This window comes from Vicia villosa, unplaced genomic scaffold (genome assembly GCF_029867415.1).
Source record: "Vicia villosa cultivar HV-30 ecotype Madison, WI unplaced genomic scaffold, Vvil1.0 ctg.000291F_1_1, whole genome shotgun sequence".
NCBI classification, from domain to species: Eukaryota; Viridiplantae; Streptophyta; class Magnoliopsida; order Fabales; family Fabaceae; genus Vicia; species Vicia villosa.
This window is the reverse complement of record NW_026705125.1, coordinates 595,603-667,691: the sequence shown is the minus strand read 5'-3', so window position 1 is coordinate 667,691 and position 72,089 is coordinate 595,603. Positions and strand designations below refer to the sequence as shown.

The 72,089-nt window shown below is 33.9% G+C and overlaps 1 protein-coding gene and 4 long non-coding RNA genes across 9 annotated transcripts; 3 read left to right on the top strand and 2 right to left on the bottom strand.

Moving 5' to 3' along the window:
- Positions 1-711: 711 nt before the first annotated feature.
- Positions 712-2,355, top strand: LOC131626483 (uncharacterized). Its single transcript, XR_009291154.1, has 4 exons — positions 712-805; positions 1,663-1,728; positions 1,828-1,902; positions 2,279-2,355. It is a non-coding gene; the product is annotated as an uncharacterized LOC131626483 (long non-coding RNA).
- Positions 2,356-36,147: 33,792 nt separating this feature from the next.
- LOC131626486 (uncharacterized) lies at positions 36,148-37,614 on the bottom strand. The gene is made up of 3 exons (XR_009291158.1): positions 37,452-37,614; positions 36,583-36,703; positions 36,148-36,430 (listed from the first exon to the last, which is right to left on the bottom strand). It is a non-coding gene; the product is annotated as an uncharacterized LOC131626486 (long non-coding RNA).
- Positions 37,615-37,981: 367 nt separating this feature from the next.
- On the bottom strand, positions 37,982-39,319 carry LOC131626485 (uncharacterized). The gene is made up of 3 exons (XR_009291157.1): positions 39,147-39,319; positions 38,360-38,480; positions 37,982-38,207 (listed from the first exon to the last, which is right to left on the bottom strand). It is a non-coding gene; the product is annotated as an uncharacterized LOC131626485 (long non-coding RNA).
- A 20,160-nt stretch (positions 39,320-59,479) lies between these two features.
- LOC131626484 (uncharacterized) lies at positions 59,480-61,720 on the top strand. 2 transcript variants are annotated; one of them, XR_009291156.1, is made up of 3 exons: positions 59,480-59,959; positions 60,858-61,314; positions 61,416-61,720. It is a non-coding gene; the product is annotated as an uncharacterized LOC131626484 (long non-coding RNA). The 2 variants fall into 2 exon arrangements; XR_009291155.1 differs by having other exon boundaries at positions 60,858-61,037; positions 61,416-61,719.
- Positions 61,721-65,154: 3,434 nt separating this feature from the next.
- On the top strand, positions 65,155-69,796 carry LOC131626482 (WD-40 repeat-containing protein MSI4-like). 4 transcript variants are annotated; one of them, XM_058897296.1, is made up of 11 exons: positions 65,155-65,216; positions 65,328-65,393; positions 65,493-65,567; positions 66,041-66,116; positions 66,229-66,433; positions 66,761-66,847; positions 67,410-67,521; positions 67,638-67,712; positions 67,807-67,883; positions 68,420-68,519; positions 69,479-69,796. In XM_058897296.1, the coding sequence occupies exons 4-11, from the start codon at positions 66,083-66,085 to the stop codon at positions 69,584-69,586; spliced, it is 798 nt and encodes a 265-aa protein (XP_058753279.1). In that variant the 5' UTR covers positions 65,155-65,216; positions 65,328-65,393; positions 65,493-65,567; positions 66,041-66,082; the 3' UTR covers positions 69,587-69,796. The 4 variants fall into 4 exon arrangements, with proteins under 4 accessions (XP_058753279.1, XP_058753280.1, XP_058753278.1 ...); XM_058897297.1 differs by lacking the exon at positions 65,155-65,216 and having other exon boundaries at positions 65,240-65,393; positions 66,773-66,847; XM_058897295.1 differs by lacking the exon at positions 65,155-65,216 and having other exon boundaries at positions 65,240-65,393; positions 65,493-65,942.
- Positions 69,797-72,089: the final 2,293 nt, after the last annotated feature.

The window sequence follows — 72,089 nt, the reverse complement described above, 5'->3', positions numbered from 1 at the left end:
CCTTGTAGGTGATTCAGGAGTTTACTAATAGCTGATCACTTCTTTCTGATTAGACACACACACACACAGTTATGCAGCATCTTGCATGACACACACACCTTGAACATGTCTGCAGTTTCTTTTTCTTCCAAAATGTTCCATTAAGTGTAGATATCACATAAGTGGATCTGAACTGGAGAGGAGAACTTCCCTTCATCATCATACCCATTTGAACACCAATACATTATCCCTCCTAGAATATAAGAGGAGACTTATCTCATAGACATACTCACTTGAACCATCCATTTACAGACATAAAGAACCAGACATCTATATTGGATGACTCAGAACATAAGACAATCAGTGTTCATGACTCTAAATAGGACTCAATTACTTGGACTATTCATAGAGATAACATACCTCTATACTGGATGACTTATAATAGAAAACCTATTCAACATCTTTGCAAAAACAACGGCAAGGAAGGACCTCAGACTTAACATTGTTTAAACACTACCCTTATTCCCTACAAGGAAGGACCTCTTGCCTTTTAGTAGTTTCAGTTTATTTTTTAAAATCTATGAAGCAGTGAGGCAAACACGGACAGGAAAATGACATTGACACATCTACACCAGAAATAGTTTGAGAAAATTGAATGATGGAATGTTACCACATCTGTCGGTGTTGTTCACCCAACACCCCTTCAATTTGGTGCCTAAATAATTTTAAGTTCAGTTAATGAACTAATTTATTGATTTTTCAGTTTATTGAAGAGGCTCGCTCTCCATTTGTGAAGAAGTACAAGACCATCATACATCCGGGCGAGGTATAAATATCACTTTGACATTCTTTGACATTCTTAAATTTTGATGCATTTGAACCATATTTAGAGATGAATGAATAATATCTTTCTTTATTAATCTGCCCTGGATTTGTTATGGATATTTAAGCAAGGTTTTTGTTCATTTGTAGATGCCTTTAACTGGTTTATATCAGTGTTGTTAAAAATTGGGTATAGTTGTGCTATACCGTTAATATTATTGGAATTTTGGGTAGCCGATATGATATGTCAACTCCGTTATTTGCAGTATAGTGGCGTGCGTTTTGAATTTTGATAGATTGGTTATTGCGGTACGTAATGAATATCGGAGTTGTGGGTTATATATTGGTAGGCAAACTTTTTAAAACATTATAATAAAATTACAAAATCAGAAGTGGCAAACACCTGAAGCAGTGAGTCGGTTAGTGGGCATTATTTATAATACATAAAAGAAATAAAACCTCACTATCTTTACCTAGGTAAAGACACAACTCACTGCCTAAAGAAAAGAAGGTAACCGTCCTGCCTCCATCATCAAGTAACCACTTTGTTCTTCACTTCGTTCCTTCACCTCCTTCATGCAGCAATGTATGTAACAATGCATCATGTTTAATTGGTTGTTTGAAATCTTGAAATTTTGAGTTTTATGTTAGTTACTTTTTTAATCTATGTATATGCAACTTTTATTTGTGTGCAACATGCTTTAATATTATATACACTTATTTATATTTCAACTGCTTTGTAGCTTCCGCTATGTGATCCGCTATTAATAACAATGCTGTTTTTGCTTGATTTGAACATCTTTATGCTGGTGATATGGGTACTGTTGTTTGCTGATCTGATCTTTATGTTTTGAGTTGTAGGTGAACAGAATTAGGGAATTGCCGCAAAATTCTAAGATAGTGGCTACTCACACAGACAGTCCTGATGTAAGAATTTTACAGTTTTCCTTGCTTTTGTATTTATTCTTCGGAACTGGCATGTTTCCTGGCTATTTTGTTCCTTATTTGTGTCTCTTCAAATACCAGGTTCTCATTTGGGATGTTGAAAGTCAACCTAACCGTCACGCTGTCCTTGGAGCTACAAACTCTCGTCCAGATTTGGTATGCCTATTTGATTAGGCTGTGTGCACTAAACATTCGTCCATCTAGAAAAGTACAGACCAATTTGTAACACAGAATCAAAATCACATAATGAAGCTGATGCATGTTCCTTTTGTTTATGAGAAATTTGTTTGTTTCCCTAAAAAATAGGATTTATGAAGTGTGAATAGGTCAGATCATGCTGCAGTTTCGGTACATTGATTTATTGAATTAGCTTTTCAGTTATTGAGGGTGATTTTACTGAACTGAAGAGCTGGGTATTGCATCTTTAGTTCCCCCGAAGTATCCTACTTAGCAAAAATTTTATTCTAATGTTAATTTTTATTATTTGTGAGGTTGATACTTCTTGGTATATTCACTGAGCTTTTTTCGGCAGATATTGACAGGGCACCAAGACAATGCTGAGTTTGCTCTTGCAATGTGCCAAACTGAGCCTTATGTCCTTTCAGGAGGTTGGAAAACTTTTTTTCGTTCCCTTTAACCATTTAGGATTTTAAACCCCTGTAATCATTGTTATGGTTACTTGTTGCTCTGCATCTGAAATATATGAGTTGCATTGCAGGAAAAGATAAAACAGTGGTGTTGTGGAGTATTGAAGACCATGTAACATCGGCCGCCACAGACAAGTCTGGTTGATCTATTATCAAGCCGAACTCTAAATCTGGGGAAGGCAATGACAAAACTGTTGATAGCCCTTCTGTCGGGCCAAGAGGTATCTACTCTGGGCACAATGATACTGTTGAAGATGTAGCCTTTTGCCCTTCTAGGTAACTTGTTTACTATGTAGTTTCATATTTATGTGATTTTCCTTATTATTGAAGTAGATATTCTCATTTTACTATTTACTGTACTATTATGAACTAAGGGTGAAATTTAGACGACATGCTATTCTTTCCTTTTCTTCAACTCCCTAGTATCCTTTATCAATGAGCTAGCTACTCCTTTTTCAAGTATATCTTGTAAGGGGAGAGCAGAACAAAATTATCCATGTTTTTGTATTCTATTTGAGAAACCTAGACTATTGCACTATAATAGCAACATGGGAAATATCTTTACTTTATGAGATTCATATCCTTCTGACATCAATATGTTAATGGTGAAGTGCGCAAGAGTTCTGTAGTGTTGGAGATGATTCTTGTCTCATTTTATGGGATGCACGTGTTGGCTCTAGTCCTGTTGTTAAGGTATATGATTTATAGTTCAATCATGTACTTAAATTTGTTTTCCAATATTGTTATTTCATAGAACTAAACAGCCTGTCCAAAGCCCAGAAAAAAAGAGAGGGTTATTTTAGAATGTTGGCAGTCATCTAACATAACATTTAGTTGTATTTTTTTGGCAGTGGTACTAGCAATGCAATAATGGTACTGTTAGGTCGTTTCCAGTTGGCAACATGCTGCATGGCTTGAGTATAATGTCAAGTAAGAGTAGTTGCATTGAAACCCATGTGTAGCGAAAGGAGAATGGGTTTTCACAATGTTGTGATTATGAATGAGTATAGATAAAGGTAAACCATGTGTAGCGAGAAAAGAGAACGGGTTCTCATGTTGTGAATGAGTGTGGATAAAGAATGTAATTTCTGAGTGTAAAATCAACACCAGTTCTTGGAAATACCTTTTAGTAAGAATATTTTGTTCATGGATAAAGTGCTAAAGTGGGTCCCTGCTTTGTTTCACTTACGTGGTGCTGATTTTGACACTTACTAAAACAATTGGTTTGTGATTGAGAGAGACCTGAAAAACTGAAGGCTAAAGGGCTTAACCACTAAAACAGATTCAACTTTAGTTATGCTGTCATTGGACTTTATTTTTTTAGGACACCTTCTAATGCAAAAGGACTTCGATTGTAATTGTTGTTGTTTTGATATAAGTATGGATTTTAAGGCATGCTTTTTGGTAAGGTACAAGCTTTGTACTTCAAGAATCTATTTAAATTTGTTTTTATTTTGATGCCAGTACACATTTTGAAGCATTAGGTGAACTCAATTTTCAAGATTATTAAAAAAATCATTGGTATATGTGTGTGCAACATTGGGGTTTTATCAACTGGGAATATATGCACATTTATCTTTAGCTATTTAGCTATTTACATACACAACTCCCTTTCTTTCTGTGTACCATAATAACATAATATGTCATTGTATTAGTTTATTATTTATTTGTCATTATTTCCCTTCTCTGATGTGAACTTGGTGGCAGGTTGAAAAAGCTCACAATGCTGATCTTCACTGCGTTGACTGGAATCCCCATGATGATAATCTAATTCTTACTGGGTATGTTTTCCTGTTCTATGTCTAATTATCATTATCCACTTTTTGTTTTGTTCAGTTCAACTAATGTTATATTATTTTGAGCAAGATGGGGAACGATCTTGTTAGACCCACATATCTTAGGAGGATAGGCACCATTGAAAATACCCGCTCTAAAGTGGTTAGACCCACATACATATATATATATATATATATATATATATATATATATATATATATATATATATATATATATATATATATATATATAAGGAGGGATATATTTACTCCAAGAGTAAGTGTTGAACACTTACTCCAAATCTTAACCATTGATTTTCATTAATCTAACGGTTTTAATTGATCATTTAATCTAGTTATTTTTGGAAATATTTTTTTATATAAAACTTTAATTAAAACCGTTGGATTAATGATAATAAAGGGTTATGATTTGGAGTAAGTGTTTAACACTTACTCTTGGAGTCAATATAACCCTCCTATATATATATATATATATATATATATATATATATATATATATATATATATATATATATATATATATATATATATATATATATATATATATATATGCTATAAAATAATATCCCATCAATCTAATTATAATTGTTATAAAATTTTATAACAGTTTGTTTTTATATTTGTCATGAATATTTATATATTAAATTTTGTTGTAACAAGTTATTTAATTTTATGTGTTACATTGGATAATTTGTGATGTATTTTGAATAGTAAAAATTAAGTTAATGTATTATTTTATATTTTAATTGTAACTTATATGAATTATTTAGAAATCGTAATGATGGTCTTAAATAAACACAAGCTAATACTCCCATAACTATGGCCAAGAGTCAGACTCTCGCCACTACCGCCACAACAATCACCCATGTTGGCTTAGACTTATGAGTGCTCTGGTTGGGGTTGTTTGTCATTGGAAAAGCATCTTTGCAGCGATGCAAAAGCAAAATGATCTAATGAAATAAAGTAAAATGGATCGTTAGTACCAAGGTTTTAGGTTTGACATAATTTTGCTAAAGCATGATTTACAACAAAGATGTCATGGAAGATGCTCTAACATGTTGTAGGTTTAGGGTTTAGGGTTTAGGGTTTAGGGTTTGAAGAAAGATGTTCTGACATATGTTGTGACATTCTGTACCAGAACAAATAAGGCTGTTTTAAATCTTAACAGATTTAATTTGATTCAGTGATATTTCTTTTGGATATATCCCAATAATTTTCGCAGGTCAAGAAGATTTAATCTGGAACAAATTTATATCTCCAGTTGTATACAAGTTGCCAAAATTAGATGATGAGATAATTTAGGAAACTTGATATTTTGTTCCAAGATTTAAGGAGATTGATCTGCACAATTGGTGCATCACTCAGCCTGTGGATCAAGAAATATCTGGATGCAGATTTCGAAGCCCATGGATGCAGAGGTGTATTTAAAGAGAAGACCTAACCTAATGTAATGAGAACTTTCATAATTGTAAAATTAGAGGAAGTCTTGAGTTAGGTTTGAGAGTATCTTGTGTAGTTTGTAAGTCACCCATGTATCTTTTGATACTATGCGATAGACTGATTACTACTTAACAGTTTGTCAAGTTATTGTTCTCACTCTTGAAGCTTTTAAGCAAAAGAGTTTGAGTTTTGTATTTGATGTGTAATAATCTAAATTGAGTTATTTTTGATACAATAACTTGAATCGGAACTATTAGATATCACTGAGGTGATTTAGGAAGTGAGAAGGTGATTTCTCATATCTAGATGTTGATTTCTAGGTTGAAGTTGCACAGAATAGTGATTAAGCGAGAACTTGTAAACTAAGACTGTTTAGGCTTTGAATTAATACCGTCACAGTGGATTTCTTTCTAGGCTTGGTAGCCCTCAGAGTAGGTGATGTTGCACCGAACTGAGTTAACAATTATCTGTATTATTTATCATCATGCAATTCTTAATTCAGTATCAATTTCATTATGATATGTTTGGTCTGTTTCCAGATGTTGTAACATCTGTCTTGATATTACGTGTTATTGATATGTTTGTGTTAGCATGTTTTGTAAGTGCCAGAATTTCAATTGGCATCAGAGCAGACACCCTGGTATATTGGGTGAGCTTCAGGGAGATATTTTTCCGGTACTAGTGTTTTGGAAAGCTAAAGTGATAACATTATGAAAATAATGGCCAGCAGAATTTTGAAGTTTGACAGGTTAGAAGAATCTTGGTGTTAAGAATACAGAAAGGAAGAATCTGAGAATTTTGAAGTTTGACAGGTTAGAAGAATCCTGGTGTTAAGAATACAGAAGGGAAGAATCTGAGACTTTTTATCACTTGTATTGTGCCCAAAGATACTTGGGAATTTCTCAAGTCCACTCATAAAGGTACATCTAAGTGTGTTTAGAAGAAAAAAGTTCAGATATGAGACTAATCAAGAATAAGTACTATGGTCTCTAATCAAGACGCTTGACATGAATGTGACGAGCTATTGAAGAAGAATAAGAGTATTCTTTTTGTTTCCAAATCTATAGGAGCTTGTGATGTGGTATATAATGAAAGGCTTCTTACTGCTATTACGTTCCTTGGAAGGCAATCCAACCAGTGTTTGAGGAAAATGAACTGAATGTCTAGACAAATGTCCAAAACATCTGTTCTGACATTGATAAGTCTATGATTCTCAAGATAAAACTGGAGGTAAATCCAATTAATGTCAAATATTCAATAATATGACTGTGAAGAACTTGGATTCTTTGTGGAGCAGAATGCCCTACCTATCTCAAGAGCTACTATACGATTTTTCTGTTTCTTGGCTTAAATGAAGGACATGTTCCTGATTTTATATCTGCCAAGGATATTAGTGGTTTGACTAAAAGATGGATTTCTAATGTAGTCTTATGTATTGAAGAATTATCTCATGATGAGCTGTTTGTTTATTCAAGATATATGTGCTTCAAGAACAAAAGGGGTTGTCAACCATGAAGGGAATAGGAGGCGACTATTTCTCATCTTATGTCTTAAGATAAGGAAGGTTGTTTACCATCTATTACTTGCAGATTAAGGTGATTCTATATGATGATCAAGTCTTTGAGGATAGCTGAGATAAGTTAGAGGAAATTCCTAAAAAAGGGAGGTGTTTAGAAGCCTAGAAAGGATTGAGTTTTCAAGCTATTATTAGCAAAGAGAAAACTCAAGTGATAAAAGGCTGTTTTCATGAAAAAGGCAAGATGAGTCAAGGATGTCAGTCTAAATGTGTCAATATTGTGCTAGACATTAAGTTACTTAAGATATAAGCATATACTTGCACTGAAGATATTTCTTCTGTGATAAGTTAATCTTAACTGGTTATTTTAATTGTTTTTCCTTGACTTCTATAAGGTCAAAATTAGTATTGGTTAACCAAGCACAGGTTAAAACTCAGGGAAGTAATAATTGCCTAATTTCTCATACCTATCTTATATCTTCGACTAAGACAATTGGTATTTTGACTCCGACTGCTCCAGACACTTGACTGCAGTAAAAGTGTTACTGGTGGTTTGTTTAGTTTCATTCTATCGACTGTTACTCTTGTTGGTGATACTAAAAAAGAAATTAAGGGCATTGGATAGCTGAAGATTACAGAGGGAGTATCTAAGTTTTAGTAATGATCTTCTTACTAAAGGACTGATAACTATTTTGGTAAACACAAGTCAGTTGTGTGATCAAGGTCTAAAAGTATATGTCATCAAGAAAGAATGTTTTTGTCTCTAATGAGATGTATGGAGTTCTTATGAGGATTTGAAAACAATTTCTATTTATGGACTCCATAAGTACTTAATTGCTTATTCTATTACTTGGTGTTCAAGGAAGATGAAGTCAAGATGTCACACCAGAAGGTGCAACATCAGACAATTACAAAAGCTGTAGAATATGTTATGTGGATTTGACTAGTCTAATGCAAGGTGAGTATCTTGGTGGATAGAAACATGTATATTCCTTTTTCTTTTGTGGTCTACAACATAAGAAAATTTATTATTTGAAAAGTCTTCAAAAGTTCTTATCTTCTCCTTGAAAGAGAACAAGTTATGCTTCTGAGTGATTCTACTAAGAGAAGTACCTTTAGTAATCTTCAACTAGATGTTGAAACATCATCTCAGTAAGTGGTTACTCCAGAAATTATGAAAAGACTAGCAGGCACTGAGTAATAAAGCTCTCAAGTAAACAAAATTTTGTCAAAAAGGGAGTTCATTATTTGGAGTTTACTTTAGTCTGGAATCATCAGTAGTTTCAGAGATGAAATAACTAATGATGGTGAATATTGAAGTAAAAGCCTTTGGTCAAGTATTATGAAGATTATATGAAAGGAGAATGTTCTGGTTGAGAAACAATCTTGTCTCTTGGATAAGAATTTACGTTATCTTGGTCTATCTTTAAAGATAACTACATTGCTAAAGGAAGATGTAGTTTCTATTGGGTTGATTATTAAAAATGTACAATGTCAAACTGAATGTCATGAAATTGTTGTGTGACAAGCTGCTACAATCAAGGTACTCAAGGATTTAGCTTTGTTTACAGAAACAAGTCTTTGGTTCAAGTCACCTTTGTGTCATAAGTCTTGCTACAAGAAAATATTGACACTCCTAAGATTGGTATGTCTGAGAAGCTACAGGAAGTATTTTCATCATAACTTGAGGTGCAAGTTACATTGAGAACATGAGGGGTAATTTTAGAATTGCAATGCTAAATAATTATAGTATTAACTATTTAGTCGGTTTGCCAACTATATGCCTTCATCTTTTGATATGTGCAATCTATTAAAAAGCATTTCCAATGGCATGGAGAATGTCATTTTAAATGTTATAACATTTTCCAACAATCAAAGCTTAGAAATAGAGAAAAACTGATAAGAAACGTGTCTCTCTGCTATGGTGAGTGATGTATTGTTACTAAGAATGATTTTATCTTCTTCCAAAACTTCTCTCATTGACTGGATTGTCGTTACAAGCATGATTTCAATACAATCTAGGTAACTTTCCTTGTATTTAAAGGCGTTACATCCTCACCATCCTCACAAAATGTGTTTCAACAATGAGTAAATTTTCCAAAGATACTGGTGCTAAGAAGGTTCATCTGCTGAAATCCAAGAAGTATAAGGGCAGTGATCCAAAGAAGGCTGGGTTCAACATTGCAACAAATGTTGTACATCTACTGGAGCATCTAGGACAGGGAAAACATCTGATACAATGACGAAATCCATTAAGAAGAATCAGGTTCATCTACATGATTCAAATTCAGATGCTGATGAAGACTGGGTTAAGTTCATTGACTCAGGAGGGTGATTTTGGATAGTTGTTATATGCTATCTGTTTACAAAAAAATAAAAAAGTTTTTGGTTCTTTCTTTTTTTCTTGTCTGTTTTTGTCTCTTTGGGTCAAGTACCTTTTTTTTTTTGTTTCCATTTCTTTTATTTTTGTCAATCCTGGTTGGGTGAGTACTATTCCTTCTGAGTCAGTTTGGTGCTATTAGTCTTGCATCTAGCTATTGAGCCAGTTTTAATTCTTTGTTTTTGTCTTGAATCAATTCTTGCTTCTTTTGATTCTTTTAATCTCTTATGTGTCAGTTTCTTTCTACTCAATTTTTGTCAATTTTTAGCTAAAAAGGGGGAGAAAAATGTCATTGCGGCTAGTATTGTTGCTTGCTGTATGAAACAATTTAAGGGGAACATGACTGTCTGCCATGTGAGTTTTGAGTCTGAGTTTGTTTCTACTTCTGCTTCCACTTCTGTTGTGGTTGTGTTTGCAGGATGTCATGTTGGATGTTCTAACATCCTGAGTTGTGTCTTGTGTCCTGAGTTATGAGCGTAGATGTGTGTTGTGCTATGAGGTATGTTGTGATGCTTCTGCTACTGGAAACTAGATAAGTGTGTGCATGATATCTTACCTAATATTTTGACATCTTACCTGATGTGAGACTTTTATTATCTTCTGCTGCATATGCCTATGATGTGTGAACTTGGGTAGTTCATTTTTTGGTTCTCCCTTTAAGGGGGAGTACTGGTTCTGTATGACAGTGGGAGTAATTGACCTCTTTGATTGTACAAGCTCCAAAAAGCTATTCTGATGTGATATCAGACCTAATGTCTGAACATCTGACTTCTAGAGAGCTTTGAAGAAGACTTTGAGTAACTGCTGTATCTTTGATACAATTTTTGTGCATTTTGGTCAATGGTTTTATTCCCCTGCCTTGTGGTTTTATTCCTCTCTCCAGATTGTTTGATCTTTGGTTGTTTTACGGTTTTACCTAAAATTTATCAAATGGTGAGATTGTTAGTACCATAATTTTAGCTTTGGCAAAATTTTACTAAAATATGGTTTACAATAAAGATGTTATGGAAGATATTCTAACACGCTGTTCAGGTTCATTAAAGAAGAATGTTATGACAAATGTTGTGATATTTTGTACCAGAACATGTATAAGTTGTTTTCAATCTTGACAGATTTGATTTGATTCTGTGATATTTCTTTTGGATATATCTCAGTAATTTTCGCAGGTCAAGATGATTTAATCTGGAACAAGTTTATATCTCTAACTATATACAAGTTGTCAAAATTGGATGATGAGACAATTTAGGAAACTTGATATTTTTGTTCAAATATTTAAGGAGATTTATCTGCATAATTGGTGCATCACTCAGCTTGTGGATCAAGAAATATCTGGACGCAAATTTCAAATACCATGGAATGTAGAGGTTTATTTAAAGAGAAGACCTAACTTAATGTAATGAGAACTTTCACAATTGTAAAACTAGGGGAGGTATTGAGTTATAGGTTTGAGTCTCTTGTGTAGTTTGTAAGTCACTCACGTATCTTTTGATACTATGTGGTTGGCTGAATGTTACTTGATAATTTGTCAAGTTATTGTTCTCACTCTTGGAGCTTTTAAGCAAAAGAGTTTGAGGTTTGTATTTGAAGTGTAATCTTTTAAATTGGGTTGTTCTTGATATATACAATCACTGGGGTTGAGACTGTTAGATATCATTGAGGTGATTTAGGAAGTGAGATGGTGATTTCTCATATCTAGATGTTGATTTCTAGGTGGAAATTGCACAAGATAGTGATTAAGTGAGAACTTGTAAACTTGGGCTGTTTAGGATTTGAATTAATACCGTCATAGTGGATTTACTTCATGGCTTGGTAGCCCCCCAGAGTAGGTGATGTTGCACCGAATTAGGTTAACAATGCTCTTTGTTATTCATCATTATGCAATTTTTAATTCAATATCAATTTCATTATGATATGCATGGTCTGTTTCCAGATGTTGTAACATCTGTCTTGACATTACGTGATGTTGAGATGGTTGTGTTAACATGTGTCATACCCCAAAATTTGTCCATACTTTTTTTCCTATTCAAAATTCAAATCAAGATACGAAGCTCCAAGACACACTCTCCTATACAAGGCTAAAAATGCTTCGTATGGACCAAAACTTTATAGGTCTTTTGTTGAGAACCAACAAAAAGTCATCTTTTGCAAAAAAGCTCATAGCTTGAACATATAAGATTCAATCGAGCTAAGATTGATGGAAGCATTTAGAGGATACATCGAGTTTTCCAAAAAGTCTTATGAATGGCACAAGGTGGACGATTTTTAAGAGATGCACAAAGGATACATTGAGCAATTTTGAGTTTTACACTAATGGGCCTAAGTTTGAATTTCTAAACATGATCATGAGTGCACTAGAAGCCCATAATCCCATGATTATTATTTTTATTTTATTATTATTTTTATTTTTTATATTGGATTTTGTTTATAAAAATTCAATTTAAAAATAAATAATTGGTGAAAATAATTAAAGATTTAATTGGGATTATGTTTCTATTAAAGATGGAGAAATTTATTCAAAGCCAATCAAGTGGGATTCATGGGATTGAGATTGAGTCAATAATGGAAATTTTCCATCAAAGATCTTTCGACAAAATCAAATATCAATTTGATTTATAGAAATTGGATTCAATTTTGTAAAACCTGATAAAAAGCATTATTTATACGTAACTAAGTCATTAGGGGAGAGGGAGGATTTTTCGAGTCGGCAGAGGAAAAAACGTGACGATTCAAGAATTCGCAGGGGAAGAATTCAGTCGATTCCAGTTATTCTAAGGATCCTATAAGCCTTTTCGGTACTCCCTGAAGCGAAATCAACCTTCACAAACGCCTGCAGCATCTCGCACCTTGTTCCCAGCCCTCACGGTTTGCAATTTTTTATTTAATCCGATTTCGCCAAATTACGCATCATACACGACTTTCGTTTACATGTTTAAGTTTACTTGACTGTTTGGAAGGTTTCTGGGTTGGTGATGTTAATTTTAAGTGCAGGATTAAAGAGATGCCATTGTTAGGGTCTTAGAACCTTCAATTGGGATCTCTCTTTTCAGGGAAAATTGACCGAAACCAAAGGCATCATGGGATTCGTGAGCCTGTTTACAGTTATTCTGGGTTGTTAATCGATGTTGTTCGATGATTGTTTGCTAGATTAATCCTTGCAGGGGCATGACCACGTTCCCGAAAGCGTTGCTGTTGTTTCAGCGAACCAGCGAAGAAGAAGGCAACGCGCGTTCTGTTTTTTTTAATTTAAAATATGGAGTTTTGATATAGTGCAATACGGGCATCTCCTTAACAGCAAGGTAAGTTGGCGCAGATGGCAACATAGTAGCGTGAGGAAGGCCAAGGGGTGTGGGTTCGATCCCCACACCACACACATATTAATTTTTCCATGTTTCTATAACAGATTCTGTGCAGCACGCTCACGTGTGTTTACACTGTGCCATCAACGCTAGCCCTCAGATCAATCTCCACGCCAGATCCAACGTGCAATAACGTGATGTCCACCATACTCCTTCAAGGCACCACCACACTGAATCAAAAGCTAAGAAAACTTTTTTTTTTTTTTTTTACATAACTTGCTTTCTTTTTTATTTTCTATATATATATATATATATATATATATATATATATATATATATATATATATATATATATATATATATATATATATATATATATTATTAATAACATGAAATAAAACCTTTTACATATCTTTTTCTTAAATTCCTTCAAATTTCTCTTTCACAAAAAATACATATATTAAAATAAAATATGTTTTTAATCATTTGTCTCTCTAAAATCGATTCAAAATTGTTTAAGGCATTTATTTAATTACTGATTTTTATTAATTGATTAAAATTATAGTAAAATCTCATAATCCAAATTTATCTTTTTCATCGATTTAATTAATTAGGTTGAAAAACTAATATTTAATTAAATCTAATTTTATTTAAGTTGTGCCCGAATCAGGGTTTGCGAGAATCAGTCATACGCTAAAAATAGTATTTTTGTGTGCTCTTTTCAGGGTTATTTTCAGAGACTCTCTGATTGCGCGCTTCGCCTCTTACGAAGCTAAGTCTCGATTTTATTATTTCGTTTAAATATTTGTTTGCCATATAAAACCATTATTAGGATTTGTCCTCTAAACTCAATGGACTCTTTTACACTCACATCTATTTTCTGCCTTTGCCTTGCCATTTTTCAGGGTTAACCCCGAGGTTTCCTCCGACTGCCAACCATATCAGATCAAATTCAAAGCTAAGTTCTAACCTTCCTTATTTAAATATTTTTGCCTGTTATTTTATTTGATTAGGGTTTAATTCCCGCTGTCAATGAACTCCTCCTACACTTACTTCTTCTTTTTATTCTTTTTGCCAATTCTTTAATGGTCAGGGTCAATGCTTAATGCTCAAGGCAAATCTTTGCCCATCAACCTTCATTAATCAAAAGCTAAGTGCTTTTTTTTCTATTTTAAATATTCGTTTATTTGATTTTATTTATTAAATTAGGGTTAACCCTAATTGACATTTGAACTGATAATGCACTCACCCTACAGTTGCTTCTTATTTTTCCCACCTTTCAGGGTTTGCCAAATGCCAAAGCTTCGAATAGTCGGTAACCCTAAACCTTGATCTCATTTAAATTATTACTTGTTCATACCTATTGCTCTATTTTATCCCGCTGGTTTCAATTCCCCTCTCCTCCGCTGGTTGCAATTTCCCTTCCCCATTATTGTTACTTTAATTGCTAATACTAGTTGTTGTGGTTAGTAATTTTAGGGAGTGCAACTCTGAATTGAATTAGAATCACCTCATTACAAGATAATATAATTGACTATAATCACGTGATTGCTGCACCCACGCACCCTTTTTGGTAACCTCTCTTGTTGCTTGTTGCCTGTTGCCTTATGTTTTTTGCAGAATAGCCATGTCCCTCGAATACGAGGATACCTCAGCAATGTTGCCCTCAGTCCATTCTCAAGGTCAAAGTCCCTAATGATGCTTCCTTTGATTCGCCAAATATGACCTCGTCCCTCGAAGTTGCCTATGAAGTGCTGAGGTATCCTCTGGCTGCCTAACGAAGATGGCTATTCTGATCCTTCCCTTTAGACTACCTGCCCTTCCATGGCATGGGACAGTTTTATGGAGAACGAACTCTCGATGACCCTCCAACCTCCAAATGAAAGGCTTCCTGCCCTCTTATGGCATGGATAGACCCTTTCACCCTGAAAGGCTAAAAGAACACTTCTACAAAAATTAAGGTAATTGCCCCTAATTGCCTTGCTCTGGCTAAAACTTTTTTCATATTCTTTCTCATAAACCTTCAAAATGGCTACGCTCATTTACGAGCTAAAGTCCTCATATTCACTTCTTCTACCTTTCTGAAACTTTTGGCTTCAAAACTAAAGAGCAAAGCAATTAAGAGCCCATGGAAAACCATGGATGCAAAGTGTGCCTTACACCTTCCCTTTGCATAATTACCCCCCGAACTCAGTTTTTTATTTTAAAGGTTTTTCCTGTTCTTTTAGCCTTTTTGATTAATTTGGATAGAATAAAATTCGGTGGCGACTCTTGCTTAACCGCGACATTTCAAATAAAGTCAGTTCACCGTATTACAACATGTTTTGTAATTTCCAGAATTTCACACATTTTCATAAATATATGTTATAAATTTTCTGAAGCTTGAGTTTAATAAAACGAAAGAAGAAGAAAACGAAGTTTAATTACCTGACGATGGAGGTGGGTGAGAAGCGAGAGATGAAACAACCAAAAGAATTGCAAATATTATGGAAAAACGATTTGCTTCCATGGTTGGAAAAAGATAAAAATGAAAAGAGATATTGATGAAATGAATTAGGAGTGATAGATGAAGAGATAGTAAGGTGAGTGATACTAAAATTTCCTAAGTAAATTTTATCCCGAGGAATATTTGTAACCAATCTTAACAACTATGTGTTGAATACCACATGTGAGATAGGGTTAAAAGAGAGAAATTAGTGCTAAATTTGCAAAGAGAATAATACTAATTTTGCAAGAGGTTAAAAGAGAGAAAATAATGCCAAATTTGCATGTCGGTTGGATTCAAATGTTCAACTAGTAATGCGTGTAGAGAATGTTAAATCAAACACATCTAGTTAAATAATATATCATGACACAAGAAATTATATCAAGGACTTCAAATCATGTCAGGACTAGATGTTATATTTTCTATACAATCAAATAGAAGAGAATACTAGATGTGTTGTTGGTGACTTATTTATAGTGTGCCATGGAATAACACTTTACATTATTGATATTCTACAATAATTGAAGTTATATAAAATACAAATATTTTGGTTGAATATTAAACCTTTTTCCATCTTTGTATTAACATACAAAATATTATTATATTTTTATTTTTTATTTTCATTCACATTTATTTCAAAACTCTAAAAATTTAAACAACCGTTAGTCTGTTTTAAAAGTTTACTTGCAGGATCGACTAGTGAATGCTAGAACATATTGCATAAATTTTTCTAAGTTTTGTACAAGTTTGTGCGAAAAGTAAAGGATTTCAACATGGGCGAAATCTTGGTACTAAGATAAGAGAAATAAAAGTAAACTTGCTGGAAATGTAAAGGACTTCGACTATGGTCGAAATTGTTACGACTCAAAATAAATGAAAACTGAAATGTATGGAAGGTAAATTTAAAGTAAAAGACTTTGCATTGAATAAAATTGGTGTTCGAATATATACATTGCACTCAAATTGACTCATTTCTCGCTTCGCTTGGGTACTTTGAGTATAATGAGTTTTTGTAGTAAATTCTACACCTCAAATCCTAACACTATAACTCCGGCTTTGGCTAATATGCATAAGGATTTCCTTATGGACCGTGCATAAGCCTACATAAGTCATAAGGATTTCCAGTATTGAGTATTGGATATTGAGTGCTGAGTATTGAGTATTGAGTAATAACAATTGATGTCTAGAATTTGATCCAAGGGTCCATAATAATCTATGCATGGTGCATAGATTTTTTATCTATGCACGGTAACTGCACCCCTATAACTCCTATTTATACAAAATGAAAAACTAATAGCTTGTAATGTTCTACTCCTAAGGAATCAACATGTCATTTCAGCATGTATTTCACATTCACTTCTTCTTCCACGTGTGTTTTATAATGCAGATAAAAATAAAAAACAGTTATTTACCTTTGCTGAAGGTCTCAACCGTCCTTGTCAAATTGTTCCTTTTGTTATTCTAAAACTTCTAAGTCCCAAGCACTACTCCAAACACAGGGACATCGATGTTTTCCTTTTTGAAATTTTCATATCGAAATGTCTCTAACATGCCTGTCAAAAAACACCTCCAAAACTATCCAAATTCCACTAAGTGTTTCTTCAATCTCTTTCTTGGTATCCTAAGATTTGAGGATGTCGAAAATCTCAGTTAACACCTAATTAGATTTGATTGTAAATGTGTAAAGTGTTTAGCTTCATATTTGCCATGGTATTTTTGTGGTGATATTGTAGTTATTTAATTAGGAAATGAAACACCCTGGATTTTAATCCAAACATTAGTTAAAAAGCTATATTTACTTAAAAAAAAATACTACAATTCATTTTTGATATAAAATTATAATTACAAGTTTGAAAAGATATGTAATTTAAATTAAAACAAATGAGATTGATAAAAACTCAATTTTCTTCCTGCAATCACGTGAAACATCACATCATTTTCACTTCACATATTCAAATCAAATTCATTGGTACCTAAAATATTGGTTGTAAGAAGTTAATTTTCCATCATCCGTATCAAATAAAACAAAACATACAATACAATATTATAAAACAAATCATATAAAACATAATAGCTGAAGATAAATTAAATTCGCAAAAATCATCATTTTACAATTATCTTTAGGTATGAACATGCATGCTCTTAGAACTACATGATCCAGATATAATCAACCCGCCACAAAGGCACCACACAGAACTCATCCCATATTAATGGGGGAAATAGTCCACCACTAAGGCAAACCGCCATAAAGGCAACCCATCACAAAGGAAAATAATGCATATGTCATGAAATGATGGTGCAAATGTAAATCCGACCACTTAAGAAAATCCCGCCACTTAGGAAATCATACAACCATATAGTATCACATCATCCAAAATATCATCTTAAAATTTATTTCACATGATCACCCATCTCCAAAATTAACTGATTCACATCACAACCACATATAATAATAACAATCACACACAAAAACAAAGATTCATCCATATCACATAATCATACCCAAAATACTATATGTAAAATTGGTATTTATATTATCGAATAACTATATTTCAATTTTATTTTCTCCTTAAAATAATTATGCATTATATCATTTTTTTTCTATAATATCTAACTATTATTTTCATTCTAATCAGTATGGGAAAGTGCCCCTACCTTAGACGTTTACCCATCCACATTAAAATAGAATAAAATTACCAATTTCAAAATTAGGTAAACGAAAAATAGCCTCCAAAACATAATTCAAACTTGATGAAAATATTACTTACGTTCACCTGATCGTTTTAGCATTAATTTTACGCAAATCAGAGTTACGGTGATGAAGATACACACAAAATAACGACATTAACCGAATTGAGAAAATGATAATTTGAACAAGGTAAAAGAAAGTCTGAAAAATAAAATAAATATTAATATTTAACGTAATAAATAATAAAAATAACGTACTTAAATTTGATTTATAGAGCAAATATTATTTATAATAGTATGTATGAATTAAATATTTATTTAATTTAGTAGTAATAATATAAATTTTAATCTTCTGTATTGAGTACAAAATTTTACATGATAAACATAAAAAATTAAACTTGATAAGAAGAAAAAAATAATACCTCCACGATAAAAAAGAACAATTATTGGAAGATATGACCTTAACTTGAAAGGCTTATCACCTTCAAAGACTTGACAACCATGAGAGTGTAAGGTAAAACAAGTGATCCAATAATATAGCCTCCATAATTTGAAATTCTAAAGTTTTCATATGGTGCGCGCACGCACACATAGAAATATATTACTTTGGTTGGATAAGTGGTTATAGTGAGAAGTTGTTATGCTTTTTGTAGTAGTGTAAACATTAATGTCCATTGTCACCGTCGACAAATCTATGGCCATTACAAGTGCTGCTAGTCTTGGTAAATACTTGAGAGGAAAATTATTGTAACTATTAAACCTATTATCTTAATTGCAAACACTACAACCACGATAGCAAAAACTATCAGCCATCTATGGAGAATGTATATTTCATGGTGTTTTTTGGGTTTGTCGGGTGTGGAATTTTTGTTGACACGCATTACAGGTAGAACATTTGAATCCAAACCCCATGCAAATTTATCATTATTCTCTCTCTTTTAACCTCTTTGAAAAATTATTTGCAAAATTAGTATTATTCTCTTTGCAAATTTAACCCTAATCTCTCTCTTTTAACCTCATATCACATGTGGTATTCAACACATAGTCCTTCAGATTGGTTACAAATATTTCTTGGAATAGAATTTATTCATGAAATTTTTGAATCACTCACTTCACTATCTCTTCATCTATCACTCCTAATTCATTCCATCACTATCTCTTTTCATTTTTCTCAGTTTCCAGCCATGGCAGCAAATCGTTTTCCCATAATATTGACAAAGCTTTTGGTTGTTTCAGATCTCGCTTCTCACCCATCTCCACCGTCACCGACAGGTAATTAAACTTCTTTTTCTTCTTATTTTGTTTTATTAAACTCAAACTTCAAAAAACTTATAACATATATTTATGAAAATGTGTTTTACTTTACTTCATTAGATCCTTTTGATTCTGCGCCGCTGCAAGATGCTTTCCCGGTGACTGGCAACCCCAACTGGAGCACTCAAAGGTCTACGCCAGCATGGGTGATTGTTGTGGCGGTAGTGGTAGGAGTAGTAGTTTTGGCCATATTTATGGAAGTATTAGCTTGTGTTTATTTAACACAATCATCGCCAGCGGAAACAATGCTTGGAGAGCGGATGTGACTATCACTCCTAATACTTACTTTTCATCACTATCTCTTTTCACTTTTCTCAGTTTCGAGCCATGGCAGTAAATCATTTTTACATAATATTGACAATGCTTTTGGTTGTTTCAGCTCTCGCTTCTCAGCCACCTCCACCGCCAGGTAATTAAACTTCGTTCTCTTTTTCAACCTCATCTCACATGTATAATTGAGATCACCTATATGTTAATACACACAAATCAATATTGTCCATTTCTCTCATTCTAAATATGTCACACATTTGCTGCAAACCTCTCTGATCTGTCAATACATTCTTAATATGCATTGTAAGTATGAAACATAACTATAGTTTATATATTACTTTAAAAGTTCTTATCATAAAAGTTAAAAGTATATAATGATTTAACTGTTGTAATTGATTTATAGAGCAAATATTATTTATAATATTATGTATGAATTAAATATTTATTTAATTTACTAGTAATAATATAAATTTTAATCTTATGTATTAAGTACAAAATTTTACATGATAAACATAAAAAATTAAACTTGATAAGAAGAAGAAAAAAGCAATACCTCCATGATCAAGAAGAACAATTATTAGAAGATATGACCTTAACCTGAACGGCTTATCACCTTCAAAGACTTGACAACCATGAGAGCGTTAAGATAAAACAAGTGATCCAATAATATAGCCTCCATAATTTGAAATTCTAAAATTTTCATATGGTGCGCGCACGCACACGTAGAAATATATTACTTTGGTTGAATAAGTGGTTATAGTAAGAAATTGTTACGAAATGTGCTTTTTGTAGTAGTGTAAACATTAATGTCCATTGCCACCGTCGACATAACTATGACCATTATAGGTGCTAGTCTGGTAAATGCTTAAACGAAAAACTATTGTAACTATTAAACCTTTTATCTTAATTTCAAGCACTACAACCACGATAGCAAAAACTATCAGCCATCTATGGAGTATGTATATTTCATGGTGTTTTTTGGATTTGCCGGATGTGGAATTTTTGGGTTTGCGGGTGGGGAAATATCTTCATTTGGATGGCGGGTCATATGAAACTATCTCTGGCCGGAGAGATAGAAAATTGATCGGATGGTGGGTAAACATATGGATTTATATTAATTTGTGGTGATTGTTCAATCCTTAGCAACACTATCTCTTTCCTATTTAGAGAAATTTTCAACGAATTGCCAAAGGATAATTCAATTAGAACCGACAGAATTACAATATTTTCTATGTGTCTGTTGGCATCACCCCTTTCCTAAGGTGAACCCATATTTATTAGTTGCCTATCATTATTGTCGGTAATTAACACTGCTGCAGCTCCAACTAATTGTATATGATATACCTTTAAGGCAAAAGAACACTCTACAAGTGTAAGTGTAAGTAACTTTGTCAATAAACTTGGATTCAAAAAATTATAATTTGAGAAGTATTTTATTAACTAAAAATATCGAAAGAAATCTTATGACGAAACGAGTATGAAAAATAAAACGCGAGATACATGAATGATTATATAGCTAGCATTTTTTGGAGATAATTGAGACAAATAAAAAATCAACCAAATTAAAAAATTGCTTCTATCTTTCAAATAGTTTATTTGTGTAAACTTTAGATCTAATATATGAGTTAAATTCTATAAAAAAAATAGAAGAGGAGAAGTTAATTTTTTTTTTTGGTTTATCACCACCGGCTTAGTCCGGTTTGGGGGTCAGTTCTGGCATCAAGTGGTTCCATCCCCCTCCCGATCGCAGTTGCGGGGGATTGAACCGTGGTTCTCCCTACCAAGTCTAGCGCCAATCACCACTAGACCAACTAACGATTGGATAAAGAATTGAAAAGGAAAAATATTGAATTAATTAACATGGATAGCCTATACAATAAATATTATCCCTGGCAACTAGGGGTGGGAATAGGCCAGGCCAACTAACAGGGGCCTACGGCCTAGCCTACACAGGCCCATGTCAGGCCAGGCTTTTTTTATAAATAGAAAAGGCCTAGACTTTTTATAAGCCTATTTAGTTAAAAAGGCTAGGCCTCAGGCCGTGAAAAAAGCTTTTTAAGCCTACCAGGCTGGCCTCTTTAAATAAATATGAATAAGTTTAATATTATTATTATATTTTATTTGTACTTTGAATTAAAATACAAAAAATAAGTTTATTTATCTAGAAGAACTTGTGAAAATAAGTTGGAAAAAAATTATGAACGATGTCATAAGTCGTTTTCATAAGTTCTCTCAAACAAATAGTATCACATAATTTATGTTAATAGCTAAATTTGAATAAGTCAATGAAATAAGCATTTAGTCTCGATGATCTTGTAATTTGTTAGTCTATTTAAACATTAGTTAAATTTCTTATTCACAAATGTTCAAATAAAACAGGCTTTTATATAGGCTAATAGGCCAAACAGTCATTCGAAAAGTTAAACATATAAGAAAAACGATAAATCAATACCTCTAGGATCAAAAGAACAATAATTGAACGATATGACCACATTTATCTTAGAACAAAATCATTTCCCTTACAATTTCTTGGTATTTACCAATAAATACACTGTTGGTTTTAGCTCTTTTTTATACTCCTTCAGTCGCACAATGAGTGACCCATTTAGAATAAAATGATGTCCTAAAATGAATGACTCATTTTAATTTTCAATACACTTTTTCCAATTCTACCCTCTAATTAATAAAAATTTCACCATTTCCAATATATGATAGAGGTAGTATAGTAAAAACAACATTCTCTTTCTTACTTTTATACTTTTTTTTAAACTATGTGAAATGGTGTGCTGGATCATTCATTGTGGGACGGAGGGAATAGTATATAAATCTGAGAACTTATTGTAAGATTTACCTGGCGGGGAGGTGGAAGAGTAGCCATATCTTCTGACATCAACAAAACCATCATCCATATAGTGATTGTGTTTCGTGCCATTGTTGAACAAATTAAAGCTCAAAAATAATGTTGAAAAGATTGTTGAACAAACTCAAATAATGTTGAAAACTATCATGACATTCTTCTCATTTTATACTAGCTGCATTTCCTCATTGGATGTAACAGCTTTTTTATGAACCAAATGAAGTGTATGTACCCTTTTGCTATATATTTCCAAAATTTCATGCTTGAGCCTCTTTTTTTCTTCATGTTAAACTTGGCGAGTAGCTAGGTATGATATATGAGTTACCTTTTTATCTTGGTCACATGGGGACAATGAATCACACATTTTCATATTATATCATCTCCTTGAAAAAAGCACATTGCACTTGGAATGTTGATACCTATTTAAATTTTTTTTGCCTTGTAGAATCAATCACCTTAGTAGAAATTCTCACCCCGTTACTCCTAATAGGGCAATTTTATTATGAATGATTTATTAAAGCAGGTGGTTGGATCCTAACACTTTAATAAGATTTTAAATTAATTTGTCCCTTGCTGGGAAGACATATCATAGGAATAAAGAATTCTACAACAATTATAATGTTGACTTTTCATCATCTTATATTCTTCCCAACAAAAGAACTTTATATATATATATATATATATATATATATATATATATATATATATATATATATATATATATATATATATATATATATATATGTATATATATATATATATATATATATGTATATATATATATATATATATATATATATATATATATATATATATATATTTGAAAACCATAAGAGTCTTTAGTTAAAACAAGTGATGCAATAATATAGCCTCCATAATTTGAAATTTCAAGGTTTCATATGGCATGCATGCACGCACATATATTATTTCAGTTGGATAAGTGATTGTAGTGAGAAATGGTTAGAAAATGTGCTTTTTGAACTAATTACATTGATGAAGATGTGAACAAAACAACGACATTAATCTAATTGAAAAAACAATAATTTGAACATGGTAAAAGAAAGTCTAACAAGTAAAATGAATATAAATATTTAACGTAATAATTAATAAAAATAACGTACTTAAATTTGAGACGAAACAGAACAATTTTTTTACACAGCTGATTTAACACCAGAATAACGATTTCCTTTTTCCTCTCACAACGTTGATGACATGTTTATTATTTTATAACATGTTTATTAAAAACTTTTTTTTGTTTCTATAAATCTATCCTTGAATCTTTTAACTATTTGATTTCAGCTCAATTTCACGTGTAAATATCTTTTGAAAAATATCAACTCCTAAATAAATCTTGACTAATTAAAATTGTTTATTTTTAATTCAATTTAAAAAAGAAAATCATATATTTGGATATATTTATTAAAAGAAAATCCATAATTCATATATTGATACATGCCAAAGGCTATAACTTAATATAAAATTGGGTTGTTTTTATTAGTCATTGTCATTGTCCATAATTCATATATATATATATATATATATATATATATATATATATATATATATATATATATATATATATATATATATATATATATATATATATATATATATATGCATACAACACGATTTCTCAAATTTCACCAAAGGCTCAAATTTTCAACACAAATTTCACATATACTACAAACACACTTTGTAAACCATCACACAGATCTGTAAACAATCTTCCTCCAAATCCATCCACCAACTTCCCCCATTTCAAAAGCTTCAACAATCTGCAAAGCACGTAAATTCAGAAAGAACTCAAAACTTCATCAACGTGAGATAACACACCAAGAAGGTCTTAGCAGGAGCGCCATACAACCTGCAATCGAGCAAATCCATCTGAAGCAACAACAACAATTTATATGTGAATTTTATAAGTAATATATGGAGTTAGTAAGAGATTTTATATCTTTGAATTTGACGTTGAACAAATTAGAATGAAATTTACGTAACAAGAAGAAGTTATATATGGTTAGTGAGAGATTTTATACCTTTACACTATAAAATTGGCTTTCTCTTGAAATTGTGTAGACCAAATGCAACCAAAATTTGAAAAGAAATTTGTGGATGACATCTCAAATGGATAATGGAAATTTGAAGATCATTTAGTAATTGCAAATATTTGGAACTTTAAATTTAATGGTATTGAAAAAGAGGTAGATCAAAAAATGGATAATAGAAATATGGAGATAAAAAATTCTTCTAGGAATTGTAAATATTTAAAGCTACAAATTTAATGATGTTGAAAAAGAGGTTGCATGAAGAAGTGGGTAGTGAAAATATGAGAAAATGGTGGAGCGGTTACATTTCTTCTACTTTGTCAACGGAAATATGGGAAAAATGTGGTGATAAAATATTATTTTTATGTATGAGATTTTATTAAATTATTAATTAATTGATCAAATAAAATATAGAGAGGAGGAGGTTTTAAAGGGAAATTTTTGTGGGAAGAAGTTATAGGATATATATATATATATATATATATATATATATATATATATATATATATATATATATATATATATATATATATATGTATATTTGAAAACCATAAGAGTCTTTAGTTAAAACAAGTGATGCAATAATATAGCCTCCATAATTTGAAATTTCAAGGTTTCATATGGCATGCATGCGCGCGCATATATTATTTCAGTTGGATAAGTGATTGTAGTGAGAAATGGTTAGAAAATGTGCTTTTTGAACTAATTACATTGTTGAAGATGTGAACAAAACAACGAAATTAATCGAATTGAAAAAACAATAATTTGAACATGGTAAAAGAAAGTCTAACAAGTAAAATGAATATAAATATTTAACGTAATAATTAATAAAAATAACGTACTTAAATTTGAGACGAAACAGAACAATTTTTTTACACAGCTAATTTAACACCAGAATAACGATTTCCTTTTTCCTCTCACAACGTTGATGACATGTTTATTATTTTATAACATGTTTATTAAAAACTTTTTTTTTGTTTCTATAAATGTATCCTTGAATCTTTTAACTATTTGATTTCAGCTCAATTTCAAGTGTAAATATCTCTTGAAAAATATCAACTCCCTAAATAAATCTTGACTAATTAAAATTGTTTATTTTTAATTCAATTTAAAAAACAAAATCATATATTTGGATATATTTATTAAAAAAAAATCCATAATTCATATGTTGATACATGCCAAAGGCTATAACTTAATATAAAATTGGGTTGTTTTATTAGTCATTGTCATTGTCCATAATTCATATATATATATATATATATATATATATATATATATATATATATATATATATATATATATATATATATATATATATATATATATATGCATACAACACGATTTCTCAAATTTCACCAAAGGCTCAAATTTTCAACACAAATTTCACATATACTACAAACACACTTTGTAAACCATCACACAGATCTGTAAACAATCTTCCTCCAAATCCATCCACCAGCTTCCCCCATTTCAAAAGCTTCAACGACCTGCAAAGCACGTAAATTCAGAAAGAACTCAAAACTTCATCAACGTGAGATAACACACCAAGAAGGTCTTAGCAGGAGCGCCATACAACCTGCAATCGAGCAAATCCATCTGAAGCAACAACAACAATTTATATGTGAATTTTATAAGTAATATATGGAGTTAGTAAGAGATTTTATATCTTTGAATTTGACGTTGAACAAATTAGAATGAAATTTACGTAACAAGAAGAAGTTATATATGGTTAGTGAGAGATTTTATACCTTTACACTATAAAATTGGCTTTCTCTTGAAATTGTGTAGACCAAATGCAACCAAAATTTGAAAAGAAATTTGTGGATGACATCTCAAATGGATAATGGAAATTTGAAGATCATTTAGTAATTGCAAATATTTGGAACTTTAAATTTAATGGTATTGAAAAAGAGGTAGATCAAAAAATGGATAATAGAAATATGGAGATAAAAAATTCTTCTAGGAATTGTAAATATTTAAAGCTACAAATTTAATGATGTTGAAAAAGAGGTTGCATGAAGAAGTGGGTAGTGAAAATATGAGAAAATGGTGGAGCGGTTACATTTCTTCTACTTTGTCAACGGAAATATGGGAAAAAAGTGGTGATAAAATATTATTTTTATGTATGAGATTTTATTAAATTATTAATTAATTGATCAAATAAAATATAGAGAGGAGGAGGTTTTGGAGGGAAATTTTTGTGGGAAGAAGTTATAGGATATATATATATATATATATATATATATATATATATATATATATATATATATATATATATATATATATATATATATATATATATATGTATATTTGAAAACCATAAGAGTCTTTAGTTAAAACAAGTGATGCAATAATATAGCCTCCATAATTTGAAATTTCAAGGTTTCATATGGCATGCATGCGCGCGCATATATTATTTCAGTTGGATAAGTGATTGTAGTGAGAAATGGTTAGAAAATGTGCTTTTTGAACTAATTACATTGTTGAAGATGTGAACAAAACAACGAAATTAATCGAATTGAAAAAACAATAATTTGAACATGGTAAAAGAAAGTCTAACAAGTAAAATGAATATAAATATTTAACGTAATAATTAATAAAAATAACGTACTTAAATTTGAGACGAAACAGAACAATTTTTTTACACAGCTAATTTAACACCAGAATAACGATTTCCTTTTTCCTCTCACAACGTTGATGACATGTTTATTATTTTATAACATGTTTATTAAAAACTTTTTTTTTTGTTTCTATAAATGTATCCTTGAATCTTTTAACTATTTGATTTCAGCTCAATTTCAAGTGTAAATATCTCTTGAAAAATATCAACTCCCTAAATAAATCTTGACTAATTAAAATTGTTTATTTTTAATTCAATTTAAAAAACAAAATCATATATTTGGATATATTTATTAAAAAAAAATCCATAATTCATATGTTGATACATGCCAAAGGCTATAACTTAATATAAAATTGGGTTGTTTTATTAGTCATTGTCATTGTCCATAATTCATATATATATATATATATATATATATATATATATATATATATATATATATATATATATATATATATATATATATATATATATATATATATATATATATATATATATATATATGCATACAACACGATTTCTCAAATTTCACCAAAGGCTCAAATTTTCAACACAAATTTCACATATACTACAAACACACTTTGTAAACCATCACACAGATCTGTAAACAATCTTCCTCCAAATCCATCCACCAGCTTCCCCCATTTCAAAAGCTTCAACGACCTGCAAAGCACGTAAATTCAGAAAGAACTCAAAACTTCATCAACGTGAGATAACACACCAAGAAGGTCTTAGCAGGAGCGCCATACAACCTGCAATCGAGCAAATCCATCTGAAGCAACAACAACAATTTATATGTGAATTTTATAAGTAATATATGGAGTTAGTAAGAGATTTTATATCTTTGAATTTGACGTTGAACAAATTAGAATGAAATTTACGTAACAAGAAGAAGTTATATATGGTTAGTGAGAGATTTTATACCTTTACACTATAAAATTGGCTTTCTCTTGAAATTGTGTAGACCAAATGCAACCAAAATTTGAAAAGAAATTTGTGGATGACATCTCAAATGGATAATGGAAATTTGAAGATCATTTAGTAATTGCAAATATTTGGAACTTTAAATTTAATGGTATTGAAAAAGAGGTAGATCAAAAAATGGATAATAGAAATATGGAGATAAAAAATTCTTCTAGGAATTGTAAATATTTAAAGCTACAAATTTAATGATGTTGAAAAAGAGGTTGCATGAAGAAGTGGGTAGTGAAAATATGAGAAAATGGTGGAGCGGTTACATTTCTTCTACTTTGTCAACGGAAATATGGGAAAAAAGTGGTGATAAAATATTATTTTTATGTATGAGATTTTATTAAATTATTAATTAATTGATCAAATAAAATATAGAGAGGAGGAGGTTTTGGAGGGAAATTTTTGTGGGAAGAAGTTATAGGATATATATATATATATATATATATATATATATATATATATATATATATATATATATATATATATATATATATATATATATATATATGTATGTATATTTGAAAACCATAAGAGTCTTTAGTTAAAACAAGTGATGCAATAATATAGCCTCCATAATTTGAAATTTCAAGGTTTCATATGGCATGCATGCGCGCGCATATATTATTTCAGTTGGATAAGTGATTGTAGTGAGAAATGGTTAGAAAATGTGCTTTTTGAACTAATTACATTGTTGAAGATGTGAACAAAACAACGAAATTAATCGAATTGAAAAAACAATAATTTGAACATGGTAAAAGAAAGTCTAACAAGTAAAATGAATATAAATATTTAACGTAATAATTAATAAAAATAACGTACTTAAATTTGAGACGAAACAGAACAATTTTTTTACACAGCTAATTTAACACCAGAATAACGATTTCCTTTTTCCTCTCACAACGTTGATGACATGTTTATTATTTTATAACATGTTTATTAAAAACTTTTTTTTTGTTTCTATAAATGTATCCTTGAATCTTTTAACTATTTGATTTCAGCTCAATTTCAAGTGTAAATATCTCTTGAAAAATATCAACTCCCTAAATAAATCTTGACTAATTAAAATTGTTTATTTTTAATTCAATTTAAAAAACAAAATCATATATTTGGATATATTTATTAAAAAAAAATCCATAATTCATATGTTGATACATGCCAAAGGCTATAACTTAATATAAAATTGGGTTGTTTTATTAGTCATTGTCATTGTCCATAATTCATATATATATATATATATATATATATATATATATATATATATATATATTGTGAGATTTTGGATCGAACTCTAGTATGGCCGAAGGGTAGCTTCTTGGTTCGACAGGGTTAAGCATGAAGTCGAAGGTTGTTCACATGCTTGTGTCGAAGATGCTAGGGTTGTTAGCATGTTAAATTAGGTTTTAGTGTTTAAACCCTAATTTGTTAAGTTAGCTTGTTTATTAAGTTGACTTGTGTAATGGGCCTTGTGGAAAAAGCCCATTAGTTAGTATGTTAGGTTTTATTATAAATAGCATACTAGTCTCTCATCATTGCTAAGCTAAAAATCCTAATTTAGGGTGAGAGAGGTTATTTGTTATTCTTGTAAACTTGTAATCTTGTTCTAAGAGAAAGTGAAAGAATAGCAGTTATAACCAATTCTTGTGTTCCTCTTCTTCCTTGTCCTTTATTCTTCCCTTGTTTTATACTTTGTTCTTGGCATTGAATTCACAACAAATTGGTGCGGTGAGCGTGGAGAAGATGCCTTCAACAAAGTATGAGATTGAAAAGTTCACCGGAGTGAATGATTTCGGTATGTGGCGCTTGAAGATGAAAGCCCTACTGGTTCAGCAGGGTTGTTTGGAAGCGTTGAAGGGAGAGGCAGCCATGAATGCTGCATTAACGGCAGCGGAGAAGACAACTATGATCGAGAAAGCACACAGCGCAATTCTGTTGAGCCTTGGTGATAAGGTTCTCCGGCAGGTATCAAAGGAGACGACGGCATCAGGGTTATGGGTGAAACTTGAAAGTTTGTATATGACCAAAATCGCTGGTAAATCGACTCTACCTGAAGCAAGCTTTGTATTCATTCAAGATGATTGAAGACAAAGTATTGGCTGAGCAGTTGGATATGTTCAACAAGCTGATTCTTGATCTTGAAAATATTGATGTGAAGATCGATGATGAAGATCAAGCGCTGTTACTATTGTGTTCTTTGCCTCGATCACATGCTCACTTCAAAGAAACTCTCTTGTATGGAAGGGAGTCCCTGACGTTTGAAGAAGTTCAATCAGCCTTGTACTCTAAGGACTTGAATGAACGAAAGGAGCATAAACCTTCGACTGTTGGCGAAGGTTTGGCCGTTAAAGGAAAACTCTTACAAAAGGATGGTAAGTTCGACAAGAAGAAAGGCAAAAGCCAGTCGAAGTCTTACGGTGGCGAAGCATCTGGCATTCGATGCTACCATTGTAAGAAGGAGGGTCACACAAGAAAGGTGTGCCCTGAACGCCTGAAATATCATGGAGGTAAGGATAATGGCAACGCTGCCATTGTTCAAGATGATTTCGAATCATCTGATGTTCTTGTGGTTTCAAGCAGTGACTCTAAGAAGGAGTGGATTATGGATTCAGGTTGCACTTGGCACATGACTCCAAACAAAGACTTGTTCGAGGAATTATGTGATCAAGATGGTGGATCAGTATTGCTGGGAAACAACAAGGCTTGCAAGATTGCAGGTGTTGGATCTGTGAGATTCAAGCTCCATGATGAGTCAATAAGGTTGTTGACTGAAGTCAGGTATGTTCCTGATTTGAAGAGAAATCTGCTTTCTCTTGGTGAATTCGACAAGAAAGGATATGTTTTCCAAGGAGAGAAAAGTATCCTAAGAGTCATGAAGGGTTCGAAGGAAGTCTTGAGAGGCGTGAAGAAACAAGGCTTGTATACCCTTGAGGCTGAAGTTGTAAGTGGGTCGACAAATGTTGCATCCACGAAATCTTTGTCGAAAACAGAAATCTGGCACATGAGATTGGGCCATGTCAGTGAAAGGGGTCTGGTCGAATTAGGGAAACAAAATCTGCTTGGTGGAGACAAAATCGAAAAGCTGAAGTTTTGTGAACCCTGTGTACTTGGAAAATCTTGCAGAGTGAAGTTCAACAAAGGCAAACAAAGAACACATGGATCCCTTGATTACATCCATGCTGATCTTTGGGGGCCTGCAAGGTGTCCATCACATTCAGGAGCAAGGTATTTTCTATCCATAGTAGATGATTATTCCAGAAAATTATGGGTATTCATCCAGAAGACTAAGGATGAAACTTTTGAGAACTTCAAAAGTTGGAAGACTCTGGTTGAAAATCAGACTGGCAGAAAGGTCAAGAGGTTGAGAACCGACAATGGCCTTGAATTTTGCAATGAGGCATTCGACAGTTTTTGTGCTGCCTCTGGTATTGCAAGGCATAGAACTACTGCAGGTACTCCACAGCAAAATGGTTTGGCTGAAAGGTTTAATCGAACTATTTTGGAGAGAGTCAGATGCATGTTGACTAGTGCGGGGTTAAAGAAGGTGTTCTGGGCTGAGGCTGTTTCGACAGCAACATATCTGATAAACAGATGTCCTTCGACAGCGTTAGATATGAAGACACCTGAAGAAGTTTGGTCGGGACATCCACCAGATCTCGACAAACTGAGAGTATTTGGCTGCGTAGCCTATGCTCACATTAGGCAAGACAAGGTCGAACCTAGAGCTCTGAAATGCATGTTCATGGGATACCCTGAAGGAGTCAAAGCTTATAGGCTATGGTGCCTAGAGCCAGGTCACAGGAGGTGTATCACCAGTCGAGATGTAGTTTTCAATGAAGCTGAAATGGCTTTTAAGAAAACTGATGATGTTGGTCGAAGTACAGAAACATCTGACGAAGAGCTGGAACAGGTAGAGATTCCTGTTGAGGTGGAGCATGTTGATGCTGAATTGCATATCCCAGATGAAGTCGAAGAAGAAGCAGAAGATGCTGAAGTTGAGGAAACTGACGATGACTACCTATTGTCGAGAGATAGGTCGAGAAGAGTCATCAAGCCACCTCAGAGACTTGGATATGCAGATCTTATAGCTTATGCCTTAATCTCTGCAAGTGAGGTTCTAGACGAAGAACCTAGAGACTATAAGGAAGTTATGAGGAGTCGAAATAAGACTGAATGGCTGAAGGCCATGGATGATGAGATGAAATCTCTTCATGATAATCACACTTGGGAACTGATCAAGAAACCTGCTGGGGCAAGGTTAGTCAGCTGTAAATGGATTTTCAAAGTTAAGGAAGGAATTGAAGGAGTGACGTCGAAAAGATATAAGGCAAGGTTAGTCGCAAGGGGTTTCACTCAGAAAGAAGGTGTCGACTTCAATGATGTGTTTTCTCCTGTTGTGAAACATAGGTCCATTCGAATGCTGTTTGCCATGGTGGCACAGTTCGATCTTGAACTGGAACAGATGGATGTGAAAACTGCGTTCTTGTATGGTGATCTAGATGAAACGATCCTGATGAGGCAACCTGAAGGGTATGTCGAAAAGGGGAAGGATGATTATGTGTGTAAGTTAAAAAGATCCTTGTATGGGCTGAAACAATCTCCTCGGCAGTGGAATAGGAGATTCGACAAGTTCATGGCACGCATAAGTTCCATTAGAAGTCAGTTCGACCACTGTGTTTACTTCAGATTTCGACCTGGTAATTCATTTGTTATTTTGTTGCTTTATGTGGATGATATTCTCATAGCAAGCAACAGTGTCGAAGATGTGATGAGGGTGAAGGATGAACTCAATAAGGAGTTCGATATGAAGGATCTGGGAGCTGCTTCCAGGATTCTTGGAATTGACATTCGAAGAGATAGAAAGAAGTCGAAGTTATGCCTATCTCAAGAGGCATATCTACGGAAGATTCTTGAAAAGTTTGGTATGTCGAATTCGAAGCCTGTTGTGACTCCAACAAACCCTCAATTCAAGCTGAGTATTGATCAGTGTCCCAGTACTGATGTGGAAAGAGCCTATATGAATAGCATCCCATATGCTAATATAGTTGGTTCTTTGATGTATGCTATGGTTTGTACTAGACCCGACATAGCATACGCAGTAAGTCTTGTAAGCAGGTACATGGCGAATCCTGGAAAGGCTCACTGGCAAGCATTGAAGTGGATTTTAAGGTACATAAATGGGTCTCTGAATAGAGTCCTAATTTATGGTGGAGCCTTGGGTGAAGATGGTAAAGCAGTAATCGAAGGATATGTCGACTCTGATTATGCAGGTTGTATGGATTCCAGGAAATCTATTTCTGGATATGTTTTCACTATGTTTGGCACAGCAATTAGTTGGAAAGCAACACTTCAGAAGGTTGTTGCTCTATCAACCACTGAAGCGGAGTACATTGCATTAACTGAAGCTGTGAAAGAAGCATTGTGGCTTGAAGGTTTTGCGAAGGAGCTGAAACTTCAAGGTCGAGGTATCACTGTTAAATGTGATAGTCAAAGTGCAATACACCTGTCAAAGAATTCAGCCTATCATGAGCGAACTAAGCACATTGATGTGAGGCTGCATTTCGTCAGAGGAGTAATCGCGCGTGGAGAAGTCCAAGTGCTGAAGGTTTCGACTGAAGACAATGCTGCTGATATGATCACCAAGACATTGCCGAGTTGCAAGTTTTTCCACTGTATGCAGTTGATAAAGCTGCATGAAGAAAGCTAGTTTGTTCCCTTGATGTTGTAGAGTTAGATCCAAGGTGGAGATTTGTGAGATTTTGGATCGAACTCTAGTATGGCCGAAGGGTAGCTTCTTGGTTCGACAGGGTTAAGCATGAAGTCGAAGGTTGTTCACATGCTTGTGTCGAAGATGCTAGGGTTGTTAGCATGTTAAATTAGGTTTTAGTGTTTAAACCCTAATTTGTTAAGTTAGCTTGTTTATTAAGTTGACTTGTGTAATGGGCCTTGTGGAAAAAGCCCATTAGTTAGTATGTTAGGTTTTATTATAAATAGCATACTAGTCTCTCATCATTGCTAAGCTAAAAATCCTAATTTAGGGTGAGAGAGGTTATTTGTTATTCTTGTAAACTTGTAATCTTGTTCTAAGAGAAAGTGAAAGAATAGCAGTTATAACCAATTCTTGTGTTCCTCTTCTTCCTTGTCCTTTATTCTTCCCTTGTTTTATACTTTGTTCTTGGCATTGAATTCACAATATATATATATATATATATATATATATATATATATATATATATATGCATACAACACGATTTCTCAAATTTCACCAAAGGTTCAAATTTTCAACACAAATTTCACATATACTACAAACACACTTTGTAAACCATCACACAGATCTGTAAACAATCTTCCTTCAAATCCATCCACCAACTTCCCACATTTCAAAAGCTTCAACAACCTGCAAAGCACGTAAATTCAGAAAGAACTCAAAACTTCATCAACGTGAGATAACACACCAAGAAGGTCTTAGCAGGAGCGCCATACAACTTTCAATCAAGCAAATCCATCTGAAGTAACAACAACAATTTATATGTGAATTTTATAAGTAATATATGGAGTTAGTAAGAGATTTTATATCTTTGAATTTGACGTTGAACAAATTAGAATGAAATTTACGTAACAAGAAGAAGTTATATATGGTTAGTGAGAGATTTTATACCTTTACACTATAAAATTGGCTTTCTCTTGAAATTGTGTAGACCAAATGCAACCAAAATTTGAAAAGAAATTTGTGGATGACATCTCAAATGGATAATGGAAATTTGAAGATCATTTAGTAACTGCAAATATTTGGAACTTTAAATTTAATGGTATTGAAAAAGAGGTAGATCAAAAAATGGATAATAGAAATATGGAGATAAAAAATTCTTCTAGGAATTGTAAATATTTAAAGCTACAAATTTAATGATGTTGAAAAAGAGGTTGCATGAAGAAGTGGGTAGTGAAAATATGAGAAAATGGTGGAGCGGTTACATTTCTTCTACTTTGTCAACGGAAATATGGGAAAAAAGTGGTGATAAAATATTATTTTTATGTAAGAGATTTTATTAAATTATTAATTAATTGATCAAATAAAATATAGAGAGGAGGAGGTTTTGGAGGGAAATTTTTGTGGGAAGAAGTTATAGGATATATATATATATATATATATATATATATATATATATATATATATATATATATATATATATATATATATATATATATATATATATATATATATATATATATATATATATATATATATGTATATTTGAAAACCATAAGAGTCTTTAGTTAAAACAAGTGATGCAATAATATAGCCTCCATAATTTGAAATTTCAAGGTTTCATATGGCATGCATGCGCGCGCATATATTATTTCAGTTGGATAAGTGATTGTAGTGAGAAATGGTTAGAAAATGTGCTTTTTGAACTAATTACATTGTTGAAGATGTGAACAAAACAACGAAATTAATCGAATTGAAAAAACAATAATTTGAACATGGTAAAAGAAAGTCTAACAAGTAAAATGAATATAAATATTTAACGTAATAATTAATAAAAATAACGTACTTAAATTTGAGACGAAACAGAACAATTTTTTTACACAGCTAATTTAACACCAGAATAACGATTTCCTTTTTCCTCTCACAACGTTGATGACATGTTTATTATTTTATAACATGTTTATTAAAAACTTTTTTTTTGTTTCTATAAATGTATCCTTGAATTTTTTAACTATTTGATTTCAGCTCAATTTCACGTGTAAATATCTTTTGAAAAATATCAACTCCCTAAATAAATCTTGACTAATTAAATTTGTTTATTTTTAATTCAATTTAAAAAAGAAAATCATATATTTGGATATATTTATTAAAAGAAAATCCATAATTCATATATTGATACATGCCAAAGGCTATAACTTAATATAAAATTGGGTTGTTTTTATTAGTCATTGTCATTGTCCATAATTCATATATATATATATATATATATATATATATATATATATATATATATATATATATATATATATATATATATATATATATATATATATATATATATATATATATATATATATATATATATATATATATATATATATATATATATGCATACAACACGATTTCTCAAATTTCACCAAAGGCTCAAATTTTCAACACAAATTTCACATATACTACAAACACACTTTGTAAACCATCACACAGATCTGTAAACAATCTTCCTCCAAATCCATCCACCAACTTCCCCCATTTCAAAAGCTTCAACAACCTGCAAAGCACGTAAATTCAGAAAGAACTCAAAACTTCATCAACGTGAGATAACACACCAAGAAGGTCTTAGCAGGAGCGCCATACAACCTGCAATCAAGCAAATCCATCTGAAGCAACAATAACAATTTATATGTGAATTTTATAAGTAATATATGGAGTTAGTAAGAGATTTTATATCTTTGAATTTGACGTTGAACAAATTAGAATGAAATTTACGTAACAAGAAGAAGTTATATATGGTTAGTGAGAGATTTTATACCTTTACACTATAAAATTGGCTTTCTCTTGAAATTGTGTAGACCAAATGCAACCAAAATTTGAAAAGAAATTTGTGGATGACATCTCAAATGGATAATGGAAATTTGAAGATCATTTAGTAACTGCAAATATTTGGAACTTTAAATTTAATGGTATTGAAAAAGAGGTAGATCAAAAAATGGATAATAGAAATATGGAGATAAAAAATTCTTCTAGGAATTGTAAATATTTAAAGCTACAAATTTAATGATGTTGAAAAAGAGGTTGCATGAAGAAGTGGGTAGTGAAAATATGAGAAAATGGTGGAGCGGTTACATTTCTTCTACTTTGTCAACGGAAATATGGGAAAAAAGTGGTGATAAAATATTATTTTTATGTATGAGAATTTATTAAATTATTAATTAATTGATCAAATAAAATATAGAGAGGAGGAGGTTTTGGAGGGAAATTTTTGTGGGAAGAAGTTATAGGATATATATATATATATATATATATATATATATATATATATATATATATATATATATATATATATATATATATATATATATATATATATATATGTATATTTGAAAACCATAAGAGTCTTTAGTTAAAACAAGTGATGCAATAATATAGCCTCCATAATTTGAAATTTCAAGGTTTCATATGGCATGCATGCGCGCGCATATATTATTTCAGTTGGATAAGTGATTGTAGTGAGAAATGGTTAGAAAATGTGCTTTTTGAACTAATTACATTGATGAAGATGTGAACAAAACAACGACATTAATCGAATTGAAAAAACAATAATTTGAACATGGTAAAAGAAAGTCTAACAAGTAAAATGAATATAAATATTTAACGTAATAATTAATAAAAATAACGTACTTAAATTTGAGACGAAACAGAACAATTTTTTTACACAGCTAATTTAACACCAGAATAACGATTTCCTTTTTCCTCTCACAACGTTGATGACATGTTTATTATTTTATAACATGTTTATTAAAAACTTATTTTTTGTTTCTATAAATGTATCCTTGAATCTTTTAACTATTTGATTTCAGCTCAATTTCAAGTGTAAATATCTCTTGAAAAATATCAACTCCCTAAATAAATCTTGACTAATTAAAATTGTTTATTTTTAATTCAATTTAAAAAACAAAATCATATATTTGGATATATTTATTAAAAAAAAATCCATAATTCATATGTTGATACATGCCAAAGGCTATAACTTAATATAAAATTGGGTTGTTTTATTAGTCATTGTCATTGTCCATAATTCATATATATATATATATATATATATATATATATATATATATATATATATATATATATATATATATATATATATATATATATATATATATATATATATATATATATATATGCATACAACACGATTTCTCAAATTTTACCAAAGGCTCAAATTTTCAACACAAATTTCACATATACTACAAACACACTCTGTAAACAATCTTCCTCCAAATCCATCCACCAGCTTCCCCCATTTCAAAAGCTTCAACAACCTGCAAAGCACGTAAATTCAGAAAGAACTCAAAACTTCATCAACGTGAGATAACACACCAAGAAGGTCTTAGCAGGAGCGCCATACAACCTGCAATCGAGCAAATCCATCTGAAGCAACAACAACAATTTATATGTGAATTTTATAAGTAATATATGGAGTAAGTAAGAGATTTTATATCTTTGAATTTGACGTTGAACAAATTAGAATGAAATTTACGTAACAAGAAGAAGTTATATATGGTTAGTGAGAGATTTTATACCTTTACACTATAAAATTGGCTTTCTCTTGAAATTGTGTAGACCAAATGCAACCAAAATTTGAAAAGAAATTTGTGGATGACATCTCAAATGGATAATGGAAATTTGAAGATCATTTAGTAACTGCAAATATTTGGAACTTTAAATTTAATGGTATTGAAAAAGAGGTAGATCAAAAAATGGATAATAGAAATATGGAGATAAAAAATTCTTCTAGGAATTGTAAATATTTAAAGCTACAAATTTAATGATGTTGAAAAAGAGGTTGCATGAAGAAGTGGGTAGTGAAAATATGAGAAAATGGTGAAGCGGTTACATTTCTTCTACTTTGTCAACGGAAATATGGGAAAAAAGTGGTGATAAAATATTATTTTTATGTATGAGATTTTATTAAATTATTAATTAATTGATCAAATAAAATATAGAGAGGAGGAGGTTTTGGAGGGAAATTTTTGTGGGAAGAAGTTATAGGATATATATATGTATATTTGAAAACCATAAGAGTCTTTAGTTAAAACAAGTGATGCAATAATATAACCTCCATAATTTGAAATTTCAAGGTTTCATATGGCATGCATGCGCGCGCATATATTATTTCAGTTGGATAAGTGATTGTAGTGAGAAATGGTTAGAAAATGTGCTTTTTGAACTAATTACATTGTTGAAGATGTGAACAAAACAACGAAATTAATCGAATTGAAAAAACAATAATTTGAACATGGTAAAAGAAAGTCTAACAAGTAAAATGAATATAAATATTTAACGTAATAATTAATAAAAATAACGTACTTAAATTTGAGACGAAACAGAACAATTTTTTTACACAGCTAATTTAACACCAGAATAACGATTTCCTTTTTCCTCTCACAACGTTGATGACATGTTTATTATTTTATAACATGTTTATTAAAAACTTTTTTTTTTGTTTCTATAAATGTATCCTTGAATCTTTTAACTATTTGATTTCAGCTCAATTTCACGTGTAAATATCTTTTGAAAAATATCAACTCCATAAATAAATCTTGACTAATTAAAGTTGTTTATTTTTAATTCAATTTAAAAAAGAAAATCATATATTTGGATATATTTATTAAAAGAAAATCCATAATTCATATATTGATACATGCCAAAGGCTAGAACTTAATATAAAATTGGGTTGTTTTTATTAGTCATTGTCATTGTCCATAATTCATATATATATATATATATATATATATATATATATATATATACAACACGATTTCTCAAATTTCACCAAAGGCTCAAATTTTCAACACAAATTTCACATATACTACAAACACACTTTGTAAACCATCACATAGATCTGTAAACAATCTTCCTCCAAATCCATCCACCAACTTCCCCCATTTCAAAAGCTTCAACAACCTGCAAAGCACGTAAATTCAGAAAGAACTCAAAACTTCATCAACGTGAGATAACACACCAAGAAGGTCTTAGCAGGAGCGCGATACAACCTGCAATCGAGCAAATCCATCTGAAGCAACAACAACAATTTATATGTGAATTTTATAAGTAATATATGGAGTTAGTAAGAGATTTTATATCTTTGAATTTGACGTTGAACAAATTAGAATGAAATTTACGTAACAAGAAGAAGTTATATATGGTTAGTGAGAGATTTTATACCTTTACACTATAAAATTGGCTTTCTCTTGAAATTGTGTAAACCAAATGCAACCAAAATTTGAAAAGAAATTTGTGGATGACATCTCAAATGGATAATGGAAATTTGAAGATCATTTAGTAACTGCAAATATTTGGAACTTTAAATTTAATGGTATTGAAAAAGAGGTAGATCAAAAAATGGATAATAGAAATATGGAGATAAAAAATTCTTCTAGGAATTGTAAATATTTAAAGCTACAAATTTAATATTGTTGAAAAAGAGGTTGCATGAAGAAGTGGGTAGTGAAAATATGAGAAAATGGTGGAGCGGTTACATTTCTTCTACTTTGTCAACGGAAATATGGGAAAAAAGTGGTGATAAAATATTATTTTTATGTATGAGATTTTATTAAATTATTAATTAATTGATCAAATAAAATATAGAGAGGAGGAGGTTTTGGAGGGAAATTTTTGTGGGAAGAAGTTATAGGATATATATATATATATATATATATATATATATATATATATATATATATATATATATATATATATATATATATATATATATATATATATATTTGAAAACCATAAGAGTCTTTAGTTAAAACAAGTGATGCAATAATATAGCCTCCATAATTTGAAATTTCAAGGTTTCATATGGCATGCATGCGCGCGCATATATTATTTCAGTTGGATAAGTGATTGTAGTGAGAAATGGTTAGAAAATGTGCTTTTTGAACTAATTACATTGTTGAAGATGTGAACAAAACAACGAAATTAATCGAATTGAAAAAACAATAATTTGAACATGGTAAAAGAAAGTCTAACAAGTAAAATGAATATAAATATTTAACGTAATAATTAATAAAAATAACGTACTTAAATTTGAGACGAAACAGAACAATTTTTTTACACAGCTAATTTAACACCAGAATAACGATTTCCTTTTTCCTCTCACAACGTTGATGACATGTTTATTATTTTATAACATGTTTATTAAAAACTTTTTTTTTTGTTTCTATAAATGTATCCTTGAATCTTTTAACTATTTGATTTCAGCTCAATTTCAAGTGTAAATATCTCTTGAAAAATATCAACTCCCTAAATAAATCTTGACTAATTAAAATTGTTTATTTTTAATTCAATTTAAAAAACAAAATCATATATTTGGATATATTTATTAAAAAAAAATCCATAATTCATATGTTGATACATGCCAAAGGCTATAACTTAATATAAAATTGGGTTGTTTTATTAGTCATTTTCATTGTCCATAATCCATATATATATATATATATATATATATATATATATATATATATATATATATATATATATATATATATATATATATATATATGCATACAACACGATTTCTCAAATTTTACCAAAGGCTCAAATTTTCAACACAAATTTCACATATACTACAAACACACTCTGTAAACAATCTTCCTCCAAATCCATCCACCAGCTTCCCCCATTTCAAAAGCTTCAACAACCTGCAAAGCACGTCAATTCAGAAAGAACTCAAAACTTCATCAACGTGAGATAACACACCAAGAAGGTCTTAGCAGCAACGCCATACAACCTGCAATCGAGCAAATCCAACTGAAGCAACAACAACAATTTATTTGAATTTTATAAGTAATATATGGAGTTAGTAAGAGATTTTATATCTTTGAATTTGACGTTGAACACATTAGAATGAAATTTACGTAACAAGAAGAAGTTATATATGGTTAGTGAGAGATTTTATACCTTTACACTATAAAATTGGCTTTCTCTTGAAATTGTGTAGACCAAATGCAACCAAAATTTGAAAATAAATTTGTGGATGACATCTCAAATGGATAATGGATATTTGAAGATCATTTAGTAACTGCAAATATTTGGAACTTTAAATTTAATGTTATTCAAAAAGAGGTAGATCAAAAAATGGATAATAGAAATATGGAGATAAAGAATTCTTCTAGGAATTGTAAATATTTAAAGCTACAAATTTAATGATGTTGAAAAAGAGGTTGCATGAAGAAGTGGGTAGTGAAAATATGAGAAAATGGTGGAGCGGTTACAATTCTTCTACTTTGTCAACGTAAATATGGGAAAAAAGTGGTGATAAAATATTATTTTTATGTATGAGATTTTATTAAATAATTAATTAATTGATCAAATAAAATATAGAGAGTTGGAGGTTTTGGAGGGAAATTTTTGTGGGAAGAGGATATAGGATATATATATATATATATATATATATATATATATATATATATATATATATATATATATATATATATATATATATATATATATATATATATATATATATATATATATATATATATATATATATATTTGAAAACCATAAGAGTCTTTAGTTAAAACAAGTGATGCAATAATATAGCCTCCATAATTTGAAATTTCAAGGTTTCATATGGCATGCATGCGCGCGCATATATTATTTCAGTTGGATAAGTGATTGTAGTGAGAAATGGTTAGAAAATGTGCATTTTGAACAAATTACATTGATGAAGATGTGAACAAAACAACGACATTAATCGATGTAATACCCTGACTCTCTAAACCCAATAATTATCATTTAATTGGTTAAGTGATGATTAGAAGGCATATTGATATTGGATTATATTAATCTAAGAAGGATTATTAAGGAAAAGTTTCATGTGGAATGGTTAGAATCTAATGACATAGTTAGAATATGACTACATGGCATTGTTGTAAATATGAACAAGTTGCAGGATATAATGGACCTTGATCTCTATTGCATGATCATAAGGGCATGTTTGGAGGGTTAGTGTTTCTAAGTCAGATTTTTACAACTAAAGTGGAGAGAGTTTAGAAGAGAAGCTCATGGATGTCACCTTCAAGACTCATTTTCGTACACAATGGACAGCTTCCACTAAAACAGGTATAACTCTCAACTCGTAACTCCGATCGTAACGATTCCGGTCCCATTGGAAAGCTAACGAATTTCTCTTCGATTTGCACCTATGGTTCGCATTTATAGCTTCTGTTTCGAAGGAGAAATCTGACCTTGAAGTTGTGTCAGTGATGCTGAAAGTGGTACAAGAGTGGATACGGGTTTGATGAAGATGAAGTGGAACTTTGTCTATGGTGGGAGTGCAATGGCAGCAAAGAACATGATCTCAACCTCCATTTTAGCAAGGTGAGTCCTTTAGATAGAACTTGGGTAGGATTTGGGGAAAAATGCATGTCAAGGGTTTAGATTGAGATGAACATATTGCATGCTTAAGTGAATGATAAAATATGTTTCCATGATGATAATGTATGCTTTGGGTGATTACAATATGTTGGAATTCGTTTATGGATTGTATGTGAAGCTGGGCATTATTTGGATAGGTTTGGCACTGGTTTAGAAGCTTTAAAATGCAGAATTTTGGGTTCTGCAGGTGAAGTAACCGGTTACTTGGATGAGGTAACCGGTTACCTGGGAGCGAAAGTGAGAAAAATGGATTCTGGGCTGAAGTAACCGGTTACTTGAAATGAAGTAACCCGTTACTCTGCATGCTGAGCAGAATTTTTAGAATTTCGAAAATTCATAACTCCCACTTCGTATATCCGTTTGGCGCGTACCATATATCGTTGGAAAGCTAGCGACGTGTACTTTCTAATTAAATAGGTCCCCAAACCAGAATTATTGATTTAATAATAGTGGAGCCCCACTTAGTAAATCAACGGATTAGCATGGGAACTTATGTCTTTACCAATTGAATAATAATTCTTATGTTAAGCAAGGCATAGTAGTTTATTGCTTATTGTGATGTGATATCCATAATTGAGAATGTTATGCCATTATGTTTTATACATGAAAATCCTGCTAACACCGTCGTTTTGGTTAAACGATCGGTATTGATTGTATTGTGTGATTGACGCTTGTTATGCGTGTGGTATGCTAGAATCGAAGTAGACCCGGGTACTAAGTTACGATTCGGACCGTGGGTCCTGGAGTTGTCCGTGGGACTGCCCTGATCATGGATCCCAGAGGCACATACCTGAACTACCGTTGCAGTGTGCTTGTGAGTGCCGTACGGGGCTTTTTACTCACTTGCTGTATACACACTCGCGTGCTCGGTATGATGGCGTTATGCGGCTAAGTAAGCCTACGCATAACAGGTAAACCATCTCTAGTGATGCCATGTAGGCTACATCATTAGGTTCCTACCCGGATGGGCTCATGCGTCGAGACGGCGTGTTGCACTTGCTGTTAACACCACGTGCGTACAGATGGTTAATGGGACGGTGTCGCCTCTTAGGCAAGGTCATCTCGCAGCCATGTAGGCTTGTGCGAACCCATTTAATCATTCTTGCAGGGTGCTTGTGCAAGTCTCTTGACAAATAGGCATGGGTGAACCCACCGAGGGTGTGTTAGTAGCTTAGTCTAGCGGTATTAACGTACTTCTGGATTCCCCATACACGGGTATGGGTTATGGCATACGTGGTTGTTATACTATTTGTATACTTGTGATATGATGACTCCTATGGTGGACGAATCATGTGTTTGCTCCGTATTTGTACCGGATGCGAGGATAAACCCCGGATCAATGGTGGATTCGGTTTTGTTGATGCATGTACCCTGTAGAACCGAGTGGACCCATAGGATAGGAGGACTCACTGAGATTTAGTAATCTCACCCCAATCAACTTATTTTTTTTTCAGGTGCGGTTTAGTAGCGTTTGACAGGTAACAGGTTTGGAATGAAGACAACGAAGTGGTGATGGCTCGGAGACCTCGTCAGATCTCATCTTTCCGCTGTGCAGATCCATGAAGACACATGTTTTGTAATTGTTAATATGATTCCATGTTGTATTCATATGGATCATCTTGTATCTTAGCTTTTGTATGTACTCAATATCAATTTTAACGTTTCATGCATAATATACTAGTCAGTTATGTATGGGGTGTTACAGTTGGTATCAGAGCAGGTCGATTCTCGGCCGAGCCATGAGACATCACTAGCAATTCTTTTTCCTCCTCTCAAGTGTGTGTTGCTAGCCTGATTTTACTGATATCTCATTCAGTCGTTGAACTTGATCAACTCATCGACTGAGTGTGAGACAGTAGGATTACGGCAGAGCCGCCACGAGGACTCGAAAACCTGTAGTGTTGTGAACCCAAGTAGAAAGGATCAGTTGGGTGGTGGATTGTATATGGAATCTGGATTTATCGGACGACGTAAGTAGAAGGAATATTGGAGTTGTCAGGATTAAGGAGAGCGGTTGACACAAAGTAGTAATATCCAAATTGTCAAGGTGTGGATGGAGACAGCTAAAACCCCCAGGATTTTGATTGGACGAAGTGAAATTCTCTAAGTCTTGGTAATAGCAAGGGAAATCCAAATAGGATTGAGTAGGAGCCGTGTAAGGGAGATTCTCCGAAGGTGTTGAGCTGTGAATTAGTAGGATTCAGTACTGATGATGCTGTCGGTGTTGGGTGTGACTGATGAGCTGATAGGACAGAATAACCTTTGGAAGTAAGGACATAGAAGTCAGACCATTCTCTGATTGCGCTGGTATGGACAGTAATTGGATGGATGAAGTGTTAGATCCTGATCCAACTTGAAGTACCCTAAGCGAGAGTAGTTACCTAGTAGATGTTGGTGGAATGTATGGGTGTGGTAGCTTAAGATTGGCGAAGCTTGAATACCTTGTCGGGGAAGAGGGCATGCATTTCCATTCTCATCATTTTATATTTAAGTTCTAGAACTACGCTAGATGGAATATGAAATGATGTAGAAGCGTGAAATGCAGTGACCTAAGCTCTTGTTAGTTGTTGTTTGTCTGACCCTGAGTGAAGCCATAGAACTACGCTTGGCGTTGGGCGTTCAGGCGAGTAGGAACTAAGATCTATCTGGAACATCAGTAGGATGATCGCAGTTGAGCCGAATGTTAGGAACTATGATATTCCTATCTGGACTGAATTATCCTTGGAATCTCATGCATGCGTGGGAAGAGAGGGTACGCGTCCTGCATGGTAATCCGAAGTTGAACTTCAATCTTCGTGCTTGGCGTTTTGGCTTTCCGAGTAAGTAACCTTGGTGTGTAGCACTCTCAGGTTTTAGCATCCTGGGGAGTGTGATTCGAAGGACTTTAGGAACGATGAGCCTATTGGAAGCCTGTTCAGACACTTGTCGGTTGTGATAATAGGATACTCGTGTGGGTCATTATACGCCACTGAGGTAGTTTACCTGGATACATTGCCTCGGAGTTAGACCACCATGTTGGTACTACCAGACGGGTATAATGCCACAGTATCGCTATCGTGCACAAAGATGCGTGAGCCATCTTTTTCTGACATGTGTGGGACAAAGGTGATCTGAAGCTTAAGGTAGAATTCTGATTTGGCACTCGTGAGACACATATCCAGACTCTCATAACGTATGTGGGATGAGGATCCATACGTCACGCTCGATAGTAGAAGAATAACTAGACAGGCGATGGTGTGATGGATCAAGATCCAATACTATACTTATGGAGACTCTGAGTGATCGTGATCGCATGAGTTAGTATCTGATTGTACCTTAGGGATGTTCTCGTTTCGTGGAGTGTTAAGTTGGCATTTTTCCATGAGTGTCTAGAGTGGAACTTATGTGCGGCCATGATATCCTGGTCAGCATAGTGAATGGCTATCATGTACCATTAGCGACCGGTGATGGAATATGCGAATTGTGTCCTGGACTAGTTTGATGTGTGATGTGTCTGGTAAAGTATTGCTAGATACTCTGAATGGAGAAGTGTTAATCTTGGTAAGGCATGGACATTTTGGTTTGAGAACTGCTAAGGAGTTTATAAAAGAGACGTTCGAAGTGCAAAGTGCAATTTCTTGCATTGTGGCTACACTCAGACCGTTGGAAGCACTGCAATGAAGGATGCAGCCACTGAGGAAGGCAGTTCAGTGTCTGATTCAGAGGTGGAACATACGTTAGATGACTGTGTGAATGGAGTGTGGCTATGGGAGGATCGTCATATCAGTAAGTCGCACGAGTTATCAGAGGCGATACTACGCTAAGAGAATGAAGGTGTACGGTTGGGGTAGAAGTTGTGTAAAACTGCTAGAGTTATCATGAACTGCAATATGTCGTGAAGGATTCGATATACCGGTTGAGCAACAAGATTTGTAGGAATGATAGACATAGCAGTTATACACTATGGGAATCAGTGACAAGGACGAACCTCTAAGTCTGTGAGTGTTTGGGTTTCTATGTCCTGAGGATGAAATATGTACCTAAGTTGTGGTAGATAAACTGTAGGGAATGGCAGAGTAAGTAGAAGCTTGATTCTTGAGAGTATGCAACTCTGACGAGTAGTAGTTGATGATGGACGTATATGGAGACCTGGAACGTGTTGTAATTGGACAACTGTGGATAAGGAATTATTGTGTATTAAAGGAAACTAAGTGAATTATGGATATAACGTGACTCCGAGGATTTCAAGGTGTGTGACTTGTTGGAATCAGAGTAGCGCAACGGATCAAGGAAGAATCAGATAAGTCTGAGGTAAGACTGAACGGACTATTCGTAGGATTTTATGTTGGGATTAAAGTATCTTCCTAAGGGGAAATTTTTGAAGCGACGTTTTGTTCATTCCAGTCTCTCAAGGATTACTATAAACTCATGAGGTGTTGTCAATGAACCAGCTTGGGAATATACTTCGTGGATGACATGTGGTCCAATGTTAGTAGATCATCAGTTGAGCTTGTAAGCAACAAGGGTTTGATATAGTATCGTGACCGCTGGAATGCTGAAGGCTAGTAAGGACATTCAGTTGGCACAAGTTCTTTATGGTTAAGCCTTGTGCACTATGATCATGCAGGAAGACTTGGACAATGGTTACAGGTCAGCTGTGGAATTTCACTTCTCATCAGTAGAATCTTGTGTGAAGTTGATAGATGTCAAGGCTATAGTTGCAAGATGTTACAACTTCGTGGTTTGCGGTGACAGTTGTTATGTCTAAACTGGAGTAAGGGTTAAAGTAAGAAGAATCAGTTGTATAAGTAAAGGTAAACTTGGGACAACCATCCTAACACCTTGGAAACCAGAAGTTAGGACCAAGAAAATTGGCTAATGCCTAACATCATCGTATGGACTTCTGTGGAGAATAATTTGGAGTGCCGTCATAGAAAGGAATATTGTGGCAAGAATGCTTGGATGGGAAGTAATTCAAGGAGCCTGAGTGAATCAGTAAGTTTGTTGGACAAGAGTGAGCACAACAGAGTTTGTATAGCAGATATCCAGCATGAGTGGATTATTAGAGTTTTTGAAGTTTTGGAGATTCAGTGCAGAGTAGTGAAAGTCAAGGACCCTGGAAGAATCTTTTCTTAGGTATGTCAAGACGAAGTATCTGAAGAGACGTGTTACTTGATGGTTAAGGTTTCTAATCATGTATAGCGGGATGCAAGTATTTTGGCAGATTACGTTTCCTCGTACCGAATGATCCTCAGACAGAGTAGTGAGATTATCTAAGGACGAATGTGAGTAACATCCTTTCCCCTGATTGGAGAGATACGAAGGGTTGGTTTTCGTGATGAACGGAAGGAATTCGAGGACGAATTCTATTTAAGGGGGGGAGAATGTAATACCCTGACTCTCTAAACCCAATAATTATCATTTAATTGGTTAAGTGATGATTAGAAGGCATATTGATATTGGATTATATTAATCTAAGAAGGATTATTAAGGAAAAGTTTCATGTGGAATGGTTAGAATCTAATGACATAGTTAGAATATGACTACATGGCATTGTTGTAAATATGAACAAGTTGCAGGATATAATGGACCTTGATCTCTATTGCATGATCATAAGGGCATGTTTGGAGGGTTAGTGTTTCTAAGTCAGATTTTTACAACTAAAGTGGAGAGAGTTTAGAAGAGAAGCTCATGGATGTCACCTTCAAGACTCATTTTCGTACACAATGGACAGCTTCCACTAAAACAGGTATAACTCTCAACTCGTAACTCCGATCGTAACGATTCCGGTCCCATTGGAAAGCTAACGAATTTCTCTTCGATTTGCACCTATGGTTCGCATTTATAGCTTCTGTTTCGAAGGAGAAATCTGACCTTGAAGTTGTGTCAGTGATGCTGAAAGTGGTACAAGAGTGGATACGGGTTTGATGAAGATGAAGTGGAACTTTGTCTATGGTGGGAGTGCAATGGCAGCAAAGAACATGATCTCAACCTCCATTTTAGCAAGGTGAGTCCTTTAGATAGAACTTGGGTAGAATTTGGGGAAAAATGCATGTCAAGGGTTTAGATTGAGATGAACATATTGCATGCTTAAGTGAATGATAAAATATGTTTCCATGATGATAATGTATGCTTTGGGTGATTACAATATGTTGGAATTCGTTTATGGATTGTATGTGAAGCTGGGCATTATTTGGATAGGTTTGGCACTGGTTTAGAAGCTTTAAAATGCAGAATTTTGGGTTCTGCAGGTGAAGTAACCGGTTACTTGGATGAGGTAACCGGTTACCTGGGAGCGAAAGTGAGAAAAATGGATTCTGGGCTGAAGTAACCGGTTACTTGAAATGAAGTAACCCGTTACTCTGCATGCTGAGCAGAATTTTTAGAATTTCGAAAATTCATAACTCCCACTTCGTATATCCGTTTGGCGCGTACCATATATCGTTGGAAAGCTAGCGACGTGTACTTTCTAATTAAATAGGTCCCCAAACCAGAATTATTGATTTAATAATAGTGGAGCCCCACTTAGTAAATCAACGGATTAGCATGGGAACTTATGTCTTTACCAATTGAATAATAATTCTTATGTTAAGCAAGGCATAGTAGTTTATTGCTTATTGTGATGTGATATCCATAATTGAGAATGTTATGCCATTATGTTTTATACATGAAAATCCTGCTAACACCGTCGTTTTGGTTAAACGATCGGTATTGATTGTATTGTGTGATTGACGCTTGTTATGCGTGTGGTATGCTAGAATCGAAGTAGACCCGGTACTAAGTTACGATTCGGACCGTGGGTCCTGGAGTTGTCCGTGGGACTGCCCTGATCATGGATCCCAGAGGCACATACCTGAACTACCGTTGCAGTGTGCTTGTGAGTGCCGTACGGGGCTTTTTACTCACTTGCTGTATACACACTCGCGTGCTCGGTATGATGGCGTTATGCGGCTAAGTAAGCCTACGCATAACAGGTAAACCATCTCTAGTGATGCCATGTAGGCTACATCATTAGGTTCCTACCCGGATGGGCTCATGCGTCGAGACGGCGTGTTGCACTTGCTGTTAACACCACGTGCGTACAGATGGTTAATGGGACGGTGTCGCCTCTTAGGCAAGGTCATCTCGCAGCCATGTAGGCTTGTGCGAACCCATTTAATCATTCTTGCAGGGTGCTTGTGCAAGTCTCTTGACAAATAGGCATGGGTGAACCCACCGAGGGTGTGTTAGTAGCTTAGTCTAGCGGTATTAACGTACTTCTGGATTCCCCATACACGGGTATGGGTTATGGCATACGTGGTTGTTATACTATTTGTATACTTGTGATATGATGACTCCTATGGTGGACGAATCATGTGTTTGCTCCGTATTTGTACCGGATGCGAGGATAAACCCCGGATCAATGGTGGATTCGGTTTTGTTGATGCATGTACCCTGTAGAACCGAGTGGACCCATAGGATAGGAGGACTCACTGAGATTTAGTAATCTCACCCCAATCAACTTATTTTTTTTTCAGGTGCGGTTTAGTAGCGTTTGACAGGTAACAGGTTTGGAATGAAGACAACGAAGTGGTGATGGCTCGGAGACCTCGTCAGATCTCATCTTTCCGCTGTGCAGATCCATGAAGACACATGTTTTGTAATTGTTAATATGATTCCATGTTGTATTCATATGGATCATCTTGTATCTTAGCTTTTGTATGTACTCAATATCAATTTTAACGTTTCATGCATAATATACTAGTCAGTTATGTATGGGGTGTTACAGTTGGTATCAGAGCAGGTCGATTCTCGGCCGAGCCATGAGACATCACTAGCAATTCTTTTTCCTCCTCTCAAGTGTGTGTTGCTAGCCTGATTTTACTGATATCTCATTCAGTCGTTGAACTTGATCAACTCATCGACTGAGTGTGAGACAGTAGGATTACGGCAGAGCCGCCACGAGGACTCGAAAACCTGTAGTGTTGTGAACCCAAGTAGAAAGGATCAGTTGGGTGGTGGATTGTATATGGAATCTGGATTTATCGGACGACGTAAGTAGAAGGAATATTGGAGTTGTCAGGATTAAGGAGAGCGGTTGACACAAAGTAGTAATATCCAAATTGTCAAGGTGTGGATGGAGACAGCTAAAACCCCCAGGATTTTGATTGGACGAAGTGAAATTCTCTAAGTCTTGGTAATAGCAAGGGAAATCCAAATAGGATTGAGTAGGAGCCGTGTAAGGGAGATTCTCCGAAGGTGTTGAGCTGTGAATTAGTAGGATTCAGTACTGATGATGCTGTCGGTGTTGGGTGTGACTGATGAGCTGATAGGACAGAATAACCTTTGGAAGTAAGGACATAGAAGTCAGACCATTCTCTGATTGCGCTGGTATGGACAGTAATTGGATGGATGAAGTGTTAGATCCTGATCCAACTTGAAGTACCCTAAGCGAGAGTAGTTACCTAGTAGATGTTGGTGGAATGTATGGGTGTGGTAGCTTAAGATTGGCGAAGCTTGAATACCTTGTCGGGGAAGAGGGCATGCATTTCCATTCTCATCATTTTATATTTAAGTTCTAGAACTACGCTAGATGGAATATGAAATGATGTAGAAGCGTGAAATGCAGTGACCTAAGCTCTTGTTAGTTGTTGTTTGTCTGACCCTGAGTGAAGCCATAGAACTACGCTTGGCGTTGGGCGTTCAGGCGAGTAGGAACTAAGATCTATCTGGAACATCAGTAGGATGATCGCAGTTGAGCCGAATGTTAGGAACTATGATATTCCTATCTGGACTGAATTATCCTTGGAATCTCATGCATGCGTGGGAAGAGAGGGTACGCGTCCTGCATGGTAATCCGAAGTTGAACTTCAATCTTCGTGCTTGGCGTTTTGGCTTTCCGAGTAAGTAACCTTGGTGTGTAGCACTCTCAGGTTTTAGCATCCTGGGGAGTGTGATTCGAAGGACTTTAGGAACGATGAGCCTATTGGAAGCCTGTTCAGACACTTGTCGGTTGTGATAATAGGATACTCGTGTGGGTCATTATACGCCACTGAGGTAGTTTACCTGGATACATTGCCTCGGAGTTAGACCACCATGTTGGTACTACCAGACGGGTATAATGCCACAGTATCGCTATCGTGCACAAAGATGCGTGAGCCATCTTTTTCTGACATGTGTGGGACAAAGGTGATCTGAAGCTTAAGGTAGAATTCTGATTTGGCACTCGTGAGACACATATCCAGACTCTCATAACGTATGTGGGATGAGGATCCATACGTCACGCTCGATAGTAGAAGAATAACTAGACAGGCGATGGTGTGATGGATCAAGATCCAATACTATACTTATGGAGACTCTGAGTGATCGTGATCGCATGAGTTAGTATCTGATTGTACCTTAGGGATGTTCTCGTTTCGTGGAGTGTTAAGTTGGCATTTTTCCATGAGTGTCTAGAGTGGAACTTATGTGCGGCCATGATATCCTGGTCAGCATAGTGAATGGCTATCATGTACCATTAGCGACCGGTGATGGAATATGCGAATTGTGTCCTGGACTAGTTTGATGTGTGATGTGTCTGGTAAAGTATTGCTAGATACTCTGAATGGAGAAGTGTTAATCTTGGTAAGGCATGGACATTTTGGTTTGAGAACTGCTAAGGAGTTTATAAAAGAGACGTTCGAAGTGCAAAGTGCAATTTCTTGCATTGTGGCTACACTCAGACCGTTGGAAGCACTGCAATGAAGGATGCAGCCACTGAGGAAGGCAGTTCAGTGTCTGATTCAGAGGTGGAACATACGTTAGATGACTGTGTGAATGGAGTGTGGCTATGGGAGGATCGTCATATCAGTAAGTCGCACGAGTTATCAGAGGCGATACTACGCTAAGAGAATGAAGGTGTACGGTTGGGGTAGAAGTTGTGTAAAACTGCTAGAGTTATCATGAACTGCAATATGTCGTGAAGGATTCGATATACCGGTTGAGCAACAAGATTTGTAGGAATGATAGACATAGCAGTTATACACTATGGGAATCAGTGACAAGGACGAACCTCTAAGTCTGTGAGTGTTTGGGTTTCTATGTCCTGAGGATGAAATATGTACCTAAGTTGTGGTAGATAAACTGTAGGGAATGGCAGAGTAAGTAGAAGCTTGATTCTTGAGAGTATGCAACTCTGACGAGTAGTAGTTGATGATGGACGTATATGGAGACCTGGAACGTGTTGTAATTGGACAACTGTGGATAAGGAATTATTGTGTATTAAAGGAAACTAAGTGAATTATGGATATAACGTGACTCCGAGGATTTCAAGGTGTGTGACTTGTTGGAATCAGAGTAGCGCAACGGATCAAGGAAGAATCAGATAAGTCTGAGGTAAGACTGAACGGACTATTCGTAGGATTTTATGTTGGGATTAAAGTATCTTCCTAAGGGGAAATTTTTGAAGCGACGTTTTGTTCATTCCAGTCTCTCAAGGATTACTATAAACTCATGAGGTGTTGTCAATGAACCAGCTTGGGAATATACTTCGTGGATGACATGTGGTCCAATGTTAGTAGATCATCAGTTGAGCTTGTAAGCAACAAGGGTTTGATATAGTATCGTGACCGCTGGAATGCTGAAGGCTAGTAAGGACATTCAGTTGGCACAAGTTCTTTATGGTTAAGCCTTGTGCACTATGATCATGCAGGAAGACTTGGACAATGGTTACAGGTCAGCTGTGGAATTTCACTTCTCATCAGTAGAATCTTGTGTGAAGTTGATAGATGTCAAGGCTATAGTTGCAAGATGTTACAACTTCGTGGTTTGCGGTGACAGTTGTTATGTCTAAACTGGAGTAAGGGTTAAAGTAAGAAGAATCAGTTGTATAAGTAAAGGTAAACTTGGGACAACCATCCTAACACCTTGGAAACCAGAAGTTAGGACCAAGAAAATTGGCTAATGCCTAACATCATCGTATGGACTTCTGTGGAGAATAATTTGGAGTGCCGTCATAGAAAGGAATATTGTGGCAAGAATGCTTGGATGGGAAGTAATTCAAGGAGCCTGAGTGAATCAGTAAGTTTGTTGGACAAGAGTGAGCACAACAGAGTTTGTATAGCAGATATCCAGCATGAGTGGATTATTAGAGTTTTTGAAGTTTTGGAGATTCAGTGCAGAGTAGTGAAAGTCAAGGACCCTGGAAGAATCTTTTCTTAGGTATGTCAAGACGAAGTATCTGAAGAGACGTGTTACTTGATGGTTAAGGTTTCTAATCATGTATAGCGGGATGCAAGTATTTTGGCAGATTACGTTTCCTCGTACCGAATGATCCTCAGACAGAGTAGTGAGATTATCTAAGGACGAATGTGAGTAACATCCTTTCCCCTGATTGGAGAGATACGAAGGGTTGGTTTTCGTGATGAACGGAAGGAATTCGAGGACGAATTCTATTTAAGGGGGGGAGAATGTAATACCCTGACTCTCTAAACCCAATAATTATCATTTAATTGGTTAAGTGATGATTAGAAGGCATATTGATATTGGATTATATTAATCTAAGAAGGATTATTAAGGAAAAGTTTCATGTGGAATGGTTAGAATCTAATGACATAGTTAGAATATGACTACATGGCATTGTTGTAAATATGAACAAGTTGCAGGATATAATGGACCTTGATCTCTATTGCATGATCATAAGGGCATGTTTGGAGGGTTAGTGTTTCTAAGTCAGATTTTTACAACTAAAGTGGAGAGAGTTTAGAAGAGAAGCTCATGGATGTCACCTTCAAGACTCATTTTCGTACACAATGGACAGCTTCCACTAAAACAGGTATAACTCTCAACTCGTAACTCCGATCGTAACGATTCCGGTCCCATTGGAAAGCTAACGAATTTCTCTTCGATTTGCACCTATGGTTCGCATTTATAGCTTCTGTTTCGAAGGAGAAATCTGACCTTGAAGTTGTGTCAGTGATGCTGAAAGTGGTACAAGAGTGGATACGGGTTTGATGAAGATGAAGTGGAACTTTGTCTATGGTGGGAGTGCAATGGCAGCAAAGAACATGATCTCAACCTCCATTTTAGCAAGGTGAGTCCTTTAGATAGAACTTGGGTAGAATTTGGGGAAAAATGCATGTCAAGGGTTTAGATTGAGATGAACATATTGCATGCTTAAGTGAATGATAAAATATGTTTCCATGATGATAATGTATGCTTTGGGTGATTACAATATGTTGGAATTCGTTTATGGATTGTATGTGAAGCTGGGCATTATTTGGATAGGTTTGGCACTGGTTTAGAAGCTTTAAAATGCAGAATTTTGGGTTCTGCAGGTGAAGTAACCGGTTACTTGGATGAGGTAACCGGTTACCTGGGAGCGAAAGTGAGAAAAATGGATTCTGGGCTGAAGTAACCGGTTACTTGAAATGAAGTAACCCGTTACTCTGCATGCTGAGCAGAATTTTTAGAATTTCGAAAATTCATAACTCCCACTTCGTATATCCGTTTGGCGCGTACCATATATCGTTGGAAAGCTAGCGACGTGTACTTTCTAATTAAATAGGTCCCCAAACCAGAATTATTGATTTAATAATAGTGGAGCCCCACTTAGTAAATCAACGGATTAGCATGGGAACTTATGTCTTTACCAATTGAATAATAATTCTTATGTTAAGCAAGGCATAGTAGTTTATTGCTTATTGTGATGTGATATCCATAATTGAGAATGTTATGCCATTATGTTTTATACATGAAAATCCTGCTAACACCGTCGTTTTGGTTAAACGATCGGTATTGATTGTATTGTGTGATTGACGCTTGTTATGCGTGTGGTATGCTAGAATCGAAGTAGACCCGGTACTAAGTTACGATTCGGACCGTGGGTCCTGGAGTTGTCCGTGGGACTGCCCTGATCATGGATCCCAGAGGCACATACCTGAACTACCGTTGCAGTGTGCTTGTGAGTGCCGTACGGGGCTTTTTACTCACTTGCTGTATACACACTCGCGTGCTCGGTATGATGGCGTTATGCGGCTAAGTAAGCCTACGCATAACAGGTAAACCATCTCTAGTGATGCCATGTAGGCTACATCATTAGGTTCCTACCCGGATGGGCTCATGCGTCGAGACGGCGTGTTGCACTTGCTGTTAACACCACGTGCGTACAGATGGTTAATGGGACGGTGTCGCCTCTTAGGCAAGGTCATCTCGCAGCCATGTAGGCTTGTGCGAACCCATTTAATCATTCTTGCAGGGTGCTTGTGCAAGTCTCTTGACAAATAGGCATGGGTGAACCCACCGAGGGTGTGTTAGTAGCTTAGTCTAGCGGTATTAACGTACTTCTGGATTCCCCATACACGGGTATGGGTTATGGCATACGTGGTTGTTATACTATTTGTATACTTGTGATATGATGACTCCTATGGTGGACGAATCATGTGTTTGCTCCGTATTTGTACCGGATGCGAGGATAAACCCCGGATCAATGGTGGATTCGGTTTTGTTGATGCATGTACCCTGTAGAACCGAGTGGACCCATAGGATAGGAGGACTCACTGAGATTTAGTAATCTCACCCCAATCAACTTATTTTTTTTTCAGGTGCGGTTTAGTAGCGTTTGACAGGTAACAGGTTTGGAATGAAGACAACGAAGTGGTGATGGCTCGGAGACCTCGTCAGATCTCATCTTTCCGCTGTGCAGATCCATGAAGACACATGTTTTGTAATTGTTAATATGATTCCATGTTGTATTCATATGGATCATCTTGTATCTTAGCTTTTGTATGTACTCAATATCAATTTTAACGTTTCATGCATAATATACTAGTCAGTTATGTATGGGGTGTTACAATCGAATTGAAAAAATAATAATTTGAACATGGTAAAAGAAAGTCTAACAAGTAAAATGAATATAAATATTTAACGTAATAATTAATAAAAATAACGTACTTAAATTTGAGACGAAACAAAACAATTTTTTTACACAGCTGATTTAACACCAGAATAACGATTTCCTTTTTCCTCTCACAACGTTGATGACATGTTTATTATTTTATAACATGTTTATTAAAAACTTTTTTTTGTTTCTATAAATGTATCCTTGAATCTTTTAACTATTTGATTTCAGCTCAATTTCACATGTAAATATCTCTTGAAAAATATCAACTCCCTAAATAAATCTTGACTAATTAAAATTGTTTATTTTTAATTCAATTTAAAAAAGAAAATCATATATTTGGATATATTTATTAAAAGAAAATCCATAATTCATATGTTGATACATGCCAAAGGCTATAACTTAATATAAAATTGGGTTGTTTTATTAGTCATTGTCATTGTCCATAATTCATATATATATATATATATATATATATATATATATATATATATATATATATGCATACAACACGATTTCTCAAATTTCACCAAAGGCTGAAATTTTCAACACAAATTTCACATATACTACAAACACACTTTGTAAACCATCACACAGATCTGTAAACAATCTTCCTCCAAATCCATCCACCAACTTCCCCCATTTCAAAAGCTTCAACAACCTGCAAAGCACGTCAATTCAGAAAGACTAAAAACTTCATCAACGTGAGATAACACACCAAGAAGGTCTTAGCAGCAACGCCATACAACCTGCAATCGAGCAAATCCAACTGAAGCAACAACAACAATTTATATGTGAATTTTATAAGTAATATATGGAGTTAGTAAGAGATTTTATATCTTTGAATTTGACGTTGAACAAATTAGAATGAAATTTACGTAACAAGAAGAAGTTATATATGGTTAGTGAGAGATTTTATACCTTTACACTATAAAATTGGCTTTCTCTTGAAATTGTGTAGACCAAATGCAACCAAAATTTGAAAAGAAGTTTGTGGATGACTGTCGCACGCTCGCGAAAAAATGAACAGAGTCGCCACTAATATATTTATCCCATAAGGGAAAGGAATATCAGAAAACCTAAGAAAGGATAAGAACAGGGTCTTGCGACCAGAGAATCAAGGTACGGGAGTCGGTTACGCGAGGGGAAGGTTTTAGCACCCCTCACGCCCATCGTACTCGATGGTATCCACCTATGTTCGTTTCTATCTAAAGGGTGTATATCTATGTCTATGTCTAAATGCGAATGAATGCAAAATGTAGGGTAAAGAAAGAATTGTACTCGCACGGGCCATACCCCGCTGCCTACGTATCCTTTTCAGGAATCAGAGTTACCGTAGCTTGGCTCACGATTTTTATTTGTTTTTGTGTTTTTTATTTGGGCGGAGTTAACGTTCGCGCTCTTGCATAAGGGACGACCTACGATGCGTACGAGCGGAAATAACATTGCCCCTTAAGAAAAGAGATGAGAGAGATTTTGAGTGTTTCGAGGAAATCCCTTAAGCAAGGGAAACTCGAGTTACTCTTTGGTTGGTGTTTTTTAGAAATTGGGAACTTACGCTCGAATGGTTCCCTTAAGCAGAGGGAAATCCAAGTACTCGAATGATTCCCTTAAGCAAGGGAGATTCAAGCTTCCATTCCCTATTTAATGATTTTCACTTTTTTTATTAATGTTTTTTTAAGTGTTTTCTTTGTATTGTTTAAAGGGATTTTATTTTGATATTTATTAGATGTTTTAATATTGTAAAAGAAAAAGAATGAAAAAAAGGGGACTAGCCTAATTTCTAAGCCTAATTGTTATTATTCTAGTCTAAGTCTAATGTTAACATGGTAATGGAATCCTAAAAGGAGCATACTAATGATATTAACAAAGTAGGCCTAAAATATGGCCAAAAGCTAAGCAACAAAATCACATAACAATCATACAAAAATAACATGGAAATGGTACAAAAACAATTCAAGCAATTCAAAATTAGTACAAAATTAAACTAAAAAATACCACTATTTTTATGAGTTTTTAGTGAAGCGAAATCAATCAATTAAATGTCAAAATTAACCGAAAAATCTACTCAAGAAACTAATATTTTTTATTACCAAAAAAAGAAGTAAAACCTAAAATTTAATGGAAACTAAAAGGGCTCACGGGGTGTTACATCAGAAATGGTGGTGCAGGAGTAGTGGGCGCAGGGCCCAAAGGAAGGAGGCCCAAGCAGAGTTTTTGTATCACAGTTTTTTTCAGTAAAAATGGTGTTATGGGCCAAGAGGGTGAGAATAGTAGCAATTCATGTAGGGGCCCATGGGCATTGATCCAACTATCAGTTTTTGTTTAATTTTTTATAACAGAAAAAAAGAAAATTTAAAAGGAATATAAAAAGAAAAAGGGAAACGGTGCGTTTTGGTATGGTTACGACCATTGAACTTCATAATCAGAAACTCTTTCCCTCACTTCGCTCATTCTTCTCTCTCGTACTAAACTCGCTGGAAATCGCCCGCCACGCCGGAGGCGGCGGAGCACGGCCAAATCCTAGACTTATTCCCTCATCCTCCTTGCTTTGACCTCACAACCTCGAATCTACCCTTAGTTTTCTTCAACTCCTCTTTCATCTCCCTAAATCTAATCTAATAGCAAAACCCTAAAACTTTGAAGACGAAATTACACGCTCAAAACGAAGGATCTCGCGCCGATGCCATGGGGGAATTACTCATGAAGACATAATCTATGAACCGGTGGTGACATAAATGAATCGACGATAAAATCATAGCATGAAGACGCGTGATGCTCGAATCGTAGAATGAAAGGATGTTCGTGAGGCTTACCTGGAGTGATGTACATGGGTCAATGGCTGAAGAAATCCAGAGAGGAGGCTCCAGCGACGAAATTGCGAAATAAACGCGAAATCGAGTAAGTTCTTGATCTCTTATTCTCTTCCTTCTACGAATCTTCTTTCTTCTTCATCTTCTTCTTCTGCTTTCCGAATCGTTTGCCGTGTATGAATTGTTGCGTGTGATGAGGCTATGTAGATTAGGAATTGATGGAGGTTAAGCTCAATCGAATGGAGCTTCAAAGATCGAAGCTCCTTCAATGGTGGATTGAGCGTGTGGTGTATGGTTAGGGATGATTGAATGCAGAGAGAATGGAAGGAGATTGAGAGAAGCAGAGAGAAAATGGTGTCTGTAAGAATGGTGAATGGATGAAGTAAATGACGTGGTGAATGGTGTTCAGAGAATGGTGAAATGTGAAGGAGATTGAGAAAGGTGAAAATGAGCGTGTAGTTTTGAATTGTGGAGGGAGATTTGAATTTACAGTTAGAGGTGGAGTTAGCTGAGCCATAGGATGGTGATTTTCTGTTGAGATATTGGAGGGTGAGATTGAATCGATTGAGTTTGTTGGAATCTTAAAATTGAGTTAGTTACAAACTGTTTTTTTTCTGTTGGTTGGTGGTTATAAGATTCAGTTATTGTTTTAGAATTTGTTAGAAAGTGGTTATGTGAAGGCAATTATAGGTTTGGGATTAGCAGTTAGGAAATTACAATTCTGTTGTGAGGTAGTTGGGATTCTGTTAGAAGAAGTTAGTGTTCGGTTAAGGGTGGTTTATGTTGTTAGAAGTTATTTACAAACTTTTAGTGAACTATTGAATGGTTGTTAACTGTAGTGTATGTGGACTTGAATATCAATGTGGTTTTGGTGAGCATGGTGTTGAGTTGTAATGTGGTATGCAACTATTTTTTTGCTTGGACTTGCAGGCATGTAGTTTATGTGGCTGTTAGTAAACTGAAATGGATTTCTCCTTTGAGTGCAGGTTGAAGCTTTTGTTTTAAAATGGTGTGGATCTTATTATGCAGGGCTGACAGCGAGATGGCATTTGCTTACAGACGGAACGAGATTATGAGCATGGTTGCAATTTGAGGCTCCGTGGTGTGCCTCAGATCTGATTCAATGCAAGTACGAACTGGGCGTATATTGAATGGAGTATTGACAGGTTGTAAACTAATATAATCTTTGAATGTGTTTGTGGTAATTTGTTCGAAACTGAACTGAATGCGAACTGTCATGGTATGAACTTAGAGATGGCGATTGGATTTGGATTGTATGGAAACAGCCGGGATTAGCTTTTTCTGTTAGGATCGGAATGTAAACTTGGTTGATTGATGTTAGTTTGAAATCAAAAATCAAAATGTTGGAAACTCAGTATGCTAAGGAACTGTTATTTTTTTGTTACGGCAAATTGCCTGTGATGCTTTGTGGATTGTTTTTTGGTGAGTTGAATTGTAGTGCTGACTGTTTTGGTGTACATACAGGTTTTTTGTATGTGGTTTGAAATATGGTGTAGGTACTGAAGTAGCTTTATCTTATGCAGGTTTATGGTATACTTGGAAAATGGAGGCACATGTACATGATGAAGTGAAGACATAAATGGAGTAAATGGAGTTAGGATTTAGAGGAAATGGGCAAGTGGTCAGTGGTCAATTGTTGTGAAAAGTGTATTTTTGAATGTAATTTCATTTTCCTTGTATTGTACACTTGAATTTGAAATGGTCTCTTGTATCTTTGTATGTTGACTTTTGTAATGAGTTTATAATAAACTTCCTTGATTCCCATGTAACAAACTCCATGTAACTCCAAGACTTTGAATTTGAAAAGGATTTCCTCCGTTTGCTACCATTTGAATTCCAACTCTTTCTTTAATTTGCAACTTGAATGAAACATGATAACATAATTCCAAAAAGCCTTACAAATGACTTTGACCAAGAAGTCTTGACATTACACACGGTATGTCTGAATCTATGCAAAAATCCAAGGACAATGATTTGCCGCCCAAATAACCAAATGTGTCACACTTTGAATGATGGACAAAGCCCAATTGAAAACCTTAATCCAGTGAACCACTGATTAATACCATAACCACTGATCTCTTGAACCCTAGATGGTTTAGTGAGTGTATGATATGATGATGACCTAAATGGAATATGTATATGGATGTAAGCCTAAGCCAGTTAGAAGTAAAGGGGTAGGACAAATTTGGGGTATGACAGCTGCCCCTATTTAATCGTCTTAAACTTGAAGGTGAGATTGGCGCTAGCCTTTCGAACATTCGAGGTAGAAGAAGATTAAATATCCAGACCAGAAAATTTGTCCTGAAAAGAAGATGGTGTAAGTGTTATCCTTATGTTTTTTTGATATCTGATGGGGAGAGAGAATTTTGTTTTTTTCTTTCTTTCTGGTGGAAAAGTATATAGTGAATAATTGCAGCTGAATGATGATAACTTGTAACGTAGCCAAAGTGCCAATACAAGGTTCTCGATGGAAATGATTAATGTGAAAGTGATTGGAAGAGAAATAGGTTTGACAGAAAGGTAAGGTAACATAGACGAATGTTTGAAGAGAGATACAGACGAGTATCGAAAGAAAATACAAACGAGTACCAGAGGAATGACACAGACGAGTATCGAAAAGAAATACATACGAGTACCAAAGGAATGACACATACGAGCATCAAAAGAAGATACAGACGAGTACCAAAGGAATGACACATACGAGCATCAAAAGAAGATACAGACGAGTACCAAAAGAATGACACATACGAGCATCGGAAGAATGACACAGATATATATATATATATATATATATATATATATATATATATATATATATATATATATATATATATATATATGTGTGTAAATATATATATATATATATATATATATATATATATATATTCTATTTATAAAAAAACTATAGATAAAGATAGTTAGAATAAGTTAATAATATATGTTTAGCTAATATAAATATTTATAAGTGGATATATATATCTAGAATAAATGAATACTTTATTTTAAGAAAAAATAACTAGTATGAAATATTATCAATTTTATAGCTATAATATGATGTTATTGATAAAAATCTTAAAATTCCCGATAAATCACTCTTCTTTATAAACATGAACGATGTTGTACATGTGTGCAATATGGAATATTATTAATTCTACCGTAGTTGGATGTACGATAGAATGTTTTCAGGAAGACGTGGGCTTAAACCACATTTAATGGAAGGAGTTGTCAGTTTTCTGGAATATGTGTTTGCTTAAGAATGTTGTTGAAGCGAAGGAGAGTGAGATGTCTGTGTTTAAAATGTGGTTGCAGAAATATAATTAGTGACCTTAGTGATGTGCAACGTCACTTGGAGAGAGTGGGTTTTAGGCCAAATTATTGGGTTTGGACAAACTGCCAGAGATGAATATAGAGACTTCTAGCAGTCAAACACATATTAGACCAGAGATAAATAGAGATGCTCCAAAGAGTCAATCACAAATGCAAAAAATGAACAATTTAACCTAGTAGATGATATGGTCGATGATACATTTAGGGTAAATGTGGCTTATGATGAACCTTAAGACTTTAATGCGGAAGAGCTCCCGAATAAGAAAGTGCAAAAAGTTTTATTAACTATTGAAAGAAAAAAATATACCATTGTTTGAGGGGTTATCTGACTCTAGGTTATCAATGTGTGTGAAGCTCTTGGCTGCAAAGTCAAATTGGAATGTTTCCGATCAGTGTTTTGAATTCTTTGAGAAGATGATGCTGGACTTTGAAAGAAAACATGCCTACAAGTTACTATGATACAAAGAGGATGTTGTCGAAGTTAGGACTAGAAAAGATTGATTGTTGTATTCGAGGTTGTATGTTTTTTATGACAATGACTTTGGTACAAATGACAGGGCATTGGAGGAATGTAAGTTTTGTTAGAACAAGATTGAGAATCTATGTTCAGAATATGGTTTTGATGATAACAAACATATATTTTGTGAGTAACAATTTTACTACTAATGCTTTCATTGAGTGTGCAGATATTATGCTATAAGCCTTATACGACAGCATCAGAAAGAAATTCAGACAAGCTTCAAGGAATTAAACAGAAATATCAGATACATGAAGTCTCAGTACAACAAGAAGATCACATGAGTAAATGATCAGAAGTTCCGAAAATAAAGCAAGAATTCAACAATCACTGACAGAAGATTAGAAGTCATCATAGAAACAAAGGCTTGACATTACAAATAATATTAAGTTTCCTCAGAAGTACAAGCAACATCAACGTTCACAACAAAAGAAGTTTTGACTCTGTATTCAGAAGCTTCGAAGAACAACATAAATTGCTCCAATTAAATCACATGCAAGCAATCACAGTACTCAATGCAAAGACAAAATTATGACATCTATTTTCGTCTATATCTTGATAAAATAAAGGAGAACACGCTACCAAGAGAAACTATCTTGAAAGAAGAAAAACAAGGAAGACACGCTACCAAAGGTAAGATTCGCCTTGGAAATAAGTGTGTCATTATTCGGTCTACAGCAAACATTAAATGCTATGTTCAAATATAGTTCAAACGGTAATAACAAACTTCTATAAAAAGAACAAAACTATGATAGAAGTATGTGAGGGCGAGAAAGAGTGAGACAGCATGAGCAAGCAAATAAGCATAAGATTAATTAAGCTGCTCCATTAGAGGCAACTCACACAAAGTGTGTGATGAAACGATTATGTTGAACTACACATCACAAGCCTATGAAAAGAAAATCAAAAAGAGTGAAAAAGAAAACTTTGCATGTTATGGAGTAAGCTCCAATGGAGTTATAAGAATCCACAAATACTTGATCTATCCATATATTACTCACGTCGAATGACTAAGAAAAACGGAATACACTGAGTTGTTGTTCGACAGTGTTTCATGTTTACTTAGGATCATTAATGTGTTATCAGCTGTAACAAGCTTCATGATCAGTATTGAAGAAAAAGATGAAGATCAATTCACAAGAAGCATTTGAAATTCTGGTATGGCATATATATATATATATATATATATATATATATATATATATATATATATATATATATATATATATATATATATATATATATATATATATATATATATATATATATATATATATATATATATATATATATATATATATATATGTGTGTGTGTGTAAATATATATATCGGAGTATAGTGGCGTGCGTTTTGATATATTGGTTATTGCGGTACGTAGTGAATATCGGAGTTGTGGGTTATATATTGGTAGGCAAACTTTTTAAAACATTATAATAAAATTACAAAATCAGAAGTGGCAAACACCTGAAACAGTGAGTCGGTTAGTGGGCATTATTAATAACAATGCTGTTTTTGCTTGATTTGAACATCTTTATGCTGGTGATATGGGTACTGTTGTTTGCTGATCTGATCTTTATGTTTTGAGTTGTAGGTGAACAAAATTAAGGAATTGCCGCAAAATTCTAAGATAGTGGCTACTCACACAGACAGCCCTGATGTAAGAATTTTACAGTTTTCCTTGCTTTTGTATTTATTCTTCGGAACTGGCATGTTTCCTGGCTATTTTGTTCCTTATTTGTGTCTCTTCAAATACCAGGTTCTCATTTGGGATGTTGAAAGTCAACCTAACCGTCACGCTGTCCTTGGAGCTACAAACTCTCGTTCAGATTTGGTATGCCTATTTGATTAGGCCATGTGCACTAATTATCCAGAACATTTGTCCACCTAGGAAAGTACAGACCAATTTGTAACACAGAATCAAATCACATAATGAAGCTGATGCATGTTCCTTTTGTTTATGAGAAATTTGTTTGTTTCCCTAAAAACTAGGATTTATGAAGTGTGAATAGGCCAAATCATGTTGCAGTTTCAGTATATTGATTTATTGAATAAGCTTTTCAGTTATTGAGGGTGATTGTATTGAACGGATGAGCTGGGTATAGCATCTTTGGGGCCAGAAAAGGGTTAACGGTGCTAAATCTTTGAAATTGGCGTGGATTCCTCCACAATTTGAATTGTGTGGACCTCCATCTTTAGTTCCCCCGAAGTATCCTATTTAGCAAAATTTTATTCTAATGTTATTTTTGTTATTTGTTGAGGTTGATACTTCTTGGTATAATATTCACTGAGCTTTTTTTCCGGCAGATATTGACAGGACACCAAGACAATGCTGAGTTTGCTCTTGCAATGTGCCCAGCTGAGCCTTATGTTCTTTCAGGAGGTTGGCAAACTTTTTTTTTCTTTCCCTTTAAACATTTAGGATTTTAAACCCCTGTCATCATTGTTATGGTTACTTGTTGCTCTGCATCTGAAATATATAAGTTGCATTGCAGGAAAAGATAAAACAGTGGTGCTGTGGAGTATTGAAGACCATGTAACATCGGCCGCTACGGACAAGTCTGGTGGATCTATTATCAAGCCGAACCCTAAATCTGGGGAAGGCAATGACAAAATTGTTGATAGCCCTTCTGTCGGGCCAAGAGGTATCTACTCTGGGCACGATGATACTGTTGAAGATGTAGCCTTTTGCCCTTCTAGGTAATTTGTTTACTATGTAGTTTCATATTTATGTGCTCCTTATTATTGAAGTAGATATTCTCATTTTACTATTTACTGTACTATTATGAACTAAGGGTGAAATTTAGATGACATGCTATTCTTTCCTTTTCTTCAACTCCCTGGTATCCTTTATCAATGAGCTAGCTACTCCTTTTTCAAGTATATCTTGTAAGGGGAGAGCACAACAAAATTATCCATGTTTTCGTATTCTATTTGAGAAATCTAGACTATTGCACTATAATAGCAACATGGGAAATATCTTTACTTTATGAGATTCATATCCTTCTGACATCAATATGTTAATAGTGAAGTGCGCAGGAGTTCTGTAGTGTTGGAGATGATTCTTGTCTCATTTTATGGGATGCACGCGTTGGCTCTAGTCCTGTTGTTAAGGTATATGGTCTATAGTTCAATCATGTACTTAAATTTGTTTTCCAATATTGTTATTTCATATAACTAAATAGCCTGTCCAAAGCCCAGAAAAAAAGAGAGGGTTGTTTTAGAATGTTGGCAGATATCTAACATAACATTTAGTTGTACTTTTTTGGAAGTGGTACTAGCAATGCAATAATGGTACTGTTAGGTCATTGCCAGTTGGCAACATGCTGCATGGCTTGAGTATAATGTCAAGTAAGAGTAGTTGCATTGAAACCCATGTGTAGCGAAAGGAGAATGGGTTCTCACAATGTTGTGATTATGAATGAGTATAGATAAAGGTAAACCATGTGTAGCGAGAAAAGAGAACGGGTTCTCATGTTGTGAATGAGTGTGGATAAAGAAAGTAAGGAGCAGGGTTGCTCCATTTATTTCTCCAATTTTCCCTCTCTGCATTTGTTGTTTTTTCTCCAACTACCTCTGGTTGTAGGGGTTATTTCCCTTAATCCTGTTTATATTTCAATATCTGTCTCGTTCCTATCATTTCACATGTGTTTGACTTTTCACCATATCACTTTAGGTCGGCAGATAATTCTGTTCGCTTGTTTGATCGGCGCAGTCTCACCTCTAATGGGGTTGGGTCTCCTATCCATAAGTTTGAGGCTCATAAAGCCGCTGTTCTTTGTGTTCAGGTGATTTACGGCATGCTTTTTGTTTTTTGAATTCTGTTAATTCTCCATGCTTTCGGGCACTATATATATTATGACTGTGCTGCCAACATATGTTAGTAACAGTTTTTTTAATTCAGTGGTCTCCAGACAAATCATCTGTATTTGGAAGTTCAGCCGAAGATGGTCTCTTAAACATTTGGGATTATGAGAAGGTGCAGTTTCAATTGGATAATATTTTGCTGCTTACTTGCCACAAAGATAATATTTGGTTGCTAGGTGTTGATGTCTATTTTGTTTTGTGATCAGGTTGGTAAAAAGATAGAGCGAGCTGGGAAAACAATAAACTCTCCTCCAGGGTTGTTTTTCCAACATGCTGGTCATAGGTATGAACGTACTGTCTCTATGGTAAACTTAGTTATACTTCAGTGTTAGTTATTTCAATCATCTAAATTTGTAGCTGAAGGGATTGCTCTTTACTTGATAGTTTACCTTTTTTAGCCTGGTCAATTAAATAAAATTTTATGATTCTTAACCTTATGTTATTTATGTTTCTCATCTGATGTTGCTCTTAAGTGTTCTTACACTTGCTGGGTTTCTCTGTTTCTGATTCTCTCTATCTTTAACATATTCAAGATGTACTGGTCTCATGCTTGCAATACCAATCGATGAATTCTAGTAGAAATGATCTCTTCAAGATAGCATCAACCTAGTGGTTTTCTTGAATTGCATTGTGTCATCCTCAAGTTGCATTCATTTGACTGTTTAATAGCATTGGCATTGTGTCATCCCATATGGTGAAAATGTCAAACAATATTGGATCTGTTGGACAGATTTTTTATTTTATTTAATGTGTCAAAATACTTGCTGCCCCTCATCCCGACCTTGCTATTTGTTTTTACAAACTTTTATATATATGCAGAGACAAAGTTGTTGACTTCCACTGGAATGCATATGATCCATGGACAATTGTAAGTGTGTCTGATGATTGTGAAAGCACTGGTGGAGGGGGAACATTGCAGGTATGTCAAATGATTTTCCATGTTCTAACTATATACGGTAATTATCCAATTTTTATACAGTTGAAATGATGTTGCTTGCTTGTGGAGACTGCACGGACATAAATATGGGATTTAGGATGAATGTCTTAAGGAAGTATCGGAACATTTGTCTTTACATAAGTGACATAACAAATCTTAAAATTGAAATGTCAGATAATCTTCTCTGTTGAATGATATTAACTTAAAATATCGGTCATTGATAAAATAATAAAACATGAATATATTCACTATAAAAAGAAATGGCATATGGCATTTACCTCTCTCAAAGCTTGTTAAAAGGCCATCTTTAGTTTTCAATAAGCAATACCCTCCCCTGAATATCATCCCCGACCCTCTAATTTGAGGTATTTTTTAATAAGCCAACATGCTTGAGTATGACAGAACCCCAAGTTAACTGGACTGAACTGTGACTTTTAAGAAGCCAAATAAAAGAAAAAAGGCAACTTTTGACAAGTCAATGCAAATTCCAGTTCCACTGGCCAGTCATGTTAATTTGGATGCTGTCATGTTAACTTGGATTGAAAGAAAGGATAGTAAAGATTCAGTGACTATCTTTGCACCACCTTTCATTGGAAATTGTTTCCCAATTGTAATGTGTCAAAATATTCCAGTTCCACAATATTTGTCTTAACAGAGGACAGTCGGTGTTAATTTGGAAGGGATGTATCTCAGAAAAAGTAAACAAGGGACAGTATCTAGTTAAAGACATATTTGTGTTGTTTAAGACATATTTGTGTTGTTTAAGGAGTCTTTAGGGAAGCTCAATGCAATATACCCGAATAGAAACTACATAAAATAATACATAAATGATAAATATATGATGTTTGTCAGAGTTTAGTACTGAACAATAATTATTTGTTCAGCAACCTGTTTTAACTTAATTATTTTGGTTGATTCATTAACATTTATCTTTGCTGCAGATATGGCGTATGAGTGATTTGCTCTATAGACCAGAGGATGAGGTTTTGGCAGAGTTGGAGAAATTCAAATCTCACGTGGTGGCTTGTGCTGCAAAAACCGATACATAATTTACTTCATAGATGAAGGGTTGTGTAATTTTCACTTTTTTATTTACTTTGTTGTGGATTCATCTTTTGCCATATTAGAGAACATAACATGTAATTCTTAGCTCATGTGGCTCCATTTTCACTGGACAGAACAGATGTAGGCTGGATATTGGAGAATGAATAGGCTTATTTATAACGTAAGCAAATGAATGAGATTCACTTACCCTAAAATGTTTCTATTATTTTTCCCTTCAAAATCTCAACGGATAATATTAGTATATTGATTAAATGAGAAGTGTTTTGATAAACAAGTTTATGTCATTAACGCATAGTTTTTTGAGGTGTACTAGCGTTTGAGTTTATAATTCTTTTAACATATTTTTTCAGACACATGAGATGACATCTACAACGAATTCTGTTTAGGTCCCTTTTGAATTTTCTTCATAATTTTTCTTTTATTGATTTGTATAATTCCAGCGTATCTCACCTTAAAATTAACCAATAATTAATTTTTTTTTATTTCATTTGCAATTTTATTTTAAATTCCAAACACCTTATCCAAAAAAATCTTTTTTTTTTCTTTTCGAAATTTATAAATAACTCATTTTCTAGCCTATGAACGAGATATAGTTTTAATTTAATACTATGGATGAAATATAGAATTAAGTTTGGCTTTTTTTAACGTAAAATTTTGAAGATTAAAACCCTATCTTAGATTGTTTGACATTTATTAAGTGTGTGTCAGGATTCAAGTAGAGTTTTCAAAATGGATCGAAGCCCATGGGCCGATGCATCAGATTCGAAAAAAGTTAGGGTTTGGGCCTAATTTTTCGAATCCATTTACAACTGGGTTTTTTTAAATCGGTCCGAAAAAGCCCTAAAAAATGGACCGGTCCGTATGGCCATGGGTAGCCCGCTAGCTCAAAAAAATTAATTTATTAAATATAATTAGAAATTATCATTTCTTAATTCATAAAGGTATGCTATAAATAATTTGCGTATTATGTATTTTAATTTTTTTTGGTATTATAAAAGTATAAATATCAAACAAAAATGGATGGTTTGACTTAATTTCAAACTAAAAGGTTTCATCCTAATATAATTATGTAGAAAGTTAGAAAAGATACCATAATGTATTCTAATTAAAAATAAGGTTGAAATGAGATTTAAAAAATTCTGATATAATTTTTATGGGAGGATAGAGTTAGTATATATATATATAACAATTTGCTATAAATTAATATCCCATCAATCTAATTATAATTGTTATAACATTTTATAACCGTTTGTTGTTATAATTGTCACGAATATTTATATTTTAAATTTTGTTGGAACAAGTTATTTAATTTTATGTGTTACATTGGATAATTTGTGATGTATTTTGAATAGTAAAAATTAAGTTAATGTGTTATTTTACATTTTAATTGTAACTTATATGAATTATTTAGAAATCGTAATGATGGTCTTAAATAAACACAAGCTAGTACTCCCATAACTATGGCCAAGAGTCAGACTCTCGGCAATATTGCCACAACACTCACCCATGCTGGCTTAGACTTATGAGTGCTCTGGTTGGGGTTGTTTGTCATTGGGAAAGCATCTTTGCAGCGACGCAAAAGCAAAATGATCTAATGAAATAAAGTAAAATGGACTGTTAGTACCATGGTTTTAGGTTTGACATAATTTTGCTAAAGCATGGTTTACAACGAAGATGTCATGGAAGATGTTCTAACATGCTGTTCAGGTTCATTGAAGAAAGATGTTCTGACAGATGTTGTGACATTCTGTACCAGAACAAATAAGACTGTTTTAAATCTTGACAGATTTAATTTGATTTAGTGATATTTCTTTTGGATATATCTCAGTAATTTTCGCAGGTCAAGAAGATTTAATCTGGAACAAATTTATATCTTCAGCTGTATACAAGTTGCCAAAATTAGATGATGAGATAATTTATGAAACTTGATATTTTTGTTCCAAGATTTAAGGAGATTTATCTGCACAATTGGTGCATCACTCAACATGTGGATCAAGAAATATCTGGATGCAGATTTCGAAGCCCGTGGATTGCAGAGGTGTATTTAAAGAGAAGACCTAACCTAATGTAATGAGAACTTTCACAATTATAAAATTAGAGGAAGTCTTGAGTTAGGTTTGAGAGTATTTTGTGTAGTTTGTAAGTCACCCATGTATCTTTTAATACTATGTGGTAGACTGATTACTACTTGACAGTTTGTCAAGTTATTGTTCTCACTCTTGATGCTTTTAAGCAAAAGAGTTTGAGTTTTGTATTTGAAGTGTAATAATCTAAATTGAGTTGTTTTTTATACAATAACTGGGATTGGAACTGTTAGATATCACTGGGGTGATTTAGGAAGTGAGAAGGTGATTTCTCATATCTAGATGTTGATTTCTAGGTAGAAGTTGCACAAAATAGTGATTAAGTGAGAACTTGTAAACTGAGACTGTTTAGGCTTTGAATTAATAGTGTCATAGTGGATTTCCTTCCAGGCTTGGTATCCTC

What these genes read in the sequence shown, in the direction of transcription:
- LOC131626482 (XM_058897296.1), top strand. Translation starts at nt 66,083, where the DNA reads ATGTGCCCAGCTGAGCCTTATGTTCTTTCAGGAG. An exon ending in GCCTTATGTTCTTTCAGGAG is followed by an intron (nt 66,117 to 66,228) that starts GTTGGCAAACTT and finishes GTTGCATTGCAG; the next exon opens with GAAAAGATAAAACAGTGGTG. An exon ending in ACATTTGGGATTATGAGAAG is followed by an intron (nt 67,713 to 67,806) that starts GTGCAGTTTCAA and finishes TTTTGTGATCAG; the next exon opens with GTTGGTAAAAAGATAGAGCG.